The sequence below is a fragment of the Cervus elaphus genome, chromosome 20 (genome assembly GCF_910594005.1).
Source record: "Cervus elaphus chromosome 20, mCerEla1.1, whole genome shotgun sequence".
NCBI classification, from domain to species: Eukaryota; Metazoa; Chordata; class Mammalia; order Artiodactyla; family Cervidae; genus Cervus; species Cervus elaphus.
Window position 1 is genome coordinate 111,844,670 of NC_057834.1, and position 56,184 is coordinate 111,900,853.

Below are 56,184 nucleotides of genomic sequence, written 5' to 3' on the forward strand. Positions count from 1 at the left end.
GGGAGAAATATCAATAACCTCAGATATGCAGATGATACCACCCTTATGGCAGAAAGTGAAGAAGAACTAGAGACTTTTGATGAAAGTGAAAGAGGAGAGTGAAAAAGTTGGCTTAAAACTCAACATTCAGAAAACGAAGATCATGGCATCTGGTCCCATCATTTCATGGCAAATAGATGGAAACAATGAAAATAGTGAGAGACTTTATTTTGGGGGAGCTCCAAAATCACTGCAGATGGTGACTGCAGTCATGAAATTAGAAGACGCTTGCTCCTTGGAAGAAAAGTTATGACCAACCTAGACAGCTTATTAAAGCAGAGACATTACTTTGCCAACAAAGGTCTGTCTACTCAAGGCTATGGCTTTTCCAGTGGTCATGTATGGATGTGAGAGTTGCACCATAAAGAAAGACGAGCGCTGAAGAATGGATGCTTTTGAACTGTGGTGTTGGAGAAGACTCTTGAGAGTCCCTTGGAGAACAAGGAGATCCAACCAGTCCATCCTAAAGGAAATCAGTCCTGAATATTCATTGGAAGGACTAATGCTGAAGCTGAAACTCCAGTACTTTGGCCACCTGATGCAAAGAACTAACTCATTTGAAAAGACCTTGATGCTGGGAAAGATTGAAGGCGGGAGGAGAAGAGGACGACAGAATAAGTTGGTTGGATGGCATCACTGACTCGATGGACATGAGTTTGAATAAACTCTGGGAGTTGGTGATGGACAGGGAGGGCTGGTATACTGCAGTCTTTGGGGTTGCAAAGAGTTGGACACGATTGAGCAACTGAACTGAACTGAACCGAACTTGATCACCCATGACTAGAGGGCATGAGAAAAGCAGTCATCAAACCTGTTAATTACAGCAAGCTTAGGGAAGTTATTTGGGCTTCCCTTGTGGCTCAGCTGGTAAAGAATCTGCTGCTGATGCTAAGTCGCTTCAGTCGTGTCTGACTCTGTGCGACCCCATAGACGGCAGCCCACCAGGCTCCGCCATCCCTGGGATTCTCCAGGCAAGAGTACTGGAGTGGGTTGCCATTGCCTTCTCTGGGTAAAGAATCTGACCTGGGTTCAATCCCTGGGTTGGGAAGATCCCCTGGAGAAGGGAAAGGCTACCCACTCCAGTATTCTGGCCTGGAGAATTCCATGGACTGTATAGTTCATGGGGTCGCAAAGTCGGACACAACTGAGCAACTTTCACTTTCACCTTAGGGAAGTTATTTACTCAGGACCCTTCTGAAAACCCTACCCTTTTCCAGGCATAGCTAGACCCAGAAACTAATGATGGAAAGGCTATTCTTGTGGTTCATTTCATAAGCCAGTTAGCCCCAGACATTAGACTAAAACTGAAAAAACTAGACCAAGTTCTCCAGGCACCGTTTCTTGTACTACTTGACACGGCCTTTAAGGTCTTTAACAATAGGGAGGAAACATGCAGAACTAGGAAGGAAGAGAGAGAGGAAGAAAAAAATAAAAGGCATGCTCAGTAGATGGCTCTTGCTCTTTCCCCACCCCGCTCATGGCAGGCTAATCCGGGAGCGCCCTCTACTGGCCAGAGGCTGTCAATGACCTGTTTCCAATGTGGTCAGGCTGCTGCTGCTGCTGGTAGGTCACTTCAGTCGTGTCCGACTCTGTGCGACCCCATAGACCGCAGCCTGGGTACACTCAATAAACTGCTCCATTCCACCACCCAGTACTCCTCGCCCTATTTGCTAGCAGGTGGCCACTGGAAACAGAGCTGTCCTTTCCACCCTCAAGCGGGTGAGCCGACTCCCAAGATTCCCAGTGTCAAAGGCAAGACAGGACCCAATGCCTCAGACAAAGTTCAGACCCCACTGCCACCGTCAGTGATCATTGATTCCAGGAAAGGAGCCAGACAGTCTCCTGGGTCTTGACCTTTTGGAGGTAGATGATTGACGATGCCTGGGGCTCAATGTTCAGGCCCCAAAGATCCCCACAAGACCAGAGGAGCCCTGGGTAACCCTGGATGTGACAGGGGCCTCTATAACTTTCCTAATCGACACAGAAGCTACTTATTCAGTTCTAACTTTCTTCCTTGGTCCCACTCTCTATTCCCCGATCCTCCTAACAGGATTAAATGGACAACTTAGCCTTGGCTGTTTTACACCCCCATTGCCATGTTACCTTGAAAATATCCTGTTCTCACAGTCCTTTTTAGTTCTTCCAGCTTGTCTCACTCCTTTGTTAGGCAGAGACCTTCTAACGAGACTCAAAGCCACCCTATCTTTCATTCCAATGACTATGGCTCTAAACACTGAATCCATTCCAGACAGTATTCCACCCCATATTACCATCAGGTACCTCCAAAGTATGGGATGCCTCTACTCCTGGCAGGTCTACCAATGCCTCCCCAGTACCTTTCCCAGGGTCCCACAATACCCTCTTAAGAAAGAAGCTTTAAAGAGGCTACAGCTATTAATTTCTAAATTTCTCAAAAACAGCATTTTATCTCCTTGCAATTCCCCATGCAATACCCCGATGCTGGCAGTTGGAAAGTCTGATGACACATACCGCTTAGTCCAAGATCTGAGGGCAATCAACGAGGCTGTGATCCCCATTCACCCTACAGTTTCAAACCCTTAGGGACTCCTGAGTCAAATTCCACTGGGAACTCAATGGTATACAGTCCTAGAAAAAAGTATTCAGTCCTAGAAAAAAAGATGCTTTTTTTCTGTATCCCAGTTCATCCTGATCTCAATTCCTATTTGCCTTTGAATGGAATGACCAAGACACTAAACAGACTCTCAACAAGTCACATGGACAGTGTTGCCCCAGGTGTTCAGACAGTCCTCACTTATTTGGCCAGCAACTAGCAAAGGACCTCTCCTCTTTACAATTGGAAGGCAAAAGCTGCTGGCTCCAACAGCTGGATGATCTCCTTACCTGTAGCCCAGATAAACAAACCTCAGATAACAACACCATTTTAGTCTCAAACACTTAAAAGAATGAGGATATCAAGTACCCCCAGCAAAGGGTCAGATTTCCTTCCAATGGGTCACTTTGCTGAAGTTAATATGAATCCCAGGAAAAACAAGTATTGCCCCACACCAGAAGTCTCTAATCCTAGACATGGCCCTCCCAGCCACTAAACAGCAATTATACTAAACGGCAATTCATAACTTTTCTGGCAATGACCAGCTTTTGCAGAATTTGGATCCCAACCTATGGCCTGTTAGCAAACCTACCCTATGAGGCCCTTAAGGGACCAGAAGACCTCCCTCTAGAGTGGACTGCTGAAATGGAAACAGCTTTTAGACAAAGGAAAGAAGCCCTTGTCACTGCCCCAGCTTTAGGCCTGCCAGATTTAGCCAAGCCCTTTTCCCTCTTCAGCCATGAAAGGAAAGAAATAGCCCAATATCTGGGACCATCCCAGTATCCCGTGTCACATTTATCTAAAAGTTCAGATATAACATCCCAGGAATGGCCTCCCTGGGATGGCAGCCCTAATCGCTGCCACACTGTTAACAGAGGAAGCTTCCAAACTCACTTTGGGACAGCCCCTTACAGTCTACTCCTCATCAGGTTCTGCTGCTGCTGCTGCTAAGTCATTTCAGCCGTGTCCGACTCTGTGCGACCCCATAGACAGCAGCCCACCAGGCTCCGCTGCTGCTGGGATTCTCCAGGCAAGACACTGGAGTGGGTTGCCATTTCCTTCTCCAATGCATGAAAGTGAAAAGTGAAAGTGAAGTCGCTCAGTCATGTCTGACTCCTAGTGACCCCATGGACTGCAGCCTACCAGGCTCCTCCATCCATAGGATTTTCCAGGCAAGAGTACTGGAGTGGGTTGCCATTGCCTTCTCCTCATTAGCTTCTAGATGTTCTGAATTCCAAAGCATACCACTGGGTTTCAGACAGCAGAATTTAGAAATACCAAGCTTTCTTTGTGGAAGGCTCTGGATCTCAATTAGACCCTGCCACCACATTAAACCCTGCGACTTTTCTGCCTAACGCATATACCGGGGCTCCACTATTACACCCTTGCCTAGAACATTAGAACAAAATTACACTGTGAAAACACATCTTTGAAATAGGCCTTTGCCCAATCCGGATGCAGAATGGTTCACAGATGGCAGTAGTTTCATGAAAGAGGGATACAGAATCTCAGTCTATGCCATAGTCAGTAGAGAAAAATTAATAGAGTCTGGCACACTTTATGCGGCCACTACTTCTGCCCTAAAAGCAGAACTCTTTGCCATAACCAGAACCTTAGAGCTGGGGAAGGGGCTCCGACTCAATATTTTTACACAGACTCAGCCTATGCCTTCCATGTAGTCCATGATCATGCTGCCATCTGGAAGGAAAGGGGACTCCTGACAACACATAATACCTCAATTAAACAGGGGCTAGAAGGGTTAAACTTGCTAGAGGCAATCAAACTCCTTAAAGAAGTAGCCATCCTTCACTGCAAGGCACATAAACCGGACTCCTCAGAAGTAACCAAGGGCAACAGCAAGGCAAACACAGACAGGGAAGCTAGGAAGACCGCTCAAAGAACCTTACAAGCTCCCTTGATTCCAAATCTAAGTGTCACCCCACCCCAATGCTCTAATCTAGAACTGGAGGAAGGGAAAAAACAGGGATTCCCCTTAACCCCCGAAGGATGGTTAAAATGCCCAGATGATAAGCTCCTCCTACCAGAATCATCTCAGTGGAAGATTTTAAACATCCACCAGGCCACCCATCTAGAGGCCTAATCTCTCTTTAAATTAACTGCTACTGTCTTCTCTGGAAAAGGAATCCTCTCGACCTTCCAATCTGTATCACAGGCTTGCCCAGTTTGTCACCAGGTTAACATAGGGTGTGGTGGCCGGGGAGGTGGGGGAGCTGTAAGGCCTCCCGCATTACTTCAATCAGTCCAGAGGTGGTGGAATCAACTAGGGGAAGACTGGCAAATAGACTTCACTCACATGCCCACTTGCAAGGGTTACAAATATCTCTTAGTCATGGTAGAAACATTCACAGGATGGATAGAGGCATTTCCAGCTAAGACAGAGGATCAGAAGTCACTGTGGCCTTAGTGGAACACGTTAAACCTAGATTTGGACTTCCACAGTCTCCACAATCTGACAATGGGCCTGCTTTTATTTCCAGTTTAACTCAGGGCACAAGTGAAGTTTTACAAATTAAATACTCCCTCCATTCAGCCTAGCACCTGGGAAGATGGAAAGAGCTAATCAGACTCTCTAAAGGTATTTAACTAAGCTGGCTGTGGAAACTCATCAAACTCGATGGGTTGCTCTTCTTCCCATCACCCTCTTGAGGACCCGAATAACCCCCACATCTAAGATCCATTTAAGCCCATGCATGCATGTGTGCTAAGTCACTTCAGTCATAGCCGATTCTGTGTGACCCCATGGACTGTAGCCCCCCAGGCTCCTCTGTCCATGGGATTCTCCAGGCAAGAATACTGGAGTGGGTTGCCATGCCCTTCTTCAGGGGATCTTCCCAACCCAGAGATCAAACTTTGGGTTCTTTATACTAGTACCATCTGGGAAGCTCATCTGAGCCCATATGAAATTTTATATGGAAGGCCATTTCTGAGCACAGATCTCCTAGTCAATCCAGAAACTCACTATCTGGCTCAATATCTCCTAGTATTAGGATTAACTCTCAAAAATGTATGGGAATATCAAGACCCAAACCAGACTCTAATTTCACAGACACATCTGAAAACTTACTGCCTGGTAATTGAGTATATGTTAAAACTCTTCCACAGGATCAAAAACCGCTAAGTGCGACCTGGAGGGGGCCACACCCAGTCCTGCTGAGCACCTCCACAGCAGCAAAGGTCCAAGGCTTCACCCCGCTGGATTCACACATCCAGACTGAAAACAGCTCCTCCCCTGAGGAACCAAACCCCTGGGAGCAGAAAAGCTGCTGGACCTAGCATATAGCTGTGAGGCTCTGGAAGTCCTCAACCTCCTTTTCAAAAAACAATCAGGTGGGGCTTCCCTGGTGTCTTGGTGTTAAAGTATCTGCCTGCCAATGCAGGAGACACTGGTTCGATCCCTGGTCCAGGAAGATCCCACATATGGCGTGGCAACGAAGCCCATGTGCCACTACTGCTGAGTCCACGCTCTAGAGCTTGGGAGTCGCAACTGCTGAGCCCACATGCCACAACTGCTGAAGCCCGTGTGCCCTAGAGCCTGTGTTCTGAAACAAGAGAAGTCACTGCAATGAGAGGGCCACATACCACGGCAAACAGTAGCCCCTGCTCACTGTGACTAGAAGCCCATGTGGCAAGGAAGTTCCAGCACAGCCAAAAATAAAAGTAATTAATTTAAAAAAAAGATCATGTGATGATCTTTTTATTATCTTTTATTTATCTTACATTCTCGATCTTGAAAAACTGATTTTCAACTTTATTATTTTCCTTGTCATTTGTTGGACAATTTCACTTCTGTGGGTACTTGTCGCCCTTCCTTGTGATACAGTCCCCTGGTATTCCAGGGACTCGTTAAGATATCTAAGGCATTTCGAAAGTGGCATGGGTCTGACTCCAATAACAATAACTTCACTTCCTTTGAATACTAATGTACACTTTAAGATGGCTACTAAATCTGTTCTTTCCATTAACCCCTACACACCAGTTTTCAATTTCCCCTTTTGAATTTGACTTCTATTGGGCACTGCGGACAGACATAAATTCCCAGGAGCCTCAGTTACACCTACAGCCCCCACACTGTCAGAGACAATACATATGACAACTAACATGGGACAAACCCCTCCAAGGGGACTTCCAGTACTATTGACCAGACCATGTTCATTGCTTGTTAAACCTGGATTCTACAGATCTTCAATTTAATAGGCCTGCTACTACATGTCCTGAGCCTTTTTTTTGCTTGCCCACCTTCCATTCTACGTATTGTCACAAGATGGATGCTGCCTCCCGTTCTCTTAATATGACACTGCTATAGTTACTGGACTCTGCTTTCTTCCTTTCACTTCTCCATATCTTCACCATCCACTGACACCCACTTTAAATCAGGTTGCAAAGTTAAGTAACACAACTGACTGCTGGATTTTCCCCAAGGCAGTGCAAGACCTAAAGGTACTCTACTTATTGGCCCTCTCTATCTCCATCAAACAGTTACATAATCTATCAGGCCAATATCATCGGATGGATTATCTTTTATATGGAGGTCAAAGGCAAGTTTGACCTCACTCGTTTGCCACAGGTTTAGCTGCCCACATAGGCACTGCCTCCAAACTCAGGAAAGGCACAACTATGTTTTCAAAACCCAGATGGATGGAGACCCATATTGGTCTGGTTAAATGATTCTCTTTGCGAATATACTCTCAACTTTAATCAGACTAGTCTAGAATGGGTTCCCTGGTCAGAGGATAATAAATACAGTATGCATAAAGGTAATTTCACTCTATATTGGGGAAACTTGAGGAAAAATGCAACCAAGAACTATATTAATGAGGACCACATCTCCATAAACAGCTCGGCCCTGAGAATTAAATATGTAGGCATAGGTATGACCACCAGACACTGACTTAGCCTATCTTCCCAACCATGTTCTCCTCCAAGATATAACATAATACAGTTGAGCTTCAGAGGTATATTATGCCAACCTCCCCATTGCATTCATAATCAATCAGAATCCACATTCTCCCCTTTGTGTATAGATAATTATTTCCTTAGAGTTTGGCCTTCCCATTAGAGTCCCAGGCCTTGAGATCCCAGCATATTTCCAGAGAAAGATCCCCAACAAGTCAAGGCCTGTCTCTGGGGACCCACATGGTGGTATCTTTAAGGGGCACCAGATTTTCATTCCTATGTGGTAACGGGGTATATCTAGATCTTCCCACACACTGAAGGAGCACCTGCCCAATTTTTGCTGTGGTTCCAGAGGCATTCATTATGTCTGCAAAAGACTTTCCCTCCTCAGGAAACATTCCCAATCTTGGGTCATTCCTCGAGGAAGCCCTAAGACCCATCCAGGAGAGACAGAGATGAGCCACTGATTGGGGAGGACATGCTCATGACAGATCCATTCTTGAATGGCCTGAAATAATCCATAGTGTCTTTAGAGGATTTCTTTTTTTTTTTTTTTTTTGGTTTGCAGGCATAGCCCTCTTAGAGAGGAACATCCTCAATCTCATGAACATGGCCCAGAAATCTTGGAAGGCTACAGTTAGCTGTCATTGAGGAACAACAGTCAGCTCTAGGCTCTCTAGCTGCGGTGGTTTTACAGAATAGAAGGGCTCTTGACGTGATAGCAGACAAGGCCAGGAGTGTCTGTGCCCAACTAAATTAGATATGCTGCTTCTAGTAATATATTAATACCTCCAACCAAGTAGAAGAAGACCTTCCAATTCTAAAGACAAATATCAGATTAATAGAGGATTTAAAACAGAGGGTAGGTCAGGGCCCCAGGTGGCTCTCAAGTCTTCTCTCTTCTATGGGGATCCAGATATAAACATAGATGTTGCCCTTGTTGGGACTATTAATACTAATAGTCTTTGCTTTATTGCTTGGTCCCTGCATCATTAACACATTATTTAAGTTCACCTCCCAACAGATTCACAGGACTCAATTCCAGATGCTGTTACAACGACATCAGCTGACTGATACACGGACTCTGCTGGAAAAAGCTGCTTTGTCATCCCATGAACTCTCATCTCCCCCCACAAATGCACCCTGACAGAGAGCAGGTATTAGGACCCAGGACCCCATGATGCTCCTGTCCAGCAGGAAGAAGTCAGAGTGGTCTTCACCCCTTTCCCTAATGATCTGGGTCCCCATGACCCAAGACAAGCATAGGCAGATAGTTAGACTAGAGAAGGGTATTGAGGGGCCAAAGATTTGGCCTATACATAAAAAGAGGGGTGAATGTTGAATCCTGCCTTAAGACCACAGATGTGAGCCCTTGTACTAAAGCCACAGAAGCAGAGCCCAGAACAAAGGTCACCTCCAAAGCTGACTGAGCTCCTTTGTAACCATTGCCAAAAGCACCTGTGATCTTCACAAGCAGGCTTCCTGACCCCAAATCAGGCAAACCTGCCCACCCAGGTAGTCAGCCTAAAATGCCCTAACCAATTAACTAATGCCAACCTTCCAACAGGAATTTCCTTTGTCCTGAGGCTATAAAAATTGTCTACCAACCCACAAAAACTGTCAGCTCTCCCTGGCCTGTCAGGAGTTGTTGGCCCACTGCATTCACAGTGCCCATGTCATCTCTGCTCTTTGTTCTTAATAAACTCACTCCTTTCTGCAATATTCTGTGTCTGGGAATTCTTTTCCAACTCACACTTAGACTGCCTCAACACCAGCCAGGAGTCTTGGTCAGAGCATTCCCTAGTCAAGAAACACTGGAACAACGTCTAGCAGCTGCCAGGACCATTTGTCCTGAGGATCTTTCCCTCAAGATTCCTTGTAGCAGTACCAGCTGCCCCAGCACTTGGCAGTTGAAGCAAGGAACCAACAAATGTCTATGAGTCAACGGACTCGATTTCTTAGGGTAAGTCCACCCAATTCAGTGGTCGATTCCTTTGTTTGTGGTTTTCTGTGCTCTTTTGTGTTATGAGTTAATAGACTTGATAATGTAGGGTAAATCACTCAGGTATGAACACCAGGAAGACATTCCCCCTCAATTTGGGTTTTTCCTTTATGGAACAAGCCAATTAGATTGGGATACCCTGTTGTAGAGGTGAATTGTTGATTGTACCTGATCTAACCAGTTCACTGGGGAACTGGTTCTTGTGGAGGTAGGCAGCCTGATTGAAATTAGTTTATTTGTTTTATAGGGTAAGTTTATTTACCCTTACAACTGAGCTGGGAACTGATTTTGGAATCTGTGTCATTTTTGTTGGTTTTTGCCTACGTGTTTTGTGTTATCAAACTTATAGAAATAGGAAGTACTCCATCTATCCCGAAGCAGAGACATTTGGGGCCTATATTAAATAAATGGGCAAAATATAGCCATGAGCCTAGGACTAAGAAAAACATGTATACTATTGTATATCATAAATACTGCAGTGAGCGGAGTGAGTTTGGACTCTGCAACACTTTGCAACTGTGGTTCTCAAACCTGAGTGTCAATATCACATGGAGGAGGGCTTGTGAAAGCACAGCCTGCTGGGCCTACCTCCAGCATTTTTTCACCTGTAACCAGTTCCCAGGTGGTGGTGTTACTGCTGGCCTGGGCCCACACTTGGCGAATTTCTGCTCCAGAAAGCAGTAGTTTCGAAATTCCAGGTCCACCTGGTTGTTCCATAACAATGCTCCCAGAAGGTGTAGGAAAGTCAGAAAAATCATGAAATGCAGCAAGCAAGAGTTTTGCAATACCAAATGTGCTCAATTTGAAGGATGGTCCCTTAGTCTGAGACTGATTTTCCTACTTTCTCTGACATTATAATTTCCCTCCTTTCGTGGAAAAATAACAACAGATGGTGGTTCTCTCATTAGTTTGTTTCTGGGTCTCTTTCAGTTTAGTTCAGTTCGGTCACTCAGTCCTGTCTGACTCTTTGCGACCCCATGGACTGCAGCATGCCAGGCTTCCCTGTCTATCACCAACTCCCAGAGCCTGCTCAAACTCATGTCTATCGAGTCAGTGATGTCATCCAACCCACCATCTCCTCCTCTGTTGTTCCCTGCTCCTCCTGCCTTCAATCTTTCCCAGCATCAGGGTCTTTTCCAATGAGTCAGTTCTTCACAACAGGTGGCCAAAGTACTGGAGCTTCGGCATCAGTCCTTCCAATGAATATTCAGGACTGATTTCCTTTAGGACTGACTGGTTTGATCTCCATGCTGTCTGAGGGACTCTCAGGAGTCTTCTCCAACACCACAAAATAACAAGTTGGCAGCCCTGGTCGTGGTCTTCAGTTTTTAAAAACATCTTTTTGGTCCGTGTACTTCTAAAATCCAGGACATACTGCTCCTGTGCATATGAGAGCTTAGACTGAGTTTCTCTAAGAGGTGCCATCCAAAGTTAAGCTCAGGGGAATTTTAAAAAGGCATTACACGCCTCCTTGCCTGGCTGAACAGCTTACTCAGAACATATTTGACCTTGTATTGATGCCTCAAGTGATTATTAAGCAATCTATTACTGTAAAGAGCTGTCAAGCCCACAACCATGCCCTCAGGAAGGCTGCTTAGCAAAGGACCATTTGTCCCTCATTAAACCACCCAGACTGTTTTTCTGTTGTGTGTAAGCTGTCCTGCTCCCTCTGCAATCACTCTCACCCCCATCTCGCTGTTGCCTGTGCTTTCACCTATTGCCCAAAGAATGTTACACCACCAAGCTTATTAAAGCAGTGGTTTCATTTTATACATTAAGTCAGTGACTGTGACTTTGGGACCATTTATCTCTTCCAAGGAATGAAGCCATAGGCCTAGAACATAGTCAAAGAGATTTGCCCCTATCTTCTGGAAGATGATAAGATAATATTCACTGGGAATTTACCACATGGCAGGACTTAATTAGAGTGGTCAAGTAACTGGCCCACGGTTAATATATGGAGGAGGCAGAACTACGGAAATGAAGCTGGTACTGCTAACCTCTACTCCAGGCTTCCCTGGTGGCTCAGACAGTGAAGAATCTGCCCACAATGTGGGAGACCTGAGTTTGATCCCTGGGTTGCGAAGATCCTCTGGAGAAGGGAATGGCTACCCACCCCAGTATTCTTGCCTGGAGAATTCCATGGATAGAGGAGCCTGACAAGCTACAGTCCATGAGGTCACCAACAGTCAGGCACAGCTGAGCAACTAACACTTCCATCTGCCTTTAGAGGTGTTTTCCAATGGTGAGTGACTGGAGATCTGAGCACTGACTAAATGAAGATTCATAGATGTTAGTTTTGTAGTGATACTTAATTTGCTGATAAGTTTTAAAGAGACGTTCTGATTTTGTTGGGAGAAATGGAAATGATTTGATTCAAGAGTCAAGCTGGGGAACAGCTGACTTGGAGACACTGGCTCTGTGGCACTGGGCAACTAGGAAACAGCCTGTTGCCCCCAGGAACTCACAGTCCAGTTGCAAGAGAAGAAAGCAGGGCTGGATATGGGAAGGGAGAGGCAGAAAACTGCTTATTTTGTTAAAAACTTTTACTGTGCTTTGGTCTGTTGAACTATATGCTTGTGGCCTTTGTTGAAATTGAACAAAGCCAGGACCCACACCAGTTGTGTGTGCCTGGTTCATGATAGTTTTCTTAGAAGGTCGAGTGCCCAGCACCTTATTTTCCTTGTCCAGCTCCCTTACCTCTCCAAACACTGACACATCAAGGGCACATCAATGCCTAATTTTCAGTATTGTTTTGAAGGTTATATTAAGATGATGGATGTCATGCCTGACCTGATATAATAGGTGCTCAATTCCTCTCCTTTTTCTCTTCTTCTTGTTCTGCCAGAAAAATTTCTCTCCTTTTTAAGTGTTCTGTGTAATTGGACCACTCATGAGGTTCACTCATGGATTCAATCTTGGTCAGGGAGCTAAGAGTCTGCAAGCTGTGTGGCACAGCCAAAAAAGAGAAAACTTAGATGCAACGAAACCTGGAAATATTGTTGTTTATAGGTTACTTGTTAAAATAAAATTCTGAGTATATTACTCTGAAATTTTTAATGGTTTTTCTGGCCCCCAAGTGAAGTGCAGAATCAGTACCATGGCCTGGCTCCTGCCTGCCTCCTCCAGTCTTCTTTCCTTAAGCTCCAGCCACACAGGACTTCTTCCTATGGGTCCTCCCAGGCCCAAGGCCTTCCTTCCAAGAGGCTATCTCCTCCATCTTGACCAGTCTCACCCCAAATTGTTGCCTGGGTGTCATCTGTTCACTTTTCAGGTTTGTCAGACAAACTGTCCCCTTTTCCCCCAGACAAGATCTTGTTAAAATGAAGATTCTGATTCTGTCAGTCCGGGGTGGAGTCTAAGGTTCTGCATTTCTACCAATCTCCCAGGTGATTTCTGTGCTGTCAGTCCAACAACCATATTTTGAGTAAGATGCTTCGGAGCTCATGAAGTCCCTTGTTAAGCCACACACACACACACACATACTTTGGAATATAAGGAAACCATTTAAAATGTCTATAGCTTATGGTTCATTTTTTAGAAAGCAAATTGTAAAGCTTACATTGAGTTGACCTTTAGGGAATTATGTATGTATGTATATGTATATGGGCCCAGAGGTATATCTAGGAAGATGTTTATGAATATAGGAAATTTAGTTGTCTCTTGATGATGAGCCATTTGAGGGAAATGCAAGATTCAACTCACTGGGAATCAGATAGTACTGTAGTATATATTTAGTGAAAGAAATCCACATATAAGTGGGCTCACGCAGTTCAAACCCATGTTGTTCAAGGGTCAACTGTATATACACACATATGTATAAAATACAACTCTTCATCGGCTTCCATAGAACCCTATGATTCCTTGTCATAGTACTTAATACACTGATTCACAATTGCCAGATCCTTCACAACTGTATCTAGTTCACTACGGTATATTGCACAATTACTGCATGTCAACAATTATTGAATATATGGTTAATGTCCATCTAAGAATGCTTCCCCTTTTCCCCCCAGGATGTTGCTATATCTGATGGATCTCCTGGAACCATGACCACTCTAGCCATTATCAGGGAAACTAACCTAGGAAAGACAGAATAAGCAGAATAGGAAGAATAAGGTCTTTCAAGCTGTCAGTGAGCCAATGACTTAACCAACTCTGGATCAATCTACACTAGGACTTCTGGTTACATGAGAGAATAAACACCCTTGTTGCTGGTGTTTGAGTTAGAAAGCATCACCAGTGACAGACTGAGTAAACAAAAGAATGAATGACTGACCACTAGCATAAGAAAGCCAACTCCCCTAGAATGGAGTTAAAGTCTTGTCCTGGAGACTTCAAAAATTGCTTACTGTTCTTAAGACACTCAAGGTGATAAAACAAGCAAAGTCTTGATAATCTAGAAGCTAGACTACAGTTATCTTATTTCTTATTATAGTTTTCAGGCAAAAGATAAACTGGACTTTCAGGCAAAAGCTGCACTTTGCAAGGAAAAAGAACCTCACTAGGGCTTCATTTAAAAACAAAGATAATATTCTTGGAGACATTTCAGAGTCAATACATATTTAATCCAATCTCCTAAATGTTAGCACGTGTAAGTATAACTTGGAGACTTTTTTAAAAAGCTGATTTTTGGGCCTCACCTGGGGCGATTTTGATTCAGTGGGATGTGGTGGGATCCAGGAATCTGCATTTTAGCCAGTAATCTGATGTGGATTGTCTCAGAACACACTTCAAGAAACTCTATTCTAAAGCTTCCACTTTGTATATCTAGATCCTAAGCACAAGAAATGATGTTTCACATAATAATCAAGGCAGCAGATTCAAGTGATGGAAAGATCCAGAAGATGGGAGCCATATCTAGACTTCTCTATTCACTAGACTAAGACACTGATCAGGCAAGTCTCTCAAGCTCTCTATGTCTGAATGTCCCCATTTATTAAAAACTCAGATTAACATTTCTCTGCATTGCCAGTCCTCAGACTGATTATAAAGACCAGAATGATCTCAGTAGTTGTTCTGTAAAAATATAATAAAATGCTCTTTGTTAGAACTCTGGTGTTTACTGAGCTCCTTAATAAGTAAAATTATTTGTGTTGTTTAGGGTCTATTCATTAAGCAAGAAATGAGGACTCACATTTTTAGAAAGAGTATTACATGGCCAAACTAAAAGGGATATTGCTTAATTCCTGGTTAACCTGAGTAGTTGTTAACCAGAACATCCTATTCCTAAGCGTTCCAACTAGGTTTCCATGGAAATAATACACATTTATTAACAACAATTTGTGAGCAGACTCCTTATCAAAGGGAGCTTCCTTGACTTGGGCAAAAATTAATGGGCCCAATAACTCACAGAACTGGAGAAATGGTATATCTGATAAAGGATAATATCTAAAGTACATAGAGAACTCCTAAAACTCAACAACAACAACAACAAAACAAACAATCCATTCAAAATAGGCAAAGAATTTCATAGATATTTCTCCAAAGAAGACACAGGAATAGCCAAAAAGCACATGAAAAAGATATTCAGCATCATTAATCAATAGGGAAATGCAAATAAAAACCACAAGATACTACCTCACAAACATTAGGAGGACTACTGTCAAAAAAACAAAATAGAAAGCAACAAATATTGGTACAGCAACTGTGGAGCAATACGGCAGCTGAAAAATTAAACACAGAATTACCATACGATCCAGCAATTCTACTTCTGGATACATGCCAGAAGAATTAAAAGCAAGGTTTCAGAAAGATATTTGCACACCCATGTTTATAGCAAAATTATTCACAAGAGCTAAAACACAGAAGCAACCCAAGTGTCCATGGATGGATAAACAGAGAAGCAAACTGTGGTACCTTAAAAAATGGAACATTATTCAGTCTTAAAAAGGAAAATATTCAAAGTCAAAATTATTAATAAGGTATTTTGCATTCTCTTTTTTGTACTGCCTTTGAAATCCAGTTCGTGTTTTACACTGAAAATATGTCTCAGTCTGGACTAGTCACATACCAGTAGCTAGTAGCTATTGTGTAAGAGTGTACAGGTCTAGCTGATTCATTTTTGAAACCCAGTGCAAACACCCCCTCACTATTTGATTTTGATCTTTGAATGTTCAAGTCTCTGTTTACATTCTTCACTCATTCATTGGTCAGCAAACACTGTCATGTCCATTGTGCACCAACTATTATGCTAGAAAGTGGAAGTACAGTCTGTGACGGTGAGAGACACCCAGAGATAGTTATGAAATAATATAAAAGAATCGTGACACAGAATGTTGTTATTGTTGTTGAGTCTCTTAAGGTAGAGTCCAACTCTTTTGTAACCCCATGAACTAACTCACTAAGGCTCCTCAGTTCACAGGATTTCCCAGGTAAGAATACTGGAGTGGATTGCCATTTTCTCCTCGGGGAGAATCTTCCCCACCCACAGATCAAATCCATGTCTCCTGCATTGGCAGGTGGATTCTTTACCACTGAACCAACCAGGGAAGCCCCATGACACAGAATAGATGCACTCTATTTTATGGGCACCTGAAAGGGGAAGGACATGTAGTTTTAGAGGTGGCCCTGAGCTGACTTCAAGGACCTGTAATGTTAGCTCTATGAATAGAATGGCAAAGGGCATGTCAGAGGTGTCAGCTTGAACAAAGGCCTGAAATGAGGGATGGGGGTCCCCGGCAACCACTAAAAAGTGCCTGTTAGGGCAACGGTGAAAAAGTAAAGTGGGGAAGTAAGCAGAGCCAGTGAAAAGCCTAGTGAGTCATGTTTGGCTTCTGAAATTTAAAGAAAAAATCTACACTTCTTAAAATTTCAGAAGTAACTGTCTCTCTGCAGGATCGTGGTGGAATGCAAATGACACTGGATTTAAGCTTTGGCCGGTAACAGTCGCGCTCCTCTGTATTAGCTCCTCCAAGAGGGCAGGACCATCTGCTATGCTCACCACCCTGCCCCAGTGTCTGCAACACTGCTTGGCAGAGAGGGCGCTAGAAGTTTACAGAGCAGGTTCCTTCCTTCAGTCCTTTCCCCTAGTCTTCCCCTTCCGCTCAGTCCAGCGTGAGAGGGGGAAGGGCGCCAGCCCTAGCCTGCGCTTCGAAAGTCCTCCGGAGTTCAGAGGCAGGCCTCATGCTTCTAGGATGTTTCCTCATCTATAAAATGGGTTCACAAGTACCCGCCGCGCCGGACTGTTGCGTAACTCAAATGAACTAGAGAAAGCGCCTGGAAAAATGAAAAGGTGCACTTCTTGGCCTCGAGGGTAGACTGACTTGACATGTAGACTTCAAGGCCAGGTTTCCACCCTCGCTGATGGGCATCCTCGGCCAAAGTGCAGGGTGATCGATCCCAGAGCGTGGGACGCCCAGATCCGACACCCTGGGGGGTAACCCTACGCGTGACTGCTTAACGCGCCTCTCGAGGAGGCGCCACCTAAGGAGGAGGGGTGGAGGTTGCAACCGCTCCCCTCGGTGTTGTGGCTACTCCTCAGTTTCCAAGGCCTGGACGTCCGAATCCCGCAGCCCGCGCCCGGCAGACCCCCGCAGATCAGAGCTCCGCAGACCACCCCCTCCCAGCGCGTCCGAGAGGAGAAGAGGGTGGAGCGGACAGACTCCCGCAGCCAATAAAATCAGCGGGTTCCTGGTCCGATCCCCGGCGCGGCTCGCCATTGGTCGCCACCCGGGTCTCGGCCCACCGAACCTTTGCGACCTGAGCCAATCGCTAGCCGGTGAGGGGTCCTTAGGCTCGCGGGGAGCCGGCGGCGGGCGGCTGCGAGTGCTAGCAGGCAAGCAGCCGTTGGCGGTGACTAGCGGCGCGAGCCCGCAAACCCCCTCCCCGGTGCGGCGCGCCGCCAGGCTCCACCATGGAGCCCGCTGTGTCGCTGGCGGTGTGCGCGCTGCTCTTCCTGCTCTGGGTTCGCGTGAAAGGGCTGGAGTTCGTTCTCATCCACCAGCGCTGGGTGTTTGTGTGCCTCTTCCTGCTACCTCTCTCGCTCATCTTCGACATCTACTACTACGTGCGCGCCTGGGTGGTGTTCAAGCTCAGCAGCGCGCCACGGCTGCACGAACAGCGCGTGCGGGACATCCAGAAGCAGGTGAGCGGCGCCGGGTGGGGCGGGAGCCAGGCGCGAAGTGGTGCGCGGCGGGGCGCAAGGGCTTCCCTGACGCGGTGGCATTTGAGCGAGATTTGAACTAAACAGAAATGTGATGGGGGTGGGGGGGGGGGGTGCTTCCTGAGAGGAAACGGAGTAAGCAAAGGCGTTGAATAGAACATTGCTTCGACATTTATGGAGTGCCTACTGTGTGCAGAGTACGTGCGGGCTGTCTGGAGAGAAGTAAAGAATCGTATTGAGGTAGCTCTCACCAGGCCCAGATGATTTCAGAGGAGGAGCGGGGCTTCAAGGAAGTGCACCTGGCCCTGGTGACGGGGAAGTAGCGGGAATGATCCGGGGAACGTGTGAGCGTCTGAGGAGAGGGGCGGAAGGTCGGAAAGTCAGTTTGAAGCTAGGTTGCGGGCGGGGGGTTCAGTTTGGAGTTTACTCTGTAGCAAGGAGCTTTTAACGTGCTTAGATTAGAGGACTAAAGTGACTAAAGAAGGTAGGACCACACCAGGTTGTGGAGCCTCGCAGACCCTGCGCCAGGCGCTCACTCTTAAGAAGGCAGTGTCCTCCCCTGTGTCAGCGCTCACAGAACCCGTAAGCCTGCTGCAGCTCACAGCCGAGCCTCCTCCTTCTATGCCATCGCCAGAATGGACATCAGGCATGAACATCAGGCCTGGGCAGTTTCTTGGCGCCCTCTGCCCCTCCATATGTTCCTCTCTTACTGGCCTCAGGTTGCAAAGAGCTTCTGTTTCCTGCTGCCACACTCACCACAGGTGTTGCAGCCTCCATGTTCTGTTTGCTGCTGGCTGAGTGCTGCCGATAAGAGCGTGAAGACGAATGCGGAGAGTCATCGCTGGGAGGGATAGACCTTGGATCCGGTGGGAGCAAGCAGCATCTGGAATTCCGCCCTTTACTCAGGCTGCCATGAATTGTGCTAGTCACGGTCACAGCTCCAGAGCCCTCCCTACTTTCGGTCTCGAATACACCCTGTTTCCTAGTTCTTTCTGTGTGCTCGGATTCTCAATTTCCCTGCTTATCTCCCCTATCAGAGTGTGAGCTTCTTGAAGGCAGACTGCTGACTCTGTCCCATGAGCCCTGGCCCAGAGCAGTGCAGTGAGCACTTATGAACCTCAGCTAAACCAAAGGGATTCCCCCGTGGCTCAGTGGTAGAGAATCTTCCTACAATGCAGAATCCCTGGGTCAGGAAGGTCCCCTGGAGAAGGAAATGGCAACCTGCTCCAGTATTTTTTTCCTGGGGAATCCCGTGGACAGAGGAGCCTGGCAGGCTACAGTCAGTCCATGGAGTCACAGAGTTGGACACGACTGAGCGACTAAACAGCAACATTCGGGACAGGAAGACAAGGGGCATTACCAGACCAACCCACTGCCGTGGCCCTACGCTGGGCCACATTCTGTGCCACTGATGTTCAGTATTTTTCATCCTCACCGCAATACTGATAGGTCTTTGTGAGGGGTTTTTTGCTTTTATTACTTTTTTGGTGGCACTTTTTCCTGGACTATAAGTTTTTGTTTCTTCAGTTTCTTCTGGTATATCCTTTTCTTTCATGCAACATCCTCTTCTGGTTTAAGAACAATCTGCCCTTTATCAGTAAGGATCATCTCAGTATGGTAGAGAGAATTCATGTTCAGGTCAATCCAACCATGAGCTCTGTAAGTCCTGAGCTGCATCTTGAGGCTCAATGACCAGAAAAGCCACATCTAAGCCCTTAAATTCACCATGACTCTCTGCATTTTTGAGCATGTGGTAAGGATATTCAGCACTCTTTTTGGGGCCACCAACCATGTGTCCAGCCCCACTGTTGGGCCTGGGCCCCCCTACAAGCTCCACCATTGTAATGGCAGAATGGCACACACTGCTTCTGTAGAGTGACATCCTTCAGAGACTTGGTGGCTTTTTGGATATGTATACTCTTAATGGCCTGGGCAGTTTCACAGGTGTTCTTAAAGTGAACACCAAGATTCAAACCTCTTGATTTGCATGATTTTGTGGGGTTTTCTGGGTCAAGTAAATAGTAAACCATTTTCAGAGGTCACCTCTGGCCACTTACCAGAAAAGGACCACCCTGGGAGATCTTGCACCTGTTCTACAGATGGAAAATATATTGAGACTCAAACTGGGAGTCATGTGCCTGAGATGGTATAGCTAGTAAATGGGTCTGGAACCCAGGTCAGCTCCATCTCTGAACCTGAACTCTGACATTGCTTCTTTCCCAACCCTTTCCATTCTACCATGGAGGTCTGGTTCTGTTGCCTCACACCTGGAAAGTGGTGATAACTACCTGACCAGTTGCCCGTTTCCTGGGCCCTGCCCACCTCTCTCTGACTTGCCCTGCCATAAGGGTACGGTGCCACGGGATTGCCTCCCTGCCCCAGATCTTGGCTGGCTCCCATCAGGATCCATCCCAACCAGTGTTTCAGACTTGACAAACTCCACATTCACCTCATGTTCCCGTCCCACCTCCACCCCCCCAGTTCCCACCCTCCCACTCCCATTCCCATCCTCCACCCACCCAGTTCCCATTCCTGGCTGCATGCAGCTCTCCCAGTGCATCCTGCCCACCTCCAGGCTTGTATTAAGTCCTGGGGCTGCAGAGTTGGGCAGGGGCAAAGTCTGGTCGGTCACCCCCTACTCATAGGAATCCCTTCCTCAGTTACACCCCTCTGTGCAAAACCTCTGCTTCACATGGGACCCTGGCCTCTGATCGCAGAACAGTTCTTCCCCATGTTGAACTTCCCCATGTTGCCTGATGAGTTTCAGCGCAGCCTATTCTAGGACTCTCGATTGCAAGTGACAGAAACTCAACTCCAACTGGCTTGAGCAAAAGGGGACTTTATTGACCCAGGTCTTGAAAAGTCCAGAAGTGGGACTTGCTGGACAGCCCAGTGGTTAAGACTCTGCCCTTACTCTGAGTTTCCAATGCAGGGGGCACGAGTTTGACCCCTGCTGGGAACTAATATTTCCACCTGCCACAGGGTCTGGCCAAAAAACGAGAGAAAAGTCCAAGAATAAAAGTGGCTCAGACTTCCTAGGTCCAGCATCAGTCTCTGTCTTTCCCCACAGCTGTCATTCTTGGCTCTACTTTGCTCTGAGTTGACTTCATTCTCAGGGAGGCTGTCTCCCTGCAGGGGCCCCAGCAGTGTCTGGCTTATATCCAGCCAGCCTAGCAACTCCAGTAAAGTGAGAGGGCCTCTTCTGGAATCAGTCTTAATTGGCTTAACTTGGATCATAGGCCCGTCCCTGTACTGGTCACTGTGGCCAGGGGGATGGAGTCAGACCTCAGTCATGTGCCCGTCTCTGGGGGCAGGGGGCAGTCGGTGTCACCCGGACCAAAGAGAGATGGGACTGTTAGAAGCAGATGAAGAGGACATGGATGGTCGCAGGTCACAGCAGCAGATGTTCACCTCCCTGCCATTTTCCATCAGCAAGAAGGGAATGCTTCCTCCCACGTTCCTCCTGAGCCATTTGTTCTGTGTGTTTTGTGCTCTGCTCACTTATAGCAGAGCTTTAGCAGAAGTTCTTCCTTCCATGTCTGATGGGGAATCTGGCCTCCTTTGCTGGTTCCCTTCCGCTCAGAGTGATACATGAGTTAACATGCACAGATGCTTAGAACAGCACTTGGCACATAATCAGCTTCAGTAAGTGTTAGCGGTTACTCTGTTGCCTATTATTATAAGCCCGTTTATCCTTCCAGGCCTGAAGTTGGGTGGTCCTGATGGTGAATCTGGGCTTTGCCCTTTAGCAGTTGTGTAATGTTGGGCAAGTTATTTTCACCTCTCATTTTCTTCATCTGCAAAAGGAGGCGGATCATCCCAACCACCTGGGTTGTTGTGAGAATTAAATGAGACAAGACACAAGAGGTGCCTGGTGCAGCGGGGGCAGATGGTAGATACTGGGTTGACCAAAAAATTTGTTTGGGTTTATGTGAAAGCCTGAACGAACTTTTCAGTCAACACAATAGTTATCATTTGTGTGGTTGTTATTTTTTCCAATACAACACCTGTCGTGAACTTTGCAGTTAGAATAAATGTTTTCAAAGCACTTTGATCCTGCTTGCCAGCTCTTTCTTCATTTTGCTTTGTGGTGTGGCAACACTTTGACTTTTCACTAGCCAAGGAGAGTCCAGAGGGTAAGGCCAGTGGGCCTTTCATCATCCCATTCCTCCTGGTGTCTGGAAGGATTCAGGCCTCAGTAAATGATTACTGACAAGAGAAGGCACCGTTCCCCGCCCCTTCTCCTGAAGGCAGGGCAATAAGCTGCCAGAGGATCCCTGGGAGGGCCAGCTCAGCCTCTGCTCATGTCTGCAGGTGCGGGAATGGAAGGAGCAGGGCAGCAAGACCTTCATGTGCACGGGGCGGCCGGGCTGGCTCACCGTCTCACTGCGGGTTGGCAAGTACAAGAAGACACACAAAAACATCATGATCAACCTGATGGACATTCTGGAGGTGGACACCAAGAAACAGGTGAGAGAAGTGGCATGATTCCCTGGCTCTGGGAGTGGGTGGCTTAGATGTGTGCATCCTCTGGTCTATCTGGTATTTCTACTACTTGAAACTGGTCTCTCAGAAAAGGGAAATAAAGACAACAGAGAAAGAGAGGGATATTATATCACAACTTTATTTTTAATCAAAGACAATATGATATCCAATAGTAGGGAGTTGTTATATATGGTGTATCCACGTGATGGCATTTTGTTGTGACTCCTTGTCCAAGTTATTTAATTTCCCTGTGCCTTTTCCTCCCCCTTAACAGCTTTATTGACATATACTTGACATATAATAAACTGTACATAGAGTTTTTATACATAGAACATGTATCATGTCCCCTCTCTTTTTTTGTATGGCTTCTTTCACTCAGCATAATTATTCTGAGGTTCATCCATGTGTCAGAAGGATGTTGTTTTATTGCTGTGTAGTATTCCAGTCACAGTTTGTTTATCCTTTCACTTATTGATGGACGTTTGCGTTGTTTCCAGTTTGGGTCTATTACAGGTAAAAGGGTGAGGAACATCTGGATATAGTCAAAATTGTTGTGTGGGCATTTGCCCTTTTTTGAGGTGAATACCTGGCGGTGGAGTCGCTGGGTCATATGGTAGGTGTATGGTTAACTTTCTAAGAAACTGCCAAATTATTTTCTAAAGTAGTTGTAACATTTACATCTCCACAAGTGTTCTAGTTGCTCCATATCATTGTAAACTTGGTATAGTTCATTTTAGCCTTTCAATTGTTGTAGGTATCTTAGTGTGAGTTTTAACTGACTAATGAATGATGTTGGGCATCTCTTCATGTGCATATTTGCTGTTTATATGCCTGTGGTGAAGTACTTGTTCAAGTTTTTTGCTAAAAATTTTTAATTGGGTTGTTTGTTTCCTTACTATGTATTCTAGAAACAAGACTTTCATCAGATATACAGTTTGCATATATTTTCCCCTGGTGTTTGGCTTGTCTTTTGAAAACCAGAAGTTGTTTTAATTTTGATGAAGTCCAGTTTAGTAATTTCTTTTATAGATTGTGCTTTTAATGTTTTATTTAAAAAATCTTGCCCTACTCCATGTCTCAAAGGTTTTCTCTTCTGTTTCCTTCCAGAAGTAGTATATTTTTAGGGTTTACGCTTAGAACTATGGTTCGTTTTGAGTTAATTTTTGCATTTGATATGAGATATGGGTCCAAAATCTTTTTTTGCACGTGGATTTCCAATTGTTCCAGCTTCTTTTGTTGAAAAGACAATCCTTTCTCCCCTGAACTGCGTTTGCACCTTTGCTGAAATCAGTTGTCCGTATTTACAGGTCTTTTTCTGGACTCTGCTGTTCTGTTGATCTATTTGCCTATCTGTATGCCAGGAACACATTGTCTTGACTACTACAGCTTTATATTAGTAAGTCCAAAATAATGAGTTGGGAAGTATTCCTTCCTTTTCACTTTACTGGAGGAGTTTATATAGAATTGGTTTTGTTTATTTAAAAGTCAATGGAATTAACCAGCGAAGCCGTCTGAGCCTGGAGTTCTCTTTGTAAGCAAGTTTTTAACTACAAATTAAGTTTTTTAAAAATAGATATAGGGCTCTTCAATTTATTTGTTTCTTCTTGGTGAGCTTTGGCAGTTTGTGTCTCTGAAGGTATTTGTCCATTTCATTGAGTTGCATAGTTGATTGACGTAAAGTTATTCGTAATATTCCCTTACTGTCTTGTGGGCATGTATAGAATCTGTGGTGATGTCATGTCTTTTATTTCTGATACTGATCATTTGTGTCTGCTCCCTTTTCTTCCTTAGCAGTCTGACTAGAATTTAATCAATTTTACTGATCATCTCAAAGAACCAGCTTTTGGTTTCATTGATTTTCTCTCTCTCTCTTTTTTGGTTTTCTATTTCATTGACTTCCACTTTGATCTTTGTTAATTTCTTATGCTGACTTTGGGTTTAATTTTACTCTTCTTTGTCTAGTTTTTTAAGGTAACAGCTAAGGTCATTGACTTAGACATTTCTTTATTTCTATTATGAATGTTTAGTGCTATAAATTTCCCCCTAAGCACTGTTTTAGAGCTGTCCCCAAATTTGATATCTTACCTTTTCATTTTCATTCAATTCAAATTACTTTCTAGTTTTGTTTTTGATACCTGCTTTGACCCAGAGGTTTTTTAGAAGCATGTTCTTTAGTCTCCAAATATTTAGGAATTTTCCAGAGATCTTACTGTTACTGATTTCTAATTTAATATAGTTGTCAGAAAACATACTTTATATGATTAAAATGCTTTTTGGCTTACTGAGACTTACTGTATGGCCTAGAATACAGTCTATTTGATAAATGTTCTTTTTCCTTTTTTTTTTTTGGATGTGTATTTTGCTGTTTTGGGATGATGTGTACTCTAAGCGTCAATTAGGTCAAGTTGGTTGATAGTGCTGTTCAAGTCTTCTATATCCTTATGAATTTTCTCTCTACTTATTCTATCAGTTATTGAAAGGGGGATATTGAAATCTCTGCCTGGGATTATAGATTATTTGAAGCTCTGTTATTAGGTATACAAATGCTTGGGATTTTCATTTCCTCTTGATTAATTGATCCCTTTATCATTGTGAAATTACCTTTTTTAAAAAATTTCTTTTATTGACGTATAGTTGTTTACAATGTTGTGTTAATTTCTGCTCTACAGCAAAGTGATCCAACTATATGTATATGTTCTTTTTCATATTCTTTTTCATTGTGATTTATTAGAGGATACTGAATATAGTTCCCTGTGCTATACAGTAGGACCTTGTTGTTATCCATTCTAAATATAACAGTTTGCATCTGCTAATTCCAAACTCTCCATCCACCCATCTGCCCTGCCACCCGGTTTGGCAACCACAAGTCTGTCCTCTCTGTCTGTGAGTGTTTTTGTTTCACAGATAAGTATATATGTGTCATTTCTTAAGTTGAAGTATAATTGATTTCCAGTGTGTTAATTTCTGCTGTACAACAGAGTGATTCAGTTGTGCGTGTCTCTATGAAAGTGAAAGTGAAGTCACTTAGTTGTGTCCCACTCTTTGTGACCCCATGGACTGTAGCCTACCAGGCTCCTCCATCCCCGGGATTTTCCAGGCAAGAATACTGGATTGGGTTGCCATTTCCTTCTCCAGGGGATCTTCCTGACCCAGGGATCGAACCCAGGTCTCCCGCATTATAGGCAGACACTTTACCGTCTGAGCCACCAGGGAAGTCAGGCTCTGTGTCTCTGTGTAAATATATATATATATATATATATATATATATATATATTCTTTTTCATATTCCTTTCCATGATGGTTTATCACAGGATATTGAATACAGTTCCCTATTCTGTACCATAGGACCTTACTTATCTGTTCTGTGTATAATAGTTTGCATATTGCTAACCCCAAGCTCCAATCCTTCCCTCCCCTGTCACAGCCACAAGTCTGTTCTCTGCATCTGTGAGTCTGTTTTCTGTTTCATAGGTATGTTTATTTGTGTCATAATTTAGATTCCACATATAAGTGATATCATATAGTATTTTTCTGACTCCCTTCACTTAATATGATAATCTCCATGTCCATCTATATTGCTGCAAATGGCATTATTTCATTCTTTTTTATGGCTGAGTAGTATTCCATTGTATGTATACCCTACATCTTCTTTATCCTTTCACCTGTCAGTGGACATTTAAATTGTTTCTATGTTTTGACTATTGTAAATAGTCAAATGCTGTAAACATATGGGTGTATATGTCTGTGAAATAACGAATTTTATTCCTAGGTCATATTCTTTGTTCAGAAATCTACTTTGTCTAAGTGGCAGCATGGTGTATCTTTTTCCATCATTTTCCTTTTAACATATTTGTATCTTTATAGTTGAAGTGTTTCTTGTAGACAGTGCATAATTAAGTCTTGCTTTTTATCTAACATGACAATTTCTGCCTTTTAATTCAGATTTAAGACTACTTACATTTAACGTTATTATTGACAAGAGTTAGTTTAAATTTGTTGCCTTGCTCTTTGTTTTCTGTTTGTGCCATTTGTTCTTTGTTCCCTTTTTCTCTTTTTCTGTCTGTTTTTTTGGATTAGTGAATAGTTTTTATGATTGTTTAGCTCTTGTTGACTTAATAGCTGTAAGTCTTTGTTTCGTTATTTTAGCAGTTGTTTTAGGATTTATGGTGTATACTTTCCTTGTCACTATCTACTTCAAGTGATGGTATCCCATTTGATGTGTAGTCTAAGAATCTTAATATGCTTCCATTTCTCTCCTCCCACCTTTGTGCTATTATTGTCATCCTTTTATATATGTTATAAACCCCACACTACATTATTATTGTTACTAGTAGTTATCTTTTAAAGAGATTTAAATAAGAAAAATCTTGTATATTTACCCGTATAGTTACCATTTCTTCATTTTGAAGATTTATATTTCCATCTTTTTCATTTTCCTTTGGCCTGAAGAACCTCCTTTGACACTTCTTTTTTTTAAAAATCTTTAATTAGTTAATTTTTGGCTGCACTGGGTCTTCATTGCTTTGTACAGGCTTTTTCTAGTTGCAGCGAGCAGGGATTACTCTGCATTGCAATGTGTGGGCTTCTCATTGTGGTGGCTTCTCTTACTGTGACACATGGGCTCCAGAGCACAGGCTTCAGTAGTTGCAGCTCAGGGACTCTGTTGCCCGGCGGCAGGTAGAATCTTCCCAGACAAGGGATCAAACCCGTGTTTCCCGCATCGGCATGCAGATTCCTAACCACTGGACCACTAAGGAACTTCCATCCTAATCGTTTTTAAGATGTGTCATTCAGTGGTATTAAATCCATGCAATCGTCATTCAGACACCACCACCATCCATTGCCATAACTCTTTTCCTCTTGTAAAACTGAAATTCTATACTCATGAAACAGTAACTCCCTAATCTTCCCTCTCCCCAGACCCTGGCAACCACTTTCTAATATCTGTCTCTATAATTTTGACCTCTCCAAGTACCTCAGTAAGTGGATCATACAGTATTTGTCTTTTTATGACTAGCTTATTTTCCTCAGCAAAATGTCTTCAAGGTTTATTCATGTTATAGCATATTGCAGAATTTTCTTCCTTTTTTAAGGTTGGATAATATTCCATTCTATATCTGTACTACATTTTGCTTATGCATTCATTCATCCATGAACACTTCGGTTGCTTCTATCTTTTAGCTATTATGAGTAATGCTGCTATGTACATGGGTGTAGAAATATCATTTCAAGACCCTGCTTTCAGTTATTTTGGGTATATACCCAGAAGTGGAATTGCTGGCTCACTTGGCAGTTCTATTTTTAATTTTTTAAGGAATGGCTGTACTGTTTTCCATAGTGCTTGCACCATTTAACATCCCTACCAAGAGTGCACAAGGGTTTTAATTTTTCTAAATCCTTACCAGCACTTGTAATTTTCTGTTTTTGTTTTGTATTTAATAATAGCCATCCTAATGGCTATGAGGTTGTCTTCATTTCTGAAAGATATTTTCAGTGGGTATGGAATTCCAGGTTGACGGGTCTTTTTCCTTCAGTACTTTGAAGATGCTCCAGCTTCTTCTTACTTGCATTGTTTCTAATAAGAAATCTCTCATGCTTTGTATGTAACATAGCTTTTTCCTTTGACTGCTTTTAAGATTTTCTCTTTGTAACTAGTTTTAAGCAATTATTATGATGTGTCATGGTATAGTTTTCTTCATAATTCTTGTGCTTGGGAGCCATATAATTTTTCATCATATTTGAAAATTCAAGGGTCATTATTTCTTTAAGTAGTTTTTCTTTCTCTTCCTCTCTCCTTTGAGGACTGCTATTACACATAAGTTGGGCCAGTTGAAGTTGTTTCATAGCTTAGCTCACTGATACGCTGTTCATAAAAGTTTTTTTTTCCCCCACTATATATTTTCATTTTGGACAGTTTCTATTGCTGTGTATTTAAATTCACTGCTCTTCTTCTGCAGTGTCTTAATTTGCCATCGGTCCTAACCAGTGTATTTTTCATCTCCGACATTGTGGTTTTCATTTCTAGAAGTTTGATTTGGATTTTTTACTGCCTTTTAAATGTCTCTACTTAACTTTTTGAACATAAGGATTATAGTCATAATTATTTTAATGCCCTTATTTTGCTGATTCTAATATCTATCAATTCGGGGTCTGTTTTATCAAGACAGATTGATTATTCCCCTCAGGGTGGGTCGAATTTTCCTGCCTCTCTGCATGGCTAGTGAACTTTGATTGGATTCTAGACATCATGGATTTTACCTTGTTGGGTGCTGGATGTTTCTGTACCCCTGTAAATCTTCCCGAGTTTTGCTCTGAGATATAGCCAAGTTACTGGGAAAGAGTTTGACCTAGTTGGGTATTGAGTTTTCAGGTGGGGTTGAAGCAGTGTGTAATCTAGGGGCAATGATTCCCTGCTGCTGAGGCAAGACCCTTAGAAATACTCTACCCATTGCCCTAAGAGTCATAAAGCTCTCCAGTCTGGCTGTGGGAACGAATAGCATTTCCTGCCCTGTGTGTAACAGAGCCCCGGCTCTGTTACCTTCCAGGCTCTTCCCCTGGCCCCAGCCTTGGGTTCTTTCCTCCTGGGTACCCATCAGTTCTCAGCTGGATGCTCAGTGGGCACTTTGGCAGTACTTCAGAGTTTTCTCTCTGCAGTTCTGTCCTCCCCAGCACTCTGTCCTGCAGACTCTACGCACCTGGGTCTTACCGGGCCCTCAACTCAGAGTCCACAGGACTCCCCATCCCTGTACTGCCTAACTCCTGTGGCTAGCTGGGGCAGCCACAGAACTCACCCTGTTTATTTTCTGTCTCATAGAGATCATTCATTTCATTGCCTGATGTTCACTATGTTGAAAGCTCCTATTTTATTTATTTTGTCCTTTTTTTTTTCCAGGCAGTAGGGTTAAACTAGTTCTTTTTGCTCCATCTTGACAGGAAGCGGAAGACCACCTGATGACATATTCATGTGTCTGGTTTTTTTGTTGTTTTTTTTTTTTTAAGTGTAAAAGTCTGTTTGTTTTTATGGTGACACAGGCAAAATTATATAAGTCAACAAATTTTTAAGGAATTTCACATGGTCTGATTTTTTCTATTGCCAATCACCTTGGTTCTTCCAGTGTCTGAGTCATAATCTTCAAGATATACTTTTCAAAAATAATTTTTGTTCAACCCACAGTTTTCATGTCAGTCAGTCCACAATTCTTTTAGTTGGGCTTCTTTGATCTCCAATGGAATGTGGATACACTTCAGAATTCCCCTACTGCAATCTTTGTGATCAGTTTCCTCAAGCAGCTTGACTTCCCTGGTGGTTCAGACGGTAAAGCGTCTGCCTATAATGCAGGAGACCTGGGTTCGATCCCTGGGTCAGGAAGATCCCCTAGAGAAGGAAGTAGCAACCCACTCCAGTACTCTTGCCTGGAAAATCCCGTGGACGGAGAAGCCTGGTAGGCTATAGGCCATGAGGTCACAAAGAGTCGAACACAGCTGAGTGACTTCACTTTCACTTTTCACTTTCCTCAGGCAGCTTACTTTAAGACCATGTTTAGGGTCAGAAGAGATGGATCTGCCTCAAAGGTTGTATCAAACTGAACAGTGTAAAAAATTATAGGAATACTGTATCAGTAGAAATACCAGGTCTAACATGAACAGAGCCAACTAAACCAGTGATGCCAGATACTGAATTAATATTGTACTGTCCTTTGAACAAAAATTGTGTTTTCCAGGAGCATTTAATGACAAGGAATGATGTCACAGTATAGAATTAATTTTTTTAGGAAAAGGCAAAAAAGTCTATGTTAGAAGTGTGTTTGTGTATGTGCTGTTTTAAAACAAAATAGCAATATAGATATGCATGGAAAAATATTGAAAGGAGATATAGTCAGTATTAAAATTGCTACTTGAAAGAACTAGGATTAATGATTTTTATCTTCTTTGTGTATGCTGTTTCTTCCAAATAAATGAGTATTTCTTCTTCTAGAAGAAAAATAAACGAAATATTAAGTATAAAGATTAAATTATAAATAAATATAAAAGTATAAAAATTAAACCCTAGCAAACCCAGTGCCAGAGACCCCATTCAATGAAGTTAGAGGTTGTGGAATGCTCTAGAAAGAGGCTGTAGAGGCCATACAGGGATCCCCGTGTTGATTGTTTGGGAAGATCTGGGACAACAACTTCTGCAGGCAGAATCCCTCATTCAGCCTGACAGCTTCCTTGTGAACCAGGGTCTCGCTTCTGTGTCAATAGATTGTCCGAGTGGAGCCCTTGGTGACCATGGGTCAGGTGACCGCCCTGCTGACCTCCATTGGCTGGACTCTGCCTGTGTTGCCCGAGCTGGATGACCTCACAGTGGGTAAGCCCTCAGACAGCCCTAGCATCAGAGCTGAGGGACCTCGGCCCACCTTCCATCCTATCTGTGATGGAAGTCACCCTGTCTCATCTCACCCAGCTCCAAAGTCCGGGTGCACACTGCCTGCCAGTATGTGTCTGAACCCCTTATGTTATTATCAGACAGCACTTTTCAATCTCTGGTTCAAACCTGCTTCCCTATAACGTGCACCCATTGTTCCAGTTCTGCCCTGTGGAACACACAGAGCAAGTCTAGTCTCTCCTTCTATAGGATTCCAGGTCCCAGAGCCGTTTCTTCTCCAAAGAAACCCCTTCAGGTCCTTTAGCTGTTTGCAAGAGTTTCCCCCACCCACCCAACCCCCCTTTCATCAAGGTTCCTGTTGAAATGAATGTGCCTTAAGTTGGGTCTGGTCAGAGGTGGTGGTGTGTCTCCCACCCACCCCTCACCTCTAAGCAAGCCCTCACGCTCACATCTCAGCCCTTCCTCCTCTCTCCTGCTCTCCACATCCACAGAGATGGGACATCTCCCCTAAGATCTGCCAGCCCCGTTGTGCCTCCCTCATGCTGTGAGTGTCCTGGGCTCCAGTGAGGTGTCCTAGCTCTCCCCCAACCCCTCCCAGCTCTGCCTGGCTAACACACGTGTCTCTGCAGGAGGACTGATCATGGGCACAGGCATCGAGTCTTCGTCCCACAAGTATGGCTTGTTCCAGCACATCTGCGCTGCCTATGAGCTGGTCTTGGCCGATGGCAGCTTTGTACGATGCACACCGGTGAGTTCAGAGGTGGGGGACGTCCCCACCAGCCTGCCCTGGGCATTAAGGACCCCTGGGAGGTGGCCCCACTGGGGGTGCTTCGTTTAAAGTACACCTGTCCAGTCTAGGTCTGTGTTCGTGATAATAACAGATTTCTATAGCCCCTGAGGTGTGCTCAGATACTGTTATAAACGCTTTATGTATATTAAACCATGCAGTTGTTAAGCAATCTTATGAGGTGGGTACTGTTATTAGCTGGGCTTGTCTGGTGGCTCAGTGGTAAAGAATCCTCCTGCCAATGCAGGAAACACAGGTTCTGTTCCTGGATCGGGAAGATCCCAGGAGAAGGAAATGGCAACCTATTCCAGTATTCTTGCCGTGAACAGAAGAACCTGGTGGACTATAGTCAATGGGGTTGCAAAAGAGTCAGACACGATTTAGTGACTAAACAACACCAACAGCTATCATTAGCCACATTCTACAGATAGGAAACCAAAGCACAAAGAGGTTAATAAACTTTCCCCAAATCACAAACCCAGTAAACCCCACGTGGCTGGGATCCAGACCCTGCTTGTTGGGCTCCCGTGTCAATGCCTTTATCCATGTCACCATACTGTCTTGAAGTCAGGCCCAAGCATCAACACTCCATGCCGAGGTGAGTTGTATCGAAAATAAGAGGGACTGCTTTGGAGAAAAGAGGCAATTCTACTGCCCAAAGTAGGATGCAAACTGTTAAGGAGCAGGACAGGATCGAACCTTTAAATCCTCTCAGATCTCTCCGAGCATATGTGGGGGCCCCTGGGATGGGAGGAACAGTGTGATCCCTTAGAAGTAGATGCTTCCGAGAGTCACTCTGTTGACCTCACAGAGACCAGGGCAGGACTCCAGGCTTGAGAGCTCTGGTCTGAACAAGGTAGACCTCTTTGAGGATTCACACCAGTTCAGCGAGTTTCCCTGAACCCTCGCCTGGGCCCCGCCTTCTAACCTGTTTACCAGCAGAGAGGAGGCAGACGTTGGTGAATTACTTCCCTGTCCTTGACACAGGTAGTGCCAAGACAGGAATTTAGCCCAGGCCCTGGGTTCTCTGCACCCCGCTGCTGACGACACGCTGTAGTACAGGGTCCAGGGGTCAGATGTTCAGCGTGTGTCCACTCCGCTTCGCAGAAGGAAAACTCAGACCTGTTCTACGCTGTGCCCTGGTCCTGCGGGACTCTGGGCTTCCTGGTGGCTGCTGAGATCCGCATCATCCCGGCCCAGAAGTACATCAAGCTGCGGTTTGAGCCGGTGCGTGGCCTGGAGGCCATCTGTGACAAGTTCACCTATGAGTCCCAGCGGCCGGAGAACCACTTCGTGGAAGGGCTGCTCTACTCCCTGGAGGAGGCCGTTATCATGACGGGGGTCATGACGGACGAGGCAGAGCCCAGCAAGGTAGGGCAGAAGGAGGACGGCCGGGGCAGGCTGGGCAGGGAGCCGGATCCCCACCCTGACCCTGGCAGCCACCCTTTTCAAGGCTGCGAGCTGGGTCAGCCCACCTGGGTCAGAACCACCTGGGGTTCAGACAGCAGCATCAGTAGTTGGCCATCTTAGGCAGTGACCAAAGCATCCGCTTCCTCTGTCCCTACCAGCTGCCAGGGACAGGCATAATCTTTGATCCTCGCAATAACCCTGTTTTATAGATGAGGCAACTGAGGTTCCAAGAGGCCATGTTAACTTCCACAAGATGACAGGGTAATTGATCTGATACTTCAGAATCCAGATTGACACTGTGTAATTTTTCTTTTAAGTTTTATTTTTTATTTTTGGCCACACCACACAGCATGCAGGATCTTAATTCCCTGACCAGGGATTGAACCCGCACCCCCTGAAGTAGAAGGGCAGAGTCTTAACCACCAGACCACCAGGGAAGTCCCTGCTGTGTATTTTTTAATAATCATTCTTTGTCCATTGAGAAAGTATTTGTGTCTGATGAGAGGCTTGGAAAGTATATAGAAGTAAAAAGAAAGGCTCCACGTATAAACATGACCCAAGCCAGCTCTTGCTAACTGTTTGACAGGTTTATTTCCTCTCTTTTCAACATATAGATTTTTTTTAAAGCCTTTACAAAGTCATGTAACAGTGTTGAAATATATAAAGAAAAATTTAAAGTGCATGTCTTTACCCAAGCATGCACCCAGAGTAACCCCTTGTTAACACTGCACTCTTTGAGGCCTGTATATGTGCATGTGTGTGTATGCAAACACACACTCTCGTTTTGTTTTATGATTTCCATTGTTGCCTGCAAATAATTGACCTAACTCATTGCTTCCCAATGAGTATTTATTTTGCTTAAAATGTTTTGCTCTTACAAATAAGATTACATTGAAGATTCTCTTGCATCTATCCTTGGCCTCTTGTACATGCATTTCTGTAGGAGTGAGTCCAAGAAAAGGAATTTCTGACCCAGGGGTCTGAACACATTGAGTGTTGATAAATACGACCAATGGCCCTCCACGAAAACAGGTGTTTCTGTCCACTTCCAGCAATGCAGTGGTGTGTGAGAATACCTTTCTTCCACGTTCTTGCCAGTGCTGGATAGCATCACTCTTTCATTTTTGCCAATCTGATAAGGTTAAAAATAGTAGCTCGTTTTATCTTGCAGTTCTCGGGTACTTTCAACATTACCATCTCTTTGCAGTGTTTCGGTTTGTCTTCAGCTGTGCTCACTGGTATAAAATTTTTAGTTTTCTGGTTTAGTGTGATAAGCATTTCTGCACGTCAGTTACATTGCCTTCATATTTAATGACTGCAGAAACATTGCAGTGAGCAAATGCTCTGTCATCTACTAAACCACTGCCCCACAGTTGGAAATTAAAGTTGCATCCAGTTTTTCATTATTTTAATTAACATAGCAGTGAACATCTTTTGTCTGTAATTTGAGTAATGTCTTAAAGTAGAATTAGTACATCAAACGATAGGCCATCTTAAGGCTCTTATCTGTCCCTATATACTTAAAACATTTTAAAATCTAAAGGGACTCAAAAATCATCGGGTACAATTCACTCTCCAGATAAGGAATGGAGGTCCAGAGAGGGAAAGAGGCTTCTCTGAGGACACACAGCAGACCTGGGGCAGATTTAAATCTGGGTCTCTGACTCCTGGTTGGTTGGTTGTTACCCTCATGCCTGCTTCTAGCATTTATCATCATCTGCAAACTTTGATCAAGCACTATTCCCACTAGTGAGACACTAGTGAGCACTGGAGGATGAGGATCCTGGAGCAGGAACAGGACTTCAGACACCAAGCGCAAACGCTTTGGTGCCCCTGGGCCATAACTGCGGGAGCCCAGGTTGGGCCAAAGCCCAGGCAGTGTGTCACTCTGAATCTGAACCTAGTCACCTGGTAAGGAGGTCTCACCCAGAGGTTTTCACTTTTGTCTGAGGCACTCCCCTGGAGACTACCAGTGGTGATAAGCTGAGGGCAGGGACCAAGGGGAATCACATCCCACCTCCCCACCAAAAGTCATCTCTTTGATGTATTAGATGCCACCTAAAGTTGAGATTGTGTTCAGGGGGTTGCATAGCTTTGAAAATGTTTGAACACTGACCAGTTCCCTTCTTCCCCAAGAAGACCAGGGTTTTCTCCAGAGGCTTGCCCCGGTATCAGTGGCAGAGGACCTGGGCCTAAGGCCACAGACCTTTGTAAAGTGTTCCCATGAACAAGACCCTGATTCCACATGGGAACTGGGCCGGGGGAGAATGGTGGATGCCAGAGACATGTGCATGTGTCATCTGAGGAGCTCATCTCCCCAACATGCCTGTTCGGCAGGCTGCTCTGGAATTTGTCCCTGCGTGCCAGGCACTGCCCACCCTGTAAGAATGTGGCCCGTCCACCCCGTGGACCCTACAAGGAGGCGGCCCACACCCATTTTACAGGGGAGGCCCAGAGATAGGAAGCAGCTTGTTATCTGAGTGCACGGGCTGGTACTGGAACTCGTGTGGTCTCTCGGCTGCCAGTGGGCTGCCATGTGCCCTGCGAGACAGGCACCATCCCGGGCTTCCCTGGCACAAATAGTTCCTGATGGGTCCTGAGCACCAGGAGCACCTGTGTCTAGGTATCTGCTGAGTGTTGGCTTCGTCACACAGCTGGTGCCACTGCCTTGTATGTGGCCAGGCCCACCTGGGGTTAGGTCAGATGGCTGTGTTCCTGTTGGGTCTGACTCCTCTTTGCCTGCACAGGTGGAGGCCAGCCTATGGCGACTTCCGTGCTCTAACTGACTTGAACCAATAGGCTCTTTAGCCCATTTGAGCCCAGGCTCAAAGCCTGTACTTTGTGGCCCTGTTTACTCCCTGCAGAGTGGCCTCTCAGCTGAGTGGACCTGCACACAGGGTGACACCTAGGTGGGCTACAAGTGTTGGCTGCCAGAGATGGAGGGCACAGGTTGCCTGGCTCTGGGGTGGAAGGAACTGGCAAGGAGCTGAGGGCATTGAGAGGGGGTGGGAACTGAATACTGTGCCCCTACTGTGGGCAGTCACTGTGCTTGGCACTTTCTATATTATCTGTTTAAGTCTTTCCAACCATTTTGCCTGTAGTGAAAATGAGGCTTGGAGAGTTTAAGTAACCTGCCAGGATCAGCCTAGTGCATTAAAAGTGGAAAAAGCAAATTGGCAAACAGCAGGAACAGGGTAATCCCATTTCTATAAACCCATGTGTGTGTGTGAAAATAAAACCTAATGAACACATATTAGCTTTCAGTAGTTCCCTCTGAAGGGTGAGGCTATAGGGGTGTCTCTCTTTCAGGTTACATATTTCTGCCGTGTCTAAGGCTTTCACCAGGAGCGTGTGTTGCTTTTAGAATCAGAAAAAAAAAAAACTCATAGTTGTTTTTCTGTTTTTTTCCTTAATAATGCCCGCTTTCCAGAACCTCGCATTCAAGGTTCTCTGCCATCCAGCCCTGGCACTCTTTTGCAACAGGGGATGTGCTTGAGTCTTTGCCTTGCCTCTCGCCTGCCTTGTGGCCTCGGGTAGTCTCTTTAACCTTGATGATTCTTTCTCCTGGTTAGTGAGACAAGGACACCTCTTTTGTGGGAGGTTGTGGAGGAGATAATGCATGTCTACAAGGTCATGGAGGGGGTAAAAAATGAACACATTGGGTGCTGGGGCTGCCTCCCTCATGGGCATTTAGCCCATGCTAGGCTCTTTCTCCAGCAATCCTGGCCTTGCTTACTTCTTGCTTCTGTTCCTGTCTTACCCTATCCAGTGGTCCCCTCTCCTATGTGGCCTCCACTCTCTGCTTCCTCCTGTCCATTTGCTGAGCCCCAGCTGGCTGTTATCTCACCTGCCCCATAAAACTTGGGTGCCTCTCCCACCCCCAGAGAATGGGCCCAAGCGTCTGCAGTGTGTATGCATGTAATTTGGAACAGGCACAAAGATCTCCCACAAAGTATCTATTTTTAGTGCCATTTAACATGTGAAGAAACAAGCTCAGTGTCACATAGCTAGTGGGCTCCTAGGCGAGGGCCAGGCCTCAGCCACCCAACCTGTGGCCTTTCTGGGCGGCTGTCCTGCCTCTCTCTCTCTCTGAAAGCATCGACCCACAGTCCCTTTCATGGGTGAATAAGCTAAGGCCCAGAGAAGCTAAGTCACCCCAGGGCACACAGTAGGTAAAGTTCTGAACCATTTAGGACTGAAGAAGACACCAGCTAAACATAAGATTGAGGCTTGGAGACCGCGGGGCTCAGTACCAGGAGATCCATAGCTTTACAGTGAGCTTCTCCCTCTGCTGTTGGGTGTCTGTGGCAGCAGTGCCTTGGCCAGAGGATGTGGAGCTTGGTCCAGGGCAGCAGGGGAAGCATTTTGGTCAGCTAGCACTGTCAGCCGGGAGACCCAGTGGAACCGGTGACCCCCACTCAGTGTTTGTGCCAACACCGGCCTCCTGGGAGGGAAGCAGGGAGGAACGTGCCTGTGGACCACGGCACAGTGGCCGACCCCAGTAAACGTCAGCTTTTCAGTTCTCTCACTTCCAGCTCCAGTGACCCTGGCCTTGCTTACTTTCTTGCTTCTGTTGCTGCCTTACCCTCCCTGATGGTCCCCTCTCCAGAGGGAGCAGGCTGAGCTCTCGAGTGTCAGGAGCTCATCGTTGGGCCCTGGGCTCACCACTTAACCTCCATGAGCTTTTGCTCTCCGCTAGAGAAAGCCTGCCATGCTTAACCTCATCCAGCTTTTAAGAGCCTCCAAGGTGATGAACAGACATGAAAGAGCTCTGGGGAGGCCAGGAGTGCTGAACAGAACCCGGGTATCTCTGTTACACCCTAGTGGCCTTTGGGGCTTTTCTGCAGCCTGACAACAGTGCCCTCTGCCATTTCAGCTGAATAGCATTGGCAACTACTACAAGCCGTGGTTCTTCAAGCACGTGGAGAACTACCTGAAGACAAACCGAGAGGGCCTGGAGTACATCCCCTTGAGACACTACTACCACCGCCACACGCGCAGCATCTTCTGGGAGCTCCAGGTGAGGCTCGGATTTCCCGGTAGTCCTGGCTCCTCCCGGCCAGGCTGGGGGAAAAGAGGGACTTTGTCCTCAGGAACTGGCGCAGCCTCTCACCCAGCAGCAGAACAGTGTTTCCTTCTGTGGAAACAGAAACAGCCAGCTTCCCTTAAAGCAGCAGAGTTTCCCCGAGTACCAGCCGGAAAGTGGGTCCTCTGGCTGGGTGCTCTGAGGAACTCAGACCTGTCCCATTCTTGAGACACTGTAGCCTGGCCAAGCGGCCAGCCTCCGGCCCTGAGAAGGGCCGCAGGAAGCGATTGGTCCTGCCTAGGGCTGGGGGTAGCTGTCAGGCATGTCCTTGACTTGTGGGTGAGAATTTGCTACTGTGCCATGAGAGATGGGGAGCAGTGACATTTTAAATAGGGAGTGAGGAAAGGCCTCTCGGGAGCTGCCTTCTGAGCAGAGACCAGCGTGGGGAAGACACAGCAGGCAGAACTTGAGAGAGTGCTCCAGAGCACGGCTCCTCAGTGGGCTGGCTGGGTTGCTGTTTTCCTTTTTTTTAATTGAAGTGAAAACATAAACTTAACCATTTTAAAGTATGCAATTCAGTATATTTGGTACATGCATGATATTGTGTGTCTACTGCCTCTATCTAGTTTCAAAATACGTTCATTGCCCTGAAAGGAAGCCCTGTACCCATTAAGCAGTTACTCCCCATTCGCTTTCCCCAGACTCTGGCAACCAGTGGTCTGTGGGTTTACCTATTCTAGACATTTTATATAAATGGAATCTTGCCACACATGGCCTTTTGTGTCTGGTTTTGTTCACTAAGGCTGTTTTCAAGGTTTATCCACGCTGTAGCATGTACCAGTACATCATTCCTTTGTGTGGCTGAAAAATACCCCATTGTATGGATGAACCACAGTTTGTTTTTCCACTCGTCTACTGGTGGACATTTGAGTTGTTTCCGCCTGTTGGCTTTGTGAATAGCACTGCTATAAACATTCATGTACACAAATTTATTTGGATACTAGTTTTTGGTTTGAGGGCAGTCTATGCCTAGGAGTGGAACTGCTGGATCTGTGTGATAATTCTGTGTCTAACTTACTAGGGAACTACCAGACGTTTTCACGGTGGTGAGCCATTTTACATTCCCAACAGCAGCATGCAAAGGTTCCAATATCTCTGCGTTCTCACCAGCGCTTGTTGTTTTATGGTGTTTTGCTGTAGCCATCCTAGCGCGTGAGAAGTAGAATCCTGCTGTAATTTTGGTTTGCATTTTCCAAGTGACTGATGATGTTGAATATCCTTCCATGGGCCTGTTGGCCATTTGTATATTTTTTGAAGAACTATCTATTCAGATCCTTTGCCCAGTTTTAATTACATTGTTGATCTTTGTTGTTTTAAGAGTTCTGTATATATTCTGGATATTAGACCTTTATCAAATACATGATTTGCAAATATTTCCTCCCATTCTGTAGGTGGTCTTTCACTGTGTTGATAATGTCTTTTGATTTACAGAAGTTTTTGGTTTTGATGATGTCCAGTTTAGTTTTTCTTGTGTTACTCATGCTTTTAAGTGTCATATCTGTAAGAATCCATTGCTAAATCCAGTGGAGATTCAGCATTAATCATGAAGATTAATTCCTCTGTTATCTTCTAAAAGCTTTATAGTTTTAGCTCTTATATTTAGGTTCTTGATCCATTTCAAGTTTTGTATATTTGGTGAGACATGGGGGTCCAACTCCATTTTTTTTGCATCACAGCAGGATGCAAGTTGTCACAGCAAGCCTGCATGTTTTTAAAAAACAGCAAGAAGGCCCTTTAGCTAAACCCGTGGTGGAGAGTGAGGTCAAATAGCAGCTGGAGCCTAGATCATGTGGGTCCTTGTAGTTCAGGGGAGGACTTTCTATTTTGCTTTGTGTGATGAGAAGGCCCGTGGAGGACTTTGTACAGAAAAATGACATGACCTGATTTTTGTTTTAAAATGATAGTTTTGACAGCTGGACGGAGAGTGGCTGGGGTAGGGTGACTAGAGTGAAAGAGAAGAAGAAGGAAGGATTCTGTTGTCTGGAGTGGTAGCAGTGGAGGAGGAAAGGAGTCTCAGATCTGGGAGGTACTGCAAAGATTGAACCAACCAACAGGATTTCCAACAGAGTGTGACTCCAAGGTTAGGGACCCAAGCAACTGGGTGACCTGAGGTGCCATTGACTGCCATGGGCAATGGGGAGGGGCCTGGGAAGGAAAATTAGAAGTTTGGTCTGGGACATGTCAGCATGAGATGCTTCTCAGACATCCAGGTGGGATGTCAAGTGGGCAGTTGGCACACATGTCAGATCTTCAAAGGTTGAAGGATCACATACCACTGTGGATAGGTAGCATCAGCAGAGAGATGTTAAAGTCATGGGACTAAACAAGTGACGGAAGTTAGAGAAGAGAAGTCCCAGAGCCAAGCCCTATAGGTCAGGGGAGGAAAAACCAGCCAGGAGAGGAGAAGGCGCCATCAGTTGGAAGGAAGGAGAAACCCAGGATAACTGGCAACCTGGACAGTGTGACAAGAAGGAAGATGAACAACTGTGTCAAATGTCCCTGAGTGAAATGAGAATGAAGAACTGACCTCTGGTCATTGATGACCGTGAGTCCTGGGGCTGAAAGCCTGATGTGAAGTAAAGAGAGAACGGAGACAAGGAAGTGGGGACAGTGAAAACAGAGATCTAAGAAGGATTAGTATCAGGGGAAGCAGGGAAATAGGGTGGTAGCCGGAGGGGGTTGTGGGATCGAGAGGAGACAACAGAAGGTAGAAATGACCTCATGTTGATGTGCTGGCGGTGCAGGAAAGAGGGTGTGCTTGCAGACGGAGCCTTGAGCACGGGCAGATCCTGCGCTCAGGTGGAGGGGTGCCCACTAGAGCCTGGAGGGTCACCCCCTGGACAGTTAATGGAACAGTTGCTGTGGGGGGTGGGTGTTCTCTTCCAGTTGACTCAGTGAAATAGGAAGCAAGGATTTCAGCCAAGATGAGGGGGCGAGGGGTTGTTGAAGGACTGAGAAGAGAGGAGTTGGGAACTTGTCCCTTGGAGAATGGGAATGAGTTGACTAGGAAAATGTCATAGGGTTGCCAGGCAACAGTGGGCCTGCCAAAGATTCCTGAGCGTGCATTTACAGAGACCGGCCCTGGTGGCTGTGGGTTTTCACACATTCAGCTGTGTGGATGGGACAGAGAATAAGGAGAAAGTTAGATTTAACCACTGTTGAGATTTTGCAGATGAGTAAGACAAGTGAGGCAGAGTTGGAGAAGCTGGGACGGGATCGTGATGAATTCGGAGCCAGCTTGGGGGAGGGGGTGGTGAGGATATGCGGGGCTGACGGGACTTACGTGCTGGCCTGGGTGCCCCTTGGGGTGAAGAGTTGACGTCAGAGCACTGGAGGGCAATAAGCAGCAGGAAGGGAAAGGTAGTGGTGGCCAGAGGACCAATGCTTGAAATTGAAACTATGGTGTTTTCCCCCAGCATCCAGTTCTGCAGGAATGAAGTCCTTAGCCCCTGCAGTCACTGACCTTCAACACACCCTGAAAGGAATTCAGGGTAAAGATCAAGAATGAGGCTGTCTGTGCTCTGGGCAAACTACCAGAACAGACCTTCACATAGTTAGAAGATATTTTGAGGAAAAAATTTTATGACCCAAAACTCTTGCATCTTCACGTACCTAGTAAGCAATAAAACCATTAATAAGATGTCTGTTCCTTGTAACTAGAAACAACTTTGAACCAAGAGATGTGCTTGATGACAGTTGTTGTTTAGTCGCTAAGTCATGTCTGACTCTTTGTGACCCCATGGAGTGTAGCCCACCAGGCTCTTTCTGTCCTTGAGATTTCGCAGGCAAGAACACTGGAGTGGATAGCCATTCCCTTCTCCAGGGTATCTTCCTGACCCAGGGATCAAACCTGTGTTTCCTGCATTGAAAGGCAGATTCTTTACCACTGAGCCACCGGAGAAGCCCTGGATGACATGTATCCTTCGCCAAAATCACGTACATACTGACCTCACCTTTACCTCTTCACAACAGTTTCTCAGCACTCTCTGAGAGTGGGTCTTCTGGGCTGCAATCTCGGTGAGCTACTGAATAAACTCAACTCATAGCTCTGGTGGTTTTTTTTTCTTTCCCCCCAAGTCAACAGAGGTAGTGAATATAACATCAAGAGGTCAGCAAACTTCCTTAAAGGGCCAAATAGCAAAGGCTTTAGGCTCTGAAGATCATACTTCCTGTCACAGCCGCTCAGCCCTGCCCTTGTAGCACAAGAGCAGCCCTGGGCAGCGCTTGAACAAATATGTGTGGCTGTGCTCCAGTGAAACTATATATAAACACAGGCAGGGGCCCGGTATAGCCAGTGGGCTGGATCCACTTGCAGGACCGATCCTGGCATGCTCTAGTTCGTCATCCTCCACTCAGGAGCGTGATGTGAAAGTCAGTGCAGAGGCCAGGTGAAAGGGAAGATGGCTGGAGGACAAACAGGAGGATTATCAGAGGAGGCAGGTGCTAACCATATCAGTGATAGCATCAGTATTGGAGAAAGTGGCAGTGATCTGGGCATTTGAGGGATGATGGGGGTGGAGGTGGTGGGGAATGTTGCCGAGGATTTCCGGGGAAAGGAGGGACAGAGACCTGGAAGCAGTAATGAGGGACCAAGAGGAGCCCACCTCACCTCCATCTACCCCAGACGGTCATGGAGAGAAAATGATACCACATCAGAGGGCTACAGCCAGGGCCAGCCTGGTATCAGCAAAGAGCAAGGAGACAAGTAGATGGCCGAGAGAATAACTTGAGGATGGAGCGGGTGTGCTGCTGTCAGACCATGACAGAGCACAGGAGAGGGCTTGGGAGATGGGGAACAGCGGCTGGTGGGATCAGATGAAAAGATACTGCGTGGCTGCAGCACAGCAGGGATGCTAGTAAGAGGTACCGGGAAGTCCACAGCGGCTAAGCGAAACAGGAAAGTCAGGCATGAAAGAATTACGTCTGGTGGTGTCGGGTCAGTTCTAATCATGGGCAAGGTCTCTGGGCAGAACATGAGGGGACAGTGGTGAGGGGTGCAGGAGCGGGCAGCAGAGGGTTGGTTCCTCAAGGCCTGTGGAGCCCTGGGCTTCCTCCATCCCTATTAGTCCTGCTTCAAGGAGTGTCCAGGCCCAGAGCATTTGGTGGAAAGTTTTGCCAAAAGCAGAAAACTCCCAACTCCTCCTTTACCCCTGCCAAAAGCAATGTTAAGGTTGTGGGAGGTGTGAGCAGGGTATTTAAGAGACAGGAAAGGCAAGAGGAGCCAGCAAAGTACATGAGAGCACGTCAGAATGAGAATCACAGTAGTTAACATTAATCCCTCCTTATGTGTTAGTTCTTATGTCAAACACTTTATACCACTCTCTCCATCTTGCTGGCAACCCTGGAAAGGTATATCCTGGTGTTATTTCCCTTCTACAGATGAAGAAGCTGGTTTAGGTTGTCCAAATTGACACAACTCAGTAAGGGATAGAGTATAATAGTAAAGGTTATCTATTGCTGCTTGATGAATTCACCCCACATTCTGAAGATGAAAGCAGCTGCCATCTGTTATCACACAGTTTCAAGGGTCAGAGATTGGAGAGCAATGATGTGGGTCATTCTGGCTCAGGGTTGCAGTCAAGGTGTCGGTCAGGCTGGTGTGCTAGAGTCTTTAGGAAGGTGAGAATCTGCTTTCTGGAAGGACCCCTAAGGTGGCTGTCAATGAGAAGCGTCTGTTCATTGCCAGCTAGGCTGTTCAAGTGCCTCACCACAGGGCAGCAGACTTCCTCCAGAGCAGGTGATCCAGAGAGACCACGGAGGGGTCCTCAGAGCCTTCCATGACCCAGTCTTATCATCTTGCGACTCCCTCCGTGTTCTCTTGTTAGAGTGGAGTCTCCAGTCACCCAGGGTGGGGGGGAGATAAGCTCCACCTCTTGAAGAAGGGAGTGGCAGAAAACTCCTGGACAGATTTTGAAACCAGAGAGCGAGGTTTCAAAATGAGGTGTGTCTTATATTTTTTTGCTGCTAAACACTAGCTTTTACTGCCTGAAGTTAAAGGAAGAGTCTGAAAGGATGGTGTTTTACTACCAAGATGTGCACACAGGGAGTTTATTTGGGGGAGCTCTGGTGATCCCTAACTGCGAGAGAAAGTGCAAGTAGGGCTGGGCAGAGAGACAAGTTGAGGTGTGATACAGTCACAGCACAGACCTTAGCCAAGCCACAGGGAGGTCTGCGGCTGCGTGATCCTCCCGAGTTGTCTCCCTTTGATGCCAGCCCACGGATATCACAACTCGTAAATGCCAGAGCTGGGAATCAAACCCAGAACCAGCTGGGTAAACCCTGGGTACCACCATGCCCCTGCAGATAGGAGTGGACCCGTCGTACTTCCATGAAGGCCCCAGGAAGGTCCTGGCCCATGGGGACACTGGGCCCTGCTGGACTCCTCTCCATCCCCAACCCTCGTCTTTCAGGACATCATCCCCTTCGGCAACAACCCCATCTTCCGCTACCTCTTTGGTTGGATGGTGCCTCCCAAGATCTCCCTGCTGAAGCTGACCCAGGGCGAGACGCTGCGCAAGCTGTATGAGCAGCACCACGTGGTGCAGGACATGCTGGTGCCCATGAAGTGCCTGCCGCAGGCCCTGCACACCTTCCACAACGACATCCACGTGAGCCGGCGGGGCGCGGCCGGGCGCGGGGCGGCGGCGGGGCCCGGCAGCCCTCCTCTGGCCTTCCCCTGTGGAGGGAAAAGCCCTGACCCGCCCCTCCGGCCCCCAGGTCTACCCCATCTGGCTGTGCCCCTTCATCCTGCCCAGCCAGCCGGGCCTGGTGCACCCCAAGGGGGACGAGGCCGAGCTCTACGTCGACATCGGTGCCTACGGGGAGCCACGTGTGAAGCATTTTGAAGCCCGGTCCTGCATGAGGCAGTTGGAGAAGTTTGTCCGAAGTGTGCACGGGTGAGCAAGTGCCCGGAGTGTGGACAATGCCCTGGGAGGGTGCGGGGAAGGCCAAGACACCAGCTCCATGGCCAGACCCTTGGGTGCTGAACGACCCCTCAGGTTCAGGAAGGGAGTTGGGACAGTCTAAGGAGGTGGAATTACAGGCGTTGTTAGCCTTCCCTTGTACCTGCATCCCCCGCCCCTCCACTGAGCATCCCAACAGTACCCCAGCTGCTAGAGCCAGAAACCCAGGAGTTACCCCACTCCCCACTGCAGGGCGGGCCATGGGGGTGCTTTAGACATACCCAGGGGCTCCCGCTCCAGGTTGGAGACCAAAAATGTCCTAAAACAGACTGTAGGCGAATCTCAAAATAATTATGCTGACTGAAAGAAGCCAGGAAAAAAGAGTACTGTATGGTTCTATTTATATATATATATATTCTATTTATATAAAATTCTGGAAAACGCAGTTGAACCCATGGTGACAGAAGGCAGGTCTGCCTGGGATTGTGGAGGGTGATGGATGGCACTGGGGTATTTGGGCTGTGAGTATGGCTATGGCCATTGTCTGGACTGAGGTGACTATTTCAAGGTTATAGCCATACATCAAACTTGTCAAGCTGCAGTTTTATTTTTTAATATATTAAAAAAATTTTCTTATTTTATATATTTATTTTGTTGAAGTTTAGATGATGTACAGTATTGTATGTCACAGGTATACAATATAGTGATTCACAATTTTTAAAGGTCATGCTCTATTTATTTATGGGCTTCCCAGGTGGCCCTACTGGTAAAGAACCTGCCTGCTAATGTAGGAGTCATAAGAACCACAAGTTGGATCCCTGGGTTGGAAAGATCCCCTGGAGTGGGCATGGCAACCCATTCCAGTATTCTTGCCTGGAGAATCTCATGGAGAGAGGAGCCTGGAGGGCTACAGTCCATAGGGTCCCAAAGAGTTAGACAGGACTGAAGCAACTTAGCATGAACACATGCCCTGTTTATAGTTATTATAAAATAGTGGGTCTGTTCCCCGTGTTATACAATATATCCTTGTAGCTTCAAGCTGTACGCTTTCATCACGTGCAGCTTATTGAATGTCAAAAAAGGGAAAGAAAGCGGCCTGGCAAATGCATCAGGGTAGCGGACATGTGGCACACTGCATCCTTCTTACTCTTCCTCCACTACCACTTAACGCCCTGAGCCCAGACTCCCCGTCTGCAAAATGGGGTTAAAATTCATGCCCCAGCTTCAACCACTAGCTCGTTGTGGGGGCGGGGGGTGGGGGTGTCAAACAGAAATTCCCCAAAAGCTCGTCCTGCCCTGCAAAGCAGGCAGTGCATTAGGGGTAACGAGTTCTCTGCACCCCTTTCCCCTCCCGGGGCCTCTGTGCCCCACCCCTGAGCCCTCACCCCTGTGTCTGCACTGCAGGTTCCAGATGCTGTATGCTGACTGCTACATGGACCGGGAGGAGTTCTGGGAGATGTTCGATGGCTCCCTGTACCACAGGCTGCGGAAGCAGCTAGGCTGCCAGGACGCCTTCCCTGAGGTCTACGACAAGATCTGCAAGGCTGCCAGGCACTGAGCCGGAGCCCGCCCAGGAGGAAGCAGACGCGAGGGGGGACCCTGTCCCCAGGGCCAGAAGGCATCTACCCTTCACTCAAGCTTGGCTGCTCTGCCAGATCCACACTTTGAGAAAGAAACCCCTCCAGAAACACCCCCTACCCACATGGCCTTGACGGCTTGCTCCCAGCTTCCAGGGGCGGCTAGGTGGAGTGGAAAGGATGTGGGATTTGGAGTCAGACAAACCTGAATCCAGTTCCCAGTTCAGCCACTCATTAGCTGTGTGACTCCAGGCGAATCACTGAGCCCCTCTGAGCCCGGCTCCTCATCTGTCGAAAGCAGGGGTGGGTAATGCTCCCTGCCTGCTGTGGCATCTAAGTCAAGCACCCATTGCAGTGGACGTGCTGAAGAATTGACAAATACTATTAGCACAGATTCCTGCTCAGCATGACCTCAGACTAAAGTGCTTTGGATTCAGTGGTTGAGTCCGGGAAGGCGCCACATCAGGTTACCTGGGCTCAGGTTTGGTGGAAAGGGGTGCCCTGGAGTTGCGCTGCCATCACTTGTCAGCCAGAAGAGTTGCCCCTCGGAGAGAAGGAAGGAAAGTTCCTTTCCATCGCTGGGCTCTTGGGAGGGCAACAGAGGGGGTGGGCAGGCCCAAGACGTGCTGTGCCAAAGCCAGGTCTGATTCCAAAGTTCCCTCTGTCTTCCTTGGGGATGCCCTGCTCCTTCTTCCTTCATGCTCAGGGTTGCAGGCCCACCGCAACCATTGCCCAAGTCCACTCAGAGAGGACCGTGTGCTTGTAGAAGACACTTCAGGGTGGAATCCTGTCTGGGCCTGGGGCAGGTGGGGTGAGTGGTTTTGGCTCTGAATTGAATCCACAGGACCTGGGCTCATTCTTGCCTTTCCACCCTCCGTGCTGCTTATCCGCAGAACCTGCTTCAACCTGCTGGGGCGTGTCCTCCGCTCTGCAGTGGGTCTGGGAGTGGGGCGGGTGGGACCACACCAAGCAGGAAAATGCAGCCTGTCATCCTTAGGTCTCGTGGGGATCCTCACTGTGGCGCTGAAAGAAAACAGCATCAACTTGATTTCTACAACCACTCATCCCCTCCTTTTTTTTCTTTTTTTTCCCTTCCTCTCCCCACCCCCAGCTGTAGTTAATTTTAGTGCCTTACAAATCCTAAGCTCAGAGAAAAGTTAGCTTCGTGTCTGTTCCAGAGGGAAGGAAACCTTCCCAGGCCCCTGCCCACCTATTAAAGCTTGGTTGTTTATGCAGCTCCATCTTAAGAACTATCCAGCCTCAGCTGAAAACCCAGACTCTGAGGGAATTACGTAACGGAATTAAGTGAGCTGGGCCAGGCAGTGATGTTCTGGAATAGAGGAGAGCACTGGCTGGGAGCTGGGAGGCCTGGGTTTCAGTCCTGGCTGTATTCTTCACAAGCTCTGCCTCCATGGGCAAGTCATTTGTCCCTCTGAGCTGCAGTTTCCTCATCTGTCACATCCATGTACACAAGACCACCCGAGGCTCTTCTGCTTTAGAAGTGCACAGCTGTCTTAAACACCGTGATTGCGAACCCCACGATAAAGCCTCGTCTGCGTGGAAAGTCAGAGGGAAAAGTAAATGATCCAGATGGGGGTTGTCTGCCATTTAAGATCCTTCCTTCAGCCCAAGGCCAGCTCTCATCTTTTTCAGAAAGGCACACCTGTGGCCTGCAAGGAAGTGTCAACTGGTTGCCAGAAGCCTCCCAGAGTCACACTTTGGCGCCGAGGCTCACTCCACCCACCCCGGGTTTGGCACACTGGTGTCTTGATGTGGTCCTGGGACTGCCAGGCGCACTCGGGGCACTCAGAAGGCAGAGGAACCACTCTTACCCATTTGGCCTCTGGAGGGGGCATAAAATCAGAAACCTCATTTTCTCGCTTGTATGCAAAGCATGTGAACTCTGGCACTAGCTCTCCCAGTGGGGCCTGTGGGCTTCTTGCTCAGCGGTAAACTGATGATCCTACTTGCTGTAGAGGAAGGGTTAACCCAAGCAAGATAAGGCCCCATCCTTTCACCAGTGGGGCCTCTGTCCCTGGGCCCCTGGGAGTGTGGCCAGAAATGCCAGCAGCCTCTTGTCCTCAGTCCTACAAACCAAAATCCTGCCCTTCACAGACCTTGCCCGGAACCTGGGGCTGGGAGGGAGGGTCTTGGGGTCACACCAGCCTCAGGGTCATGTTTTGCTTCAGTGATATCTTGCCTAGAAAGGGGCAGTCTTCCAAGCATGTCGAGCTGAGTTGCCAGCTCTTTCTTGCAGCCAGTCTTGTCACTATCCAGCCAGGTGGTGGTTTCAGGTGGAATTAAACTTGGCACATGGCGGGGTGCAGGGAGCACATGTGAAAAGTATAAGAAGAGGCCTCTCCCTTCCAGAACCCCGAGTTTCTTGGCTGCATGACGGTTTTCTGTAAGATCCGGACTCTAGCCAGTTTCTTTGGCTGGAAGGATGCATAATTAGCTGTTACAGGAAGGGAGGGTGTGGGGAAGGGGGTGGCCGTGTATGCTGTGTGATATTTTTCTTAAATCATGGGGACCACAGAGAAAGGCATGGGTCCCCCCAGCAGGCTCTTGCAGCTGCAGGTGCTGTGCCTACTGTCTGGAACACTTCATGTCCCTGTGGCTGTGTGGCTGCTACTTCTGTAAAAATAAAAGTGTGACCTGGAAAGTAGCCTCTGTCATTTCTTGCTCTGGGGACCACGATGTGGAGGCAGTCCTGGTTCAAGTGCAGGCTCTGCCCATCACTGGGCCAGTTTCCCTTTGAACCTGCACACCCAGGGCTGGATGATGGCATGGGGGAGGGGCGGGTGTATTAGGGCAGAGGGGCCAGGGTGATTTTCTTCCCCATTTTTGAATTTCTATCGTTGTCACAATGATCTGGCTTGGATGTTAATAATATCTGCCTATTTGCAGGGTAGAGAACAGACTACAGGGGAGAAACTGGGAAGCTAGGAGACAAGTGAGAAGAGTTTAGGTGAGGTGATGGTGACTCAAAGTGGGGCTGTGCTTTTTAAGACATCAAACATGACTGTCAGAAGCTCTGGGCTGCAGTCCTGGCTTTGTCACTGGGATGACCTGACCAATTCTGGCAAATCAGTTAATCATGTTGAGACTATTTTCTTGTCTACAGACCAGCGGAGACCACTAACTGTCCACTAAAACCCACTCCTCCCTTTGAGCACACCCCTGGACTACACTTCCCAGCCTCCCTTGCCCTCAGGCGTGCCCTCGTGTTAGAGTCTCTGCAGGACAATGTGAGCTGCAGTGGGGAACCCCTGTGTGAGGGTCTCCTGGCTCTTCTGGTACTTCGATGCTGGTGACAGCCCAGCCATGGGTGGTGGCAAAGACATGGGGAAGGAGCCTGGATCCCCTAATTGCTGTCCAGAAAACTGCCCACCAACCTAGACTTTGGCCTGGTCTGTTAGAGGAATAAGAAATAAGCTTTTACTGTAGCTGAGTCACGTCCTATTCAGGACTACTTGTTAGAACAGTTTCACTCACCCTCATTACATGAACAGAGATATAAGGGTTGAGTTTAGGGCAATAAAGCTTTATGCAAATCCTAGACATACGTGTTGGACATTTTCCTAAAATATATGTGATGTCAGGGTCCCATCCTATAGTTATTTGAGAGGAACTTTTAGGAAATTCTTTTTCCAGGTGTTCAGTTTCACAAATCAGGGTTTGTAAATTCTCCTTGAAGGGAGATCTTTTAATGTCCTAAAAACAGATTTTGTAGTTGAAGCCTTAAATATCACCTTACATATGAATAGCATGCAACATACAATATCTTCTTTAATCCTCACAGTCCTGTAACAAAAGTGGGTCAGTTTTATCCCCATTTTATAGATGAGGAAAGTGAAGCTCAGGAAAGGTCAAGTGATTTGCTTGGAGGCCACATCGAGGCTTTTTAATGAGTTAAACAAGGATACAGACTCATCATCTAGTCTTACAACAAAAAAAATGCTTTAAGAGCCTCACCCGGAGCCAGCTGAGAGTAGCTCCAGGCCTAGAAACAGTGAAAGGAGACCCTTGGTTGAGCCCCGTATGTAGTGGGGAATCTGGATTCTCTGCATAAACTCAGCTCAGAAAGGAAGCCACTTAGGAATCAGCAGAGGGTTCTGCTTTGACCCAGAGCAGTTCCTTCTGCCAGGGAACCATCTTGCCCGACCATGCCCTCAGCTACATGGGCCGTGTCCTGACACCGTTCATGCCAGAGTTGCAACAATTGGTTCTCCAAAATTGGCTTATATAAGAAAGATCACACGTGTGTGTGCACATACACATACACACTACCCAAGTTAAATGTAGACCTATTTTAAAACTATGCTTTCTAGTTATGTCCTGGTATTAAGATGGCCTACAGGTTTCTTCCTGTGGGACAACTCTAGTTATTGCAGGTGACCGCCTGGCATACTACGTTGTGAAAGATTGGGAGGCTTTGTTGAGGTCCGCTGCTGCTGTGGAGTCACTAAGTCATGTCTGACTCTTGCAACCCTGTGGACTGTAGCCCACTGGGTTCCTCTGTCCATGAGATTTCCCAGGCAAGAGTACTGGAGTAGGTTGCCATTTCCTCCTCTAGGGGACCTTCCCAACCCAGGGATCAAACTTGCGTCTCCTGCTTGGCCAGCAAGTTCTTCACCACTGAGCCACCTGGGAAGAACTTACGAGGTCTAGGAGGTGGCATTTTCATGCTGTGGACTGAATGTTTATGTCCACCCCCCCCCCACATTCCTATGTTGATGTTCTAACGTAATGGAATTGGGAGATGGGACCTTTGGAAGGTTAATTAGGCCATGAGGTCGGAGCCCTCATGGTAGGAGTAGTGTCTAGGAAAACAGATGAAACAGCTGGCCCTCTCTGAGGATACAAGATGTTGATCTGCAAACCAGGAAGAGTGCTCTCATTAGATCTTCTAGCACCTTGGTCTTGGATGTCTCAGCCTCCAAAACCATGAGAAATAAATTGTTGTATAAGCCGCCCAATCTATGGTAATTTATTATAGCTGCCTGAACTGCCGCTGACAGATGGTTTGAAGATAGTTGAGCCAAGGAACCCAGAAATAGCTAAATCCTTCCCTGCCCATCACACTCCTCCCCATGGGGTTCCCTAGGAAGCAGATCCAGGGGAATGATAAGGGGAAAATTGGGCATTGCAAGATGGTAGACATAAATCCATATATCTATTTATATCCATATATAGATAAAGAGATAGATTGATAGATCTGCTCCCAGTTCCTGACACTGAGCTCCTAAATCTCTTGGAATGTCCTGGGTGACGGGGTGTCTTTTGTTCTAATGAGATGACTCTGGCTGGGCACCTGGATTGCTCTTGGATACGGGTGGTCACTAGAAAGACCAAGCCATGATTAGAAACTAGGAACTTCCAGCCCCTACCACCACCACCACCCCCATCTTCCAGGGAGGGGAGAGGGACTGCAAATGGAGATTGATCACGCCTATGTGAGGAAACCTCTCTAAAAATCCTAGAATTATGGGGTTTTGGAGAGCTTTTGGGTTGGTGAATACACCCATGTACTAGGAGGAGGACACATTCCAACTCCACAGGAATCGAAGCTCCTGTGCTCAAGACCCTCCCAGACCTCCCCTTATGTACCTTTTCATCTGTGTCCTTCATCATATCCTTTAGCACACGTGTGCTGTGCTGTGCTTAGTCGCTCAGTCATGTCCAACTCTTTGAGACTCTGTGGACTGTAGCCCGCCAGGCTCCTCTGTCCGTGGGGATTCTGCAGGCAAGAATACTGGAGTGGGTTGCCATGCCCTTCTCCAGGGGATCTTTGAACCCAGGGTTCGAACCCAGATCTCCCGCATTGCAGGCGGATTCTTTACCGTCTGAGCCACCTGGGGAAGCTTAGTACACATGTGACTCTAAGTATTTCCCTGAATTCTGTGAGCCACTCTAGCAAATAATGGAAGCCAAGCAGGGAGGTGGTCTTGGGACCCTCCAATGTGGAGCCAAGTTGAAGCTGTGAGTAACAAGGGGACATACTACTTGCAGTTGGCATCTGAAGGGGGGGGCAGCCTTGTGGGATTGAGCCCTTAACCCCGTGGGATCTGGTGCGATCTCCATGTGGTAGTGTCAGGATTCCGTTAAATTGTAGGACACTCAGCTAGTGTCACGGAGAATCACTTGGTGTGGGAAAAATCCCACACACATCTGGTGTCAGAAGTGTGAGTGTTCTGAGTAAAGGAGGCATAGAGGAGAAAAGATTGGGTTTTTCAATGCAGGCACTGCTGCCTGAGAGCTCCCTGGTAAGTCGGGGCTTAGGCTGTCAGCTGCACAGTCAACCGGTATTGGGGTGTGCAGCGAGAGGCTGGACAGACATGGAGTTGTGTGGAGTAGCACTGCTGCTGCTACTGCTGCTAAGTCGCCTCAGTCGTGTCTGACTCTGTGATCCCATAGACGGCAGCCCACCAGACTCTGCCGTCCCTGGGATTCACCAGGCAAGAACACTGGAGTAGGCTGCCATTTCCTTCTCCAATGCATGAAGGTAAAAAGTGAAAGTGAAGTTGCTCAGTCGTGTCCGACTCTTAGCGACCCCATGGACTGCAGCCTACCAGGCTCCTCCGTCCATGGGGTTTTCCAGGCAAGAGTACTGGAGTGGGGTGCCATTGCCTTCTCCTTGGGGTAGCACAGTGGTGCCCAAAGAAGAGGAGTGGGCAAGGTGACCCACTGGGATGCTGGAAAAAATAGTAACACGTGTTGTGAGCTGGATATCCCCATAAGGAGACCCTGAGACAAGGATTTGAGTGCAAGTAGTTTTATTTGGAAGGTGAAGAAAACACCGGTAGGGGGTGGGCAAGGATGACAGTCAATGAAGTCTGCATTATCAGCAGGCTACAGGACTTCCCTGGTGGTCCAGTGGCTAAGGCTCCTTGCTCCCAGTGCAGGTGGTCGGGGTTCCATCCCTGGTTAGGGAACTAGATCCCACATGCTGCAACTAAGAGTTCACATGGCATAACTAAAGATTCTGGATGCTGCAACTAAAGATCTTATGTGCCACAGTGAAAAGCGAAGATCCTGTGTGCTATAACTAAGATCTGGCACAGCCAAATAAATAACAACAACAAAAAAAAAGCTTACCACTGTGGGCAACTGGAGTTTAATTGCCCTGGAAAAAACTCTGAAAGCCTGTGTAAAACATGCACCTCAAAGTTATATCCCACAGAGGGTGAGGGAGCTGGGTGTCTATAGTCCAACTTTGATTGGCCCACAGCTTGAGAGCAGCTCCTGAAGGGTGTTAATTCCATGGCTCTTCCAACCTTCCCTGAAAGGAAGCCTTCCATGGCACCAGAGAACCTTCTGCTCCATTGTAAGTAGATGTCCCTTTTCAGTGTACGTGATGTTGGTAACACACAGTACTTTGGTATCTCACAGCAAAGTACTTGAGAACCGCCCAATTTAAAGTTGTCACACAGGTTTTTCTTATACTCCTAACTTGCTGACTTTATCTATGGTGACAGTGACTCTGAGTTATGTGGTAGGTTAAAGATATATTTTTACATTATATTTACTCTATAAGATAAAGCAGCCTTCAAACAAGTTTTATTGTGTATATTTTTTTAACTTTTTTATTTTGTATTAATTTTTGATTTACAGAAAAGTTGCAATGACAGTACAGAGTTCTCTTATCCCCTTCACCCAACTTCCTCTAATGATAACATCTTCTACATAACCATAGTGAAGTGAAGTAAAGTGAAAGTCACTCAGTTGTGTCCGACTCCTTGTGACCCAATGGACTATACATCCCATGGACTTCTCCAGGCCAGAATACTAGAATGGGTAGCCTTTCCCTTCTCCAGGGGATCTTCCCAACCCAAGGATCAAACCCAGGTCTCCCACATTGCAGGCAGATTCTTTACCAGCTGAGCCACAAGGGAAGACCCATAACCATAGTAAAATGATCAAAAATGAGAAATTAATATTGGCATAATATTAACTCAACCACAGACCCTACTTGAATTTCACCATTTTAACACTAACGTTGCTTTTCTTTCCAAAATCCTGTCTAGGTTCCTACATTGCATCTAGTTGTTTTCTCCACTGTTGTGGCTGTTGTTCGCTCACTAAGTCATGTCGACTCTGTGACCCCCATGGACTGCAGGACACCAGGCTTCCCTGTCCCTTCAGTATCTCCTGGAGTTTGCCCCTTAGTTTCTCCTAAGCTGTAAGGGTTTATTGAAATATAATTAACACACAATCAACTGCACATATTAGAAGTGTACAGCTTGGTTAATCTTGACATTTGTATGGATATACACAATTGTTTCTTCCTTGGCCTACTGATGAACGTTTGGGTTGTTTCCAGTTTGGGGCTACCACACATAAAGTGGCTAGGAACATTTCTGTATAGTCTTTGTATGGTCACGTGCTCTCCTCTCTCTTAGGTAACTCTCAGGAAAGGAATCGCTGGATCATGTGGTTGGTATATGGTTAACTTTTTAACTTGCCAAACTGTTCAAAAAAAAACAACTCATTTTTAAAATTTAGACTTGGGCGTGGTTTCTCCTTACTCTCTTGGGGTTATGATTTTCCTTTCATGCTGGTTGTAGGGCAAATTGAGATCTCATTTCGGGGTCTGTTCCCCCTTACACACAGTTATTCATTCTTTTATCTTCATTCTATTGTTAAGGTCAAGCAAGTGGTTAATCTTGCTCCATCATTTTTCTTTGATAATAAACTATCCCTGAGCTTAGTGGATTTTGGTGGGGGTAGCCACACTGCAAGGCATGTGGCTCTTAGTTCCCCAACCAAGGATCTAACCTGCACCCCTTGAAATGAAAACAAGGAGTCTTAACCACAGGTTCACCAGGGAAATCCCTTGCCAAACTTTCCCAAAGTGGTTTATAACACATAGTACTTTGGTATCTCATGGCAAAGTCCTTTATCAGATATATTTTCTCCCACTTTGTGGCTTGTCTTTCCATTCTCTTAATAGTGTCTTTGAAGAATAAATTTTAAAAATTTTAATGAAGTCCAATTTAACAATTTGTTCATACCGTACCAAAGTATGATCTATAAAAGAACAAATACCATTGACCCTTGAACAGTATGGGAGTTAGGGTTTCTGACCCTCTATGCAGTCAAAATGATGTGTAACTTTAGAGTCAGTCCTCTGTATCCACAGACTGTCACATAGCAGTTCACACTTAGTGAAAAAAATCCACATATAAGTGGACCCACACAGTTCAACCTTTATTGTTCAAAGATCTACTGTTAATTTATATCTAAGAAATTTCTGCCTAACCCTAAGTCCAAAAGTTTTCTTTCCATGTTTTCTTCTGGAAGTTTTGTAGTTTAGGTTTTACATTTAGGACTATGATTCATTTTGAGTTTTGTTTTTTTTTTTTTCTATGCTGTGAGTCACTGATCACAATTCATTGTTTTTTACATATTGACATTTGATTGTTATAGCACCATTTGTTGAAAAAACTATTCTTTTACCACTGAATTGCTTTTGTACCTTTGTTGAGAATCAGTTGTCCGTAGATAAGTGGGTCTGCTCCTGGATTCTCCATTCTATTAATTTGTCTACCCTGATCCCATTCCACACCAGGGAGGAGTAAGGTAATGTTTGTCCTCCAGGTTTATTCATCTTCTTCAAAGTTATCTTAGCTATTTTCTGTCTATTGTTTTTCCATATAAGTTTTAGGACCAGCTTGTCAACTTAAAAAATATTACTGGGACTTTGATCAGTATTGAATTAAATCTATAGATGATTTATGGGAACCGACATCTTAAGAACAGAGTCTTTTGATCCATGATTATGGTATATCTTTCCTTTTATTTAGGTCTTCTTTAATTTCTCTCAGAAGCATTTTAAAGCTTTCACTATACAAATCTTACACATCTTTTGTCAGATTTATACCTAGGTATTTCACAGTTGTGATATTATTACATATGGCATTTTCAATTTCTATTGC

General features: G+C 46.1%; 1 protein-coding gene and 1 non-coding gene across 3 annotated transcripts; one reads left to right on the top strand and one right to left on the bottom strand.

Moving 5' to 3' along the window:
• Window positions 1-11,622: 11,622 nt before the first annotated feature.
• On the top strand, window positions 11,623-48,908 carry DHCR24 (24-dehydrocholesterol reductase). Of its 2 annotated transcripts, none has more exons than XM_043876675.1 (9): window positions 11,623-11,772; window positions 21,946-22,101; window positions 30,361-30,466; window positions 31,114-31,232; window positions 32,379-32,642; window positions 37,558-37,701; window positions 44,178-44,375; window positions 44,485-44,663; window positions 46,074-48,908. In XM_043876675.1, the coding sequence occupies exons 1-9, from the start codon at window positions 11,770-11,772 to the stop codon at window positions 46,225-46,227; spliced, it is 1,323 nt and encodes a 440-aa protein (XP_043732610.1). In that variant the 5' UTR covers window positions 11,623-11,769; the 3' UTR covers window positions 46,228-48,908. The 2 variants fall into 2 exon arrangements, with proteins under 2 accessions (XP_043732610.1, XP_043732609.1); XM_043876674.1 differs by lacking the exon at window positions 11,623-11,772 and adding an exon at window positions 17,225-17,613.
• Window positions 29,726-29,872, bottom strand: LOC122678545. Its single transcript, XR_006336203.1, has one exon. It is a non-coding gene; the product is annotated as a small nucleolar RNA SNORA8 (small nucleolar RNA).
• Window positions 48,909-56,184: the final 7,276 nt, after the last annotated feature.

Coding starts and splice junctions, on each gene's coding strand:
- DHCR24 (XM_043876674.1), top strand. CDS start 17,383: ATGGAGCCCGCTGTGTCGCTGGCGGTGTGCGCGCTGCTCTTCCTGCTC. Junction 37,702..44,177: donor GCATCTTCTGGGAGCTCCAG/GTGAGGCTCGGA, acceptor CTCGTCTTTCAG/GACATCATCCCCTTCGGCAA. Junction 44,664..46,073: donor TTTGTCCGAAGTGTGCACGG/GTGAGCAAGTGC, acceptor TCTGCACTGCAG/GTTCCAGATGCTGTATGCTG.